We start from the raw sequence: 72,089 nt of genomic DNA, 5'->3' as shown, positions 1-72,089 counted from the left end.
TGGAATGCTAAGAGACTCAAGTGATGTGCAAGCACTTGATGGTACATAAATGTCTCGGAAACTCAAGTGATGTGCATGGAGTTGGCCCTTTGATGGCATGTCAGACACTAAGGGAAACAACATCATTGAGCATGTGTGTGACACTCTATTGGTATGTGACCATGACATGTTGGTGTGAGGATGTGACCATCATCTCCTCCTCAATACTTAACATTATTGCAACACTAGGTTGTGTTAGGCTTTGGCTTGCATGCCTTTTGATGATGAAAATTAGTGACCAGGTTTGCCACATTGGTGGCATTGGTTACGAGCTCTCATGTGCAATTCAAGTGGGGGTAGCCCAATTATTTGATGCGGTATCAAGGGGGTGGTCATGGATGTTGTAGCCACCACTTGGTGCGAGATGGCATCAAACTTGGCCTACAACTCATCATGTTGTATTGGATAATAATTGAAGTTACGATGTTCAGTGATTGATCATTATCAAAGTAATTAATGTTGTGATTAACACTACTGTATATGTGTTATGTTTGATGTGTGTGTACATGTTTGTGTGGAGAGAATGAAATATATACCAAAAGGAAAAGGGTGCATTTGAATCATGCAGTGCACCTAATTAAGTGACATAAATTACATGGAGAGCAGCCTAATCTTTCGTCCTTTTGAAGGGATTTGAGGTGCTTGCAAAGCTTATCTTCATAGAGATACCAATGCTCCTTCTAGTTGGTAATTGATTGGAATAACTCCTCATGGTATTATTATTTGTGAGAAACACCAAGAGGTCATTGATTCCCTTGCTCGAGTGCTACATTTTTAGTTGCAAGGCAACCCCGACTTTAATAGATTATGAAAGAAAAAATGCTAAAGTTAAAAAACCCATTATTGTTATTCACCCAATGTGTTGAATGCAACATCACATTGTTACCTATATTGTCTAATGACTCAAGTTCCATGCCAATAATCGACTCACAGAAACTTCTTCACTTGCTTTGTTGATTGCTTCTAGGTCACCATTGCACACCAAGACGAACTAGCAAGGATCAAGAGGGATGGCTAACCAACTAGCTAACTTAATGATCAAGTGCACCCTGAATCCCGTGGTATTTCAAATTTTACTAATTACAAGTCCTCACCAAGTTTACATTTTCTCAATTTTCTCCCTACAATGATGTGGTATGAGCATTTGCGTACAAGTGTCTCCCTTCAAGATGCACATGCTAAAACACATACTTATCACATCTCAACAACATGCTCAATAGTTGACCCATGTATTTGCACTACACTAAGTGCATGCTAGAGAAGCAAAGATGAGCTATGTGTTCATGGAAGGAGCATAGTGTTGTAACATATGACCTACAAATAATCACAAGACACAACACATGGCGCTTACAATGGTGGCAAAATCTTTTAAAGTTTTGTTGGACAAAGGCGTTGATACACTATGCACCCACAAGTATGTCATTTGGCAAATAAAGATTTAACGGATTCTATCTCAAAACAATGCATTGACATAAACAAAATACATGATATGCCAAATGCACGATCTAGGGGCACTTGAAGAAGAATATGCTTCAGTACGAAGCTAAAATCAATAACAAAGACCACGTTGACATGATCATATCCACCCAAGGAGCTCAAATTACAAGCATAATTTGAGACAACCAAACTCCAATATGTAACTAAAACTACAACCCCTCATAAGCATCGAAGGTACACACTATTTGAAATGAAATGAGCTTTGTGGTGCAGTCTAGAGAGAATCTTGGGAAGATAGTAAGGAGGCGTGGCTTTAATAAAGCTATAAATGGGAGCCTATTGAACAATGAACCCTAAGAATCATAGGATCTAGGCTCTCACTAGGGAAGAGGAAATCAATGCATCTCCTAATTCCACCAATTTTATTAGATGGCTTGTCCATAACCACAAACATCAACATCCAACAAAGTGAAACAAGTTACAATCAATTCAGATGATACATGCTGACAAATGGAACAATCCTCCTCTATGCGTTTCACAGAAAATCAATAGACAAAACACAAGATGGCTAAAATTCTGAAAACCGAGATAGAGACATCATATTCATGATCAAATGGAAGCTTGATGGGAAGCATAGTCGATGAAAGTTTGCTTCAATTTAAGAGCAGCAGCCGAATTTGTGAAAATAGGAAATCTTGATCACAATCAAGGTGAGTGGATGAAAGATGACATCCACGTCATATATCAAGTCTTGAACTTCTAGGTTATACAATACCATGGTGTTTTTTTGTCACATATCTACAACCTCTAGTGGAAGGATTCAAGGATGTGCCAACTAAATGTCTTATTCATATGAGAAACTTTACTATGTTGACAACTTGGCTAGAAGAATTTATGCAAACTCCAACCATCCACGCTAAAGTGTTAGGTAGATTGGTTAACGGGTGATCATTTTAAGATAAAAGGGAAAGTTAGCCCTCAATTTAATTATACAAAAGTGCGTGTATCACAATTACCTCTATAATAAGTTATGTGGCATCAATATAGATTTTCCTTTGTAGAAGAAAGTAGTTTTCCATGTGTTGTGCGATGAGGTGATGCAAATTCACAATCAAGGGAACATATCAACCTACATAATAGGTTATGTGCCATCAATCTAGTGTTTCCATTGCAAAAGCACATTCTCTTTTATGTTTTATCCAATAAGGAATGAAGGTGATGAAAATTCATGATCAAGGAAACATATATCTAGGAAGGAGTTGGTTGTACATCCTATGGTAACATTCCATGCAAGATGACTCGATTGTCGACATTGACTTCTTGTTAAGGATATATATTAGAAGTGATGTAGAAGTTTGGATCTTATAATGGTAAAATAAAAAATAAAAAATGATTGGATCTCTTTGGTTGCATTCCTTTCGTGAGGTAGGTATCTTAAATAGGAAACATGTATTGGTGTGGTACTTGACATAGTAAAACAAGGTAGCTTGGGTCAGATAGTCCTTGTATGTGCACATGACTTTGATAACATTCAATAACTTAAACTACAAAAACATTGAATGTATTTGTCTTTGTATTATCAATTATAACTTCTAAGAAGAGTTTATGGCTATTACATTGCTTATTTGTACTAGAGAGATTGCATGAGGTGGTTCATCATCGGGAATGAGATAAATAATGCCTACCTCAAGCATGGATGTTAATGTGAACACTTTTCAATGATAATCAAGGGAAGGATGGTGGATTACCTTGTCAATGATATCTTTTCTTATGATAACATGAAATAGACATAATAGTGTTCTGTCTCCAAGTATATAGCCATCCCCCATTCACATGGATGTCCAAATGTGTACACAAACAACGTGAGTCCTATGACGCCAATATTCCTTTTTGCAAAGCGATTATGAACTCCAATGTCCATGGCAAGAAAGTTATCATGAACTTAATAAATACAAATTTATGTGTTTTAATACACAAACTCAATGACACGTTAAATACATCCTATGGCCACGTGGATTGGTTACTACTCTCAACTTCTTGATGATAAACCAATGAGGAATCAAAAGCAAGAAGTTGATTCGATTTTGTAATGTAATCATTTCATGAAGCGCCACCAAATGGGATGCAAAGTAATTACAAGCTTAAGGAGAATACTTATTGAACTTATCACTCCATTCAACATGGTCAGGGAAACCACCCATAAACCTAAAGTTAAAACAATATGTGTGCTCCAATCATTAAATCCTAAGACGGTAACAACCTAGAAATAAATGACAAAATTGATATTGATTCGTGTCATTTTCATATTTGATTATGCCGTTGTCGTGGAGGATTGCGTCCACAAGGAGAAAACTCGCCGACCGCATGTGAACAAGGGTGTGCACGGATGCACACGTAGAGTCTTTATGTACAAACAAATGTAAATATTTACGTGTTGTTGAGTACTATGTACTATGTAGGAGTGTTTTAATAGGTACTTTATGATCGCACGAATAGAGAAAATAATAGGACATGATGGCAGTAAATCGAGGAGAGGATCGGGGATAGAAAAGCGGTCGTGATAACAGCTTGATGTAACAACTTCTCTCTCTCTCTCTCTCTCTCTCTCTCTCTCTCTCTCTCTCCTTGAGCTATAAAAGGAGGGAGAGGAGACTTAGAAGGGATCCACGGTTTTGCAGGGGTATACGTTGTCGGTCTGAGAGCTAAGAGTTTGGTTTCATGCTTTGTGCATTCAGTTAGGGAAGGTGAGGCATCTGCTTGCATAGGAAGCCCATGATCTCCCGACTAGAGGCTCATTGTTTCTATGTGCCTGGGTATGTAGAGCTCGTAGCTCTATCACCGACCGAGTCCGGTTGTAATTTCTTTTTCTTTTTCTTCTGATCAAACATTGGTATTCGTTGTATCTCTTTCTCTGTGTTTGGAGCATCCTTGTCTCTGTTTGAGTCCGTTTCTCTCATTCATTTGAGTCTCTGAGCCCGTGTACTTGACCTTTGGAACCCGACAACAGATCTGGATACGATCGCGTTGTGGGCCCATGCGCTTGTGAAGAAATTTGGATACTCTCTCTCTTTCTCTCTCCAACTCCTTGGTTCAAGGCCCCGCTTGCCCCCTCCTTATCCAACACGTACCTGCGAATACCATGACATCTTTGGTGAACCCTACGTGAAAGGACGACAAAGGAGTTAGGATGGTGAGAGGGGATGATCTCGTAGAAGCTATGGTGGCCGTCGTGAACCGCCTTGTAAACGCCCGTGAGGTCTCATCGGGGCTCGACAGAGCCATTGAAACAATAGTCGGCACGACGGGCCGATTCAATGGAAAGGACGTCACCAACTACTTGGAGGCGTACAAGGCCAAAATGCTTATACGGGACATCTCAAAAGATGAACGGTTATCTGGATTTCCCCGGGTGGTCACACCAACAATCCACGTCGAGGTGCTCGAGGTTCAGGCTCACTGGCGCAATTGGCAGGACTTCGAGGGGTGACTCCTCGAAAGATATGGACTCGACGACTCACTTCGATTGTCAAAGAGGGAGCTTATTGAGTGGGTTGAGCTCCCCAACAAAGGACGGAACACGTCGATGCTTCTCCTAGAATTCAAGAGGTGATTTGTGTGGCTGTCAACGTTGGACTGGATGGTGTTGGACACCTCCTTTTCATCAAGTTGGTCTACCTGCTTGATCGGGAGAAGGTCGGTTGTCTGTTGGAAAAGGATGAAGGGCTCACCACTGACTAGGCCATGGTGAAGACAGTTTGTAGCCGTTTCGATAAATGGTGGGAGTGGAATGACGAGGGAATGTCGCATGCAGGACCGACGACGAGTGGAAGAAGTGTGGGGGATGTGCCGACCCGACCGGATGAAACGAGAAGACGACTCAAGTCAAGGCTTGTTCAGACCAACGTGGTCGAGGGGCCATTTGAGGGAGCGACACTTGATGAGCTAACGAAGACGGTACCCGACCTCCAAATCGCTTAGGCCTAGAGGGAAGGCGAGGGTCCATCACGCAACCGATGCTCGCCCAATGACCTTAGGTGCATGTGGTGCGATGGTCGCCCAATGACCTCAGAGTGTTGGGAAACCAATCCCTCTGGATGGGATTCGGATGAGAACTGGATCAGATGGATTCGGAAGATACCTAGAAACTAGGTCAGATGGTTCCAGGAGGTATCCAGCCGGATTCGGTATGAACCGTAAGAAGGAACAAATTTGTAACTATGTTTCTCATGTGCCTGTCAAGGGCATATTTGTAAATAGTCCTAAATTCATATAAGTATAAATATGACTTAGGGCAATCAATTTGAAAGTGTGGTTGTTATCATTGTATACAGGTTGTACAGAGAGAGAGGGAGAGAAAGAGAGAGTGGAGAATGGCGACTATGGAGGAGTGAACTCAATAGGGTTTAACAACAGTGGTAGTAATCTAAACCAAAATACTCAACCAAAGGTGGCTCACGTGATGTGGCCAAGGATCATGCATAATGGACCTAGGAATTCGGTATATAATTTATGGTGCACATATCAATTTATGTTGCACGTTTATGTTGCACATTTATGGTGCTCATTTATATAATTAAAACTCTCTACTATTTTCAATGGTAGCTTTTTGCAAAAATGACTATTTATCAATGGTAGCTTTTTGCATAGCTAATTAGCTATGTCAAGGACACAGCTAATTGTTTCCACTCGCATGCTTTCACCCGTATAGTACCTCCCAATTTAAAAATACATTGTCGTGCCTTTCGGCGCCGGATCGTTGTGTGAGTCGGGTGGGAACCGCTGGGTTTTTGGACTAGGAGGAGGAAGAATTTGAGACGAGTTTAGTTATAAATAGATTATAAGAAAGAGAGATAGAAATTCGTGAATCCCACGAACATAGTTTATTAGTTTTATTAATATTTAACCCTAATTATACTTTGTCGGGTGGGAACTGTTGGGGTTTTGGACTAGGAGGAGGAAGAATTTGAGACGAGTTTAGTTATGAATAGATTATAAGAAAGAGAGATAGAAATTTGTGAATCCCACGAACATAGTTTATTAGTTTTATTAATATTTAACCCTAATTATACTTTGTCGTGTGGGAATCATTGGGGTTTTGGACTAGGAGGAGGAAGAATTTGAGACGAGTTTAGTTATGAATAGATTATAAGAAAGAGAGATAGAAATTCGTGAATCCCACGAATATAGTTTATTAGTTTTATTAATATTTAACCCTATATAACGTATTAATACGCGTATAGTACCTCCCAATTTAAAAATACATTGTCGTGCCTTTCGGCGCCGGATCGTTATGTGAGTCGGGTGGGAACCGTTGGGGTTTTGGACTAGGAGGAGGAATAATTTGAGACGAGTTTAGTTATGAATAGATTATAAGAAAGAGAGATAGAAATTCGTGAGTCCCACAAATATAGTTTATTAGTTTTATTAATATTAATCCTAATTATACTTTGGAATAGATTGGAATCAATAGGAATAGATTGGAAAAGAGAGATCGAAAACCTTATGAATCCCACGAGTATTATATTAATCAATATTTAGACAATAATAATCACCCCATAATTTTTTTATATTTTTTTTCCCCCTTATTACATTGTGCTCCACATCCTTATATAGTGATGAGAGAGTCTTAGCAATCCATGCTTTTTCTCCAACTATGGACTCCATGCTTTCTCTCTCTATAGACTATATACTTTCTCTAACATGTTTTTTTTTCTAAAAGTGATTATGCTTTTTCTAACCTCATGCATTTTTTATTGATTATAGTGTTTATGCACGTTAAATGTGCATGTGTAGCTTTTTTCTATCATGCGTTTTTCTTCTAACTAAAGCTTTTTCCTAGAAAATATGCGTGAAATAACATTTCTATGTGGGATATTTACTTTTTTAACACTCATGATGTGTTAGTGTAATGGTAAGCCTTCAAATAATTAACATGGAGGTACATGTTTGAATCTTGCCCTATGCGTGTAATATATATTTTTATATTTTCTTCTATTTCTTCGTATTTATTTAATCTAGTACTATATACGGTTTTCACGTAGTGTACGAAATACACTACGACAACGTTAAATACGTTTTCTTAATATGTTAAATACTTATAAAATACTTATTTTACTTATAGTACATTGTCGTGAAGAAAACCATCCCTTGGCGCAATCGGTGAATAGCGCCCATGAACCGGCCCTTCACGTGTGCGCGCTCTTAATGTATATAATAGAGAATTAGGTACATAGAGATATCCTGGGTAGTTAGATTCGGTAGGTAGGAAGTAAATGAGGGAGACGGCTCCCTTCTTGACGTTATAAAGGAGAGGGAGACGGCTCCCTTCTTGACATTATAAAGGAGAGGGAGACGCAGGGAGAAGGGGGCGCGCATTAGGGAGGACGAAGTGCTGTCGGACCGGAACCGAACGCTTCTCCTCTGTTCATTCTCCATCACTCTTCTCTACAGGTTTTCGGGAGGCTCGCGCTGCTTCGAGGAACGCCCGTGTGCTTCCGGCAGCACCTCCACCCTTTTCTCCTTTCGTGCGCAGACGAACAGGCATCGACATTTGTTCGCTGGCCTGTTCGGTTGTAACCGCTCGCGTGCCTTGTTGTGTATTCTGTTACTCGTTAATATACAAACACTTGTGTCTCCTTATCTCTGTGTCCCTTCGCGTCTTCTGTGTTGACGGGTCGTGCCCCTGTGTTTCTTACTCATACGTGACAGGGCGTCTCTCTCTTTCTCATTCCCCTTCTATCACCTGCTCTTCGGTCCAAGACCCCGGTGGTCCCGCCTCATTTCTCCACGCACGCGCGTAGTAACGCAACATATTTGGTGAACCCGACGTGAAACGGGCGGCAAAGGAGCGGAAAATGAGGGGTTCGGATCTTGCAGAGACCATGGCTTCGGCCGTGGACCGGATAGTGAGCGCGCGCGAGGGCACCGGCGCCCTTGACAGGGCTATTGAGGCAATCGTCGGTACGATCGGCCAGTTCAGTGGAAAGGATGCCACGAGTTATTTGGTGTCCTACCGGGCGGAGATGTTGATGAGGGATATTCCGAAAGAGAGGCGTCTTGCCGGATTCCCTGGAGTGGTGATGCCGGGCATCCATGCGGAGGTGGTCGAGGTCCGAACGGAGAGCTGGACTTGGGAGGAGTTCGAAGGACAGTTCCTGGAGAAATACGGGCTGGATGACGCGCTTCGACTTTCGAAGCAGAGCTTCTTGGAGTGGGTGGAGTCCCCCAACCAAGGAAGAAATGCGTCGGTACTCCTCCGGGAGTTTGAGGAATGCTTTGCGCGCCTTTCGGCGCTCGATCGGACCGTTCTGGACACAAGTCGTGTCCTGTTGTTTGTCAAATCGGTTGACGCACGAGATCGGGGGCAAGTTGGCTCCTTACTGGAAACCGAAGACGGGCTGACGGCCGACTGGGCCGCGGTAAAAAGAGTCTGCGGCCGTTTTGACAAACGATGGGAGTGGGCTGATACAGAGGCGACCGGGGTGGGACCTGTCGCAGCAAGGAAGCTCGAACCGATATCGCAGGCGCGAAGGGAAGAGACTCGGGAGTGGCTCGAAACTGGTTCGGCTTCGACCGGCGTGGTCAGAGGCTCGTCCAGGGGAACAACTTTGGAGGAGTTGACACGAGCGGTAAAGGATCTCCAGATCGCCCAGGCTATAAGTCTTTAGCAAAGTGCCCTTCCACTTTCTCGGCTAAAACTCTTTTGTATATCTCCAAAGCACTTATTCCGTTTCTTTAACACATTTTACTCTTTGTGAACCTTTCATCTTTCTAATCCTTCTTATTCCGTACCTATTTCGAAAGTAATACTATTATGTATTGTAGTTTATGTAAATGACTTTTATAATGTAGCTTAAAATGGGCACACACTAACTTAATACCCAATTTTCTTGTAAAATGTAATCACTCAAGCCTATGTACCATAGAATATAAATAATCAAGACTAATATATATATATATATATGCTTGCTCAATGATTGGTAAAGATTAAAGAAAGAGAGGGAAATTAATAAAAGATAGAAGCTATCGCATAGAGAGAGAGAGAGCGAACAAATCATTGCAGAAAAAGGGGGACAATGAGATATGAAAAGAAGCTATAAATCATCAAATGATTGGATCTATGACAGAACAACATAAACAAGATAGAAGTCCCCAAGATTTCACGGAGAAAAATAATCACATTGTGCATTGGGCAAACTTAAAAAGACTATATACTATTAACATAGTTTCTCATCTTTTAGTTTAGACCTCAGGATCTCACAAAACAAAACTTCGGTCCATCTAATGTTAAAGTATTCATCTACAAAATGATTGATTGGATGAAGATTCTTTGCCCATTTTATATCATGTTATAAGGGCTCTGCAACTTTTCAGTTTATGGTTATGTTTAATCTCTTCCATTTGGACCATAATAGTGATTGTGGTTGAACAATTGTTAGTACAACAAAAGGTCGGAACACATCTTTTAGTTTAGACCTCAAGATCTCACAAAACAAAAGTTCGATCATTCTATTGTTAAAGTATTCATCTACAAAATGATTGATTGGATGAAGATTTTTTGCTCATTTTATATCATGCTATAAGGGCTCTACAACCTTTCGGTTTATGGTTATATTTAATCTCTTCCATTTGGACCATAATAGTGATTGTGATTGAGCAATTGTAAGTAGTACAACAAAAGGTTGGAACGCAGTCTATTCAAACATAGTTTTCAACTTGAACATATCATTGCCTTCATGTAGCTTTGCATGGAATAATAGGCTCGTGTTTGTAAAACGGATATGGAATGTGATTTTGATATTAGTCTCTATTTGCATAGGAAGAAGATTTTAAGTTCATCAAGAATTGCTTTATCCACATGAAAATGATGAAATATATTGTCTAGAATCTACATCATATCCATGTAGCAAATAGAACTTTCACTCTTCAAATTTATTATTATGGTGTGAGATGTCTTATAAATATGGACATGACAAGACATGTGACAAGGGAAATGTAGGGAAATAGAAGATAATGCAATGTGATTTGGTGGATTGGTTCCTTGAGCAATAACATTTAAATGCTTATTGTAGGAGAATTTCCCTCTTTATGTTCTTGTGATGTGCATGAAAGGTTGGCTAGAGACACATGCACAAGTGTAAGATAAATAAGTGAGATCACTCATGAATGATAGGATAGTTTAGGCAAGGCCAACCCGAGAAAGGGATCGAAGTTGTGTATATTTTAACTAATGGAGTATATTCTTTTTTGGTAAAAAAAAAGTTGAATGTTGAGCTCCTCGTTGATTGGGTGAAAAATAAATAACAATGTTTCAAGGTTTTATTCTAGAGAAAGAGAAGAAATTACTAAGAATTTGTGTATCAATAAATCTTAGCGTGTGGTGGTGTTATGTTGACACTATTTTGATACATCCAAACTACAAACATCGATAATAGGATTCATACTTAAATATCATTTTCATTTCTTCATTGTTTGTATATGCTAAACCTAGGATTGCATGATCTTCAAAGTTCTTCAATGGTAATTTCTTATGAACCTTCATTACCACCTTCTACAAAATTTGATCCCACCACTTATGCTAGTGGGAAACATTGAGTGCACTTTCTAATCAATCTTGAAACTTCAAAACAAGTTTATGAACCGATATTGGTTATAACAAAAATTAAGAGATCATAACCCAATAAGAAGGCTAATAGTAAAATCACTCTTAAGATGGCCACAAGAAAACTTGACAAATGCAATTTTGATTGCGTTTTCATTGTCCAGTAAATTTACGCCGATGCTTATTACAAAATATATGTATCTCGGGACCATTCAACTATTTTGTCTCTTAGGTCTAAAATATTTGAAACACTTCAATGAGAAATCATTAACTATACATATGCATACACCGCATTAGGTATCTCTTTAACTTCTTTTGCATCAAAATTCGCGACTCCAATTTAGTAGATGCAAAACATTTCGTTGCCACATTATGTTTCTAGAAATTGTTGCCATTTTGTAAAGCCTATATACATAAATAGACCCAACATTTCTGGAAAGAATGCAACCCATTGTTATGTACAACAGTCTTTTGTAATATTAGAACATATAACTGTTGAAAAATGACCTATTGTAAACCAAGTGCATTGATTCATAAAGCATCATTTGTATAGATTGTTGCATTACAAGGTTGCTAAGCTTTCATTATCACATTCTACGAGAAGTAGTCTTACACTAGGCTTTATCATCTTTCTTATGGTGATATAATATCTCTATCTATTCTCCCTTCATGTGGCTTCTCAATTTCAATAATAGAGCTTTTGATGACTCTTTTTCACATTCTCTCTCTCTCTCTCTCTCTCTCTTCGTAAATCAATGTTTGTTATTAAAACAAGATGATAATACAACCCTTGTTATCTTTACTACATCAAAAATAGTGATAATGCAAGGGAAACCCGCTCAAGTGTTGCAAAACTAGATGACATACCTCTCTCTCCTCTTGGGATAAGGTCCCCAAACAACATAGTTGCGAAAATTGTCATTTCAACTTCCCTTTCATCCGACGGAGTTGTTGTGTTACCCCATGAAGTCCAAACAAGAACCCATTTCTCATGGTCCAATTAAACCATCCACCAATCTCTCTCTCTCTCTCTCTCTCTCTCTCTCTCTCTCTCTCTCTCTCTCTCTCTCTCTCTCTCTCTTGTTGTTACTAGTATAAATTGAGTGCAAGAGGAGTTCCTAAGGGTAAAGACCTCAAAAAAAGCCAAAGTTCAAGTCTTAACCTTGCCACCGTGAAAGTGTTCCCGGGGCTCAACACTCTGGGCCTCTCCATAGCCCACCTTGACTTCCAGCCCAATGGTCTCAACACTCCACATGTGCACCCGCGAGCGAGCGAGGCCTTATACCTGGCCGAGGGCACGCTCGTGGTTGCATTCTTGTTGGTCGCACCCAACTACACTCTCTCCCAAACAACCCTCCAACCCAGGGACCTCTTCGTGTTCCCGAGAGGCCTAGTCCACTATCAGATAAACCCCGACCACGAGAAGCCGGCCAAGGCAATTGTGGCCCTTGGGAGCCAGAACCCCGAAAGGGAGGATGTGGCGACCGTCATCTTCGGGTCTAAACCTCAAACACCCGACGAGGTACTCGAGAAAGCATACGAGGTAGACAAGGCAATAGTAAAGGCATTGAGGAAGGGAGTGGCCGCAACTGTGGGTTGATCATGCACCATGCACCATCACCACTATATGTGTGTGTGTGTTGCTAAGAAATAAGAATAAAAAGAATGGATAAGAAGTAGTAGAAGAGTGTGTGGGTGTGTACATATGTATGTAAGATGTGTCTTCTTTAAGTAACTTGTTTTAACGTTATTGTGGCTTGTTGTTCTATTTAAGTAATTCCCTCTTATTCTCATATTTGTTGTGTTGCATTTATATTTAACGTGTTAGTTAAAAAGAAAGGAAGGGTCTCATGTATAATATTTTCCGACATACACGCCAACAACAAAAAACATGACAAGGCCCTCAACGTTATTTGCATTAAGTGGGCGGGAGGGGGGCTTAGTTAAACGAGGAGGCGAGTTTTGGAAATTGATAGGCAAGAAGGCATAATATTTAAAATGGGGTTTCTTTAATAAATCGGACCATTGTGTGCATGTCACGATTTGTCGCCCTCTTCAATAGTTTTGACTCTTATACATTTGCAAGTTTTCCATAAAAAATATCCTCCATTGGTATTAACTTAAAGTGGCCAAAGGCAATATACAAAACAGTCCACTATTACAAAGAATATTGCAACATATTTAACTAGAAAACTATTGAACACTCATGTAGCTTCAGCAATACAGCCACATTTAGCATCCATATCAAGCAAGGAATTACCACCAACAACACTGGCTTCAAAAAACCCATCTTTTTACAAGCTGAATATGGATTTTTGGCCTTTATCACTGGAGTCTATGCCACTGCAAACGTGAAATCCAAAAAAGCTATTATCGCATCCAGAGACACTCCCTCAAGTTGCGAACAAGCTTTGATAAGGGCCACAAAAATGTGTTGTACCATATATTGCTTAGCATTCCTTCTATTTTGATGCGGTTTGTTAGCATCATATGATGTCATTCTATATCTCACATAATGCTTGCTAAGGACAATGGATGACTGGTCATTTTGATTAGTCAGCTTCTCCAAAGCATGTCGCAACCCTACTTCCAAGGTTCACAAAAATAGGTTACATCTCTCTAACATGCATACAAAATTAGCCACCTTTCAAACTCCCTGCAATAGGAACCAAACTTTGTCGATGAATTCCAATGGTTGGTGTCGAAAAATGTAGGCCGATGACAGCAACATGTAGAGCTTGCTACCAAAGTGATATAGATTTTCACAATTTTTCTCCACTCATCCACAGCAAAGAAAAGAGGAAAGCACTCCCCAAATCTGAAAATTAAATAAACACATAATGAATCGTCCTTGTCACTCCTTAGAAATGTTTCATCCTCCATTAACATCATCCATCTCTACCACAAACTTAGACTAAATGGATTTTTTCTCTTTCCATCTAGAAGGACGACTTCCCCAAGCAAAGTTGTCCTTATAAAATCAGCCATGTCGGCGATTATCACCCAAATCATGTACCTATAACAACAAAATGATATAGTAACCTCATCACCTCAAGAAAATATGCTTCGACCCCCACACCATCTTCACTCATCCTTATCACAAAAAATTCTTCATTCAGTCCACATCAACCATCTCGTCGATTAGCGCCAAGTTCCTCTACAAATAACAACAAAATGAGTCTAGACTATTTCCTCATCCCCTCACACCATCATCACTCATCCTCTTGTCATGTTACTATGCTTCAATCCCTACCGTCACACCATCATCATTCATCCTAATGAGAAACCTAAAATCTTCTTCATTCATTCCACATCAACATCTCGATCTCGCCGACCATCTTACCATCTCGTTGATGCCCACCAACATCCTATAATGACAGCAAAAAATGAGTCTAAAAGTTTCCTCACTTACTCATGATAGTTGGCTTCGACCCCCCCACCATCTTCACTCATCCTTATCACAAAAAAAAAAATCTTCATTCAGTCCGCATCAACCATCTCGCTGATTACTACCAAATTCCTATACAAATAACAACAAAATGAGTCTAGAATGTTTCCTCATCCCCTCATGTTTTGCTTTGGCCTCCACACCATCATCACTCATCCTCTCATCATGTCAATATGCTTCAATCCCTACCGTCATGATCACTCATCCTAATGAAAAACATAAAATCTTCTTCATTCAATCCACATTAACATCTTGCCAATTAGCACTAACAGTTAGGGCGTTTGAGGTAGGCGGAGCACATGGCATTCTTTAGTAAAAGGTGAAAGAATAGTTCGCTTTGTGCTTAACACACGCTTTTATACATTTTCTTCAAGTTTAAAGCACAATATTCTCTAAATTATCATTTTCACAGAAATTAAATCATAATTGTCCCTCTTATTGTAGAGGGTAATTATATTGACCCTATCTTCCATATCCCTCAAAGTTACATACATCACCTTGTGTCCTTCATTCAAAAGTAAATATCCCTCACATGCTTAAAATCATATGTTTACTATTTTGCAAAACCCATTCTTCTTCAAATTTTGTGATCATTAACTTATGGTTACAACGGTAGAAATGGAACTGAAACAATAATATCAACTTATTGCCAAGTAGAAGGAAATATGAGTGTGGTTTTATACCCAAATATGTGCATGGAATGACAAGAAACACACATCATTGAGCAAGCGCATGGCCTCTTGAGTATAGTACGTGGAATGCTAATAGACACAAGTGATGTAGAAGTGCTCGATGAATGTCTTAATAACTCAAGTAATGCGCATGCAGTTGGCCCTTTGATGGCATGTCGAACACTAAAGGAAACAAAATCATTGACTTGCATGCATGTGACACTCTATTGGTACGTTGTCGTGAAGATTTTCGGCAATAGTGTGAAAATCCTATAAAACGTACGAAATCGAGTATGAATCACGTAGTACAATAATTGTAAAGATAACATTTTAAATAGATTTAATATCTAAGTACAAAATGATGGAGGTTTCGAATGCACTTTATTACACGAGAAACGGACAACTAAATGTCAAGATATGAGGGTATAAAGTTTGTAAAAGGAAAGGAGAAAATTGTGAGATATCCCACATAGGCACGACAAATACAGCTCTCATCATATATAACGTGGAGCAAAAGATATTATCTTTGTGTCTATGTGTGGAGCATAGAGAGTTCAAGGTAACTTGAACTAAGAGTGGAGATGGGCTAGCTACTTGTAAAGGGTTTTGGCCAACCAAAACCGGACCGGCGATGGAGCCGGGGATCCGACGGCATCCGGCGACGGTATCCGGCGACTAGATAAATAAATATATAAATATATATACATATTTACATATACAAGGAGGGCAAGTAAGGATTCGAACCTTGCACCTCCAAGTTAGGAGTCAATTGGCTTACCATTAAGCCATGCTATTTAGTTGAAATTATATTTCTATCATTGTACTTTTTCATGTAAATTCTCATACATGAGAACTAAAATGAGTAACATGGTTATCATGCACCACATGTAATACATAAGCGCCAAATGGCAAACATGCAATTTATGCATGTCTTGTACCCTCACATGCACCATATGCATGAGAGCATCTATAAAAGAGGGAAGGGGGAGGAGAAAAAACACAGTTTTTTTTATAAAAATTAAGAGGAAGAAATTCATTATCAAATTGATCGTGTAACTTGTTTCTTAAATCTAAAGTTAAAAGTTCAATCAATCTCTCTCAATCGTGTAATCTCAACTTCTCTTTTTCCCAATCTATCTTAAGTACTTTCTCGCCAAAGCTTGTATCGACTCTAAATCCTTCTGGTCCAGAACCCCGGCGGTTCCGCCTCACGATCCACGCGTAGTGACGGATCTTCACGACAATGTGACCATGACATGTTGGTGTGAGGATGTGACCATCGTCTCCTCCTCAAATCTTAACACTATTGTGACACTAGGTTGTGTTGGGATTGGCTTGCATGGCTTTTGATGATGAAAACTAGCGACCAAGTTTGCCACATTGGTGGTATTGGTTATGAGCTCTCATGTGCATTTTCAAGTGGGGGTAGCCCAATTATTTGATATAGTATCAAGGGGGTTGTCTCAGACGCAAGCGCTTGATGTGGTTGTCATGGATGTTGTAGCCACCACTAGGTGCGAGAGGACATCAAACTTGGTCTACAACTCACCATGTTGTATTGGATAATAATAATGAGCACCATAGATGGACTGGACCAAAAGAAGACGTATTTACCTCACCTTAAAAGGCTTCCTAAAGACGTCAACAATGAATGTCTCGTTTAGATGCACTTGGTGGGTTGTTTGGCATATAATGGGATTGTTAAGCCTCACGTCCTCATTACTTACCCAAATGTTCACAATGACCCTAATTTAACAGTCATTGTGATTCAAATGGTTTTGATGTCTTGGGGCAACCCTAGCCACCAGTTCTGTATATTCAATTGGACAATCATGCTCAGGAGAACAAGAATTTCAACAATATTCGGTTATTTAAGTATGTTCGTGAACCAATGAGTCTTTAGGAAAGTGAAAATTAATTTTCCATTGGTTGGTCACAACATGACCATATCAATCATATGTTCAACACTTTCTCCAAGCAGTTATCACGATATGATGCTTTCACCTTACCTAAGCTATTCGACATCATTTGTGATGTATATACGCGCCATGTCCATATGTACAACACTTGAAGGAGATATATGACTTCAAGAGATACATCTCAAATGGTGGGGAGTGAAATGCCAAAGTTTTAGCTCCATTAAATAATATAAAACTTCAATCACGTTTTCTTAATAAAGAAAAATTATCTATATGCAAAGCAGTAAATTTCATCTTCCCCCCGATGGGAGCCAAAAGGCAGAATATGTCAGTTTCTACTTCATATGCCTTCTACTACTATTTATGGTGCAAAACAAATGCCAATTGAGACTAAAAAGGTAGTGCACAATGAGTTGGTTGATCATCAGAAGGACTTCTGGATGTAAGCCTTACAAGACAAATGCAATCACATTGATAATGCAAAGAAGTATGTTGGTGAACGAGATACATCATGGTGGGATGTGTTCTTTAATTTAAGATCAAGAAAAATTTGTTGATAATTGTAATTTGTATCCTCAATACATGGACCGTGCAAATCCCCTTCACATGGTCTATACAACACTCTCATGATTCTCAGACTCCTCTTCTTGCACCTAATGTGATTAATGACAACTTGCTCCATCCACAACAAAGAGACATTTATGTTGGACCAAGGATGACAAAAACAGTTGAATCTAGGTGGTAAGGAAACTTGCAAGAACTCAAGGTGAGGATGTTAATTGCTACACCTGCTGATGATAATGAGTTGGGGCACCAATTTTGGATTGGTAAGGTTTTGGATGTGGTGATGCATGATAACCTAAATCAAATCCATTCTATAAAGGTGCATTGGTACAACACTAGAAGCAAAAATGTCATTATAGGCAAGTATGTGTTAAACATGATGGAATGTCCAAGGTCAAGGGGAAAAACATTTGTAACATGTCATGCCGTAACATTAGTGAGATGGATATTATTGTTTACGACTTTACACTAACAAAAGTTGGGCGTTTGAGGAAGTCGACAATAGATGTTATAAAGGAGAAATTAGTAATTCCTGATTCTACAAGGGGTCTCAAGTCGAAGGCAAACAAGATCGTCAACACATAATTTGGAATCATAGCATTTGGTTTTAGATGAAGACAATTGTGTAATAGGTACATCCGAAGATGACAAGGAACAATTAGCCTTGTATATTACTTATAGTAGCGATTCTAGATCACGAAATGAGTAATTTCTATAAATCCTAAACTCTTGAATGTAAATTTGGTATCAAATTGTAATAAAGTCGCAATTTGTAATACTCGAATGACATAAAGGTTATATTTTGAAATCTATCGCTTCGTATGAAGATTGTTTGTTATAAAATACATTACTTGTTTTTCCGAGAAAATAAACGTTGTTACTTTTGGATTAGAGCCTAAATTTGGCATCTTTCCAACTTTATGAAATAGTGGATTTTTAAGCTTTTCCAATGAATTTTTGAGAATGTGCAATACTGGTATCATTGTGTTTTGTGAAATGGGTATATAAACCCCAAAATCAGATGGAATATTCCTTATCCTTCCATTTATGTGCGATCCTTCCACTTGTGAACGCGAACATGTTAATTGATGTACTTAAGGTTGTCATGTAATTGTAATTAGTGTTGCACTACAATGTTTAGTGATTGATCATTGTAAAAGTAATTAATGTTTTGATTAACACTAGATATGTGTTATGTTTGATGTGTGTGTGAGAGAATGAAATATATACTAAAAGGAATTGGTTGTATTTGAATCATGCGGCGCACCTAATTAAGTGACATAAATTATGTGGTGAAACTAATCTTTCGTCCTTTTGAAGGAATTTGAGGTGCTTCCAAAGCTTGTTTTCATAGAGATAACAATGTTCCTTCTAGTTGGTAATTGATTGAAATAACTCCTCAAGGTATTCTTGTTTTTGAGAAACACCAAGATGTCATTGATTCCCTTGCTCTAGTGCTAGGCAGCCCCGACTTTAATAGATTATGAAAGAAAAAATGCTAAAGTTAAAAAACCCATTATTGTTATTCACCCAATGTGTTGAATGCAACATCACATTGTTACCTATATTGTCTAATGACTCTTCCATGCCAATAATTCACTCGCACAAACTTCTTCACTTGCTTTGTTGATTGCTTCTAGGTGACCAATGTACATTAAGACGAACTAGCAAGGATCAAGAGGGATGGCTAACCAACTAGCTAACTTAATGATCAAGTGCACCCTAAATCCCTTGGTATTTCAAATTTTACTAATTACAAGTCCTCGCCAAGTTTACATTTTCTCAATTTTATCCCTACAATGATGAGGTATGAGCATTGTGTACAAGTGTCTCCGTTGATGCACCATGCTAAAACACATACTTATCACATCTCATCAACATGCTCAATAGCTTACCCATGTATTTGCACTACACCAAATGCATGCTAGAGAAGCAAAGATGACCTATGTGTTCATGGAAGGAGCATAGTGTTGTAACATATGACCTATAAATATTTACAAGACACGATATGTTTATAGTAAACTAGCTCATTCACAAGACACAACACATCCTTACAATGGTGGCAAAATCTAAAGTTTTGTTGGACAAAGACGTTGATACATTATGCACCCACAATAAGTCATTTGCCAAATAAAGATTTAACGAATTTGATCTCAAAACAATGCATTGACTTAAACAAAATGCATATGCCAAATGCACGATCTAGGGGCACTTGAAGAAGAACATGCTTCAGTAGAAAGCTAAAATTAATAACAAAGACCACATGATCATATCCACCCAAGCCTTTGAGGAGTTCAAATTACAAACATAATCGGAGACAACCAAACTCCAATCTGTTTTGGTGCACAAACTTGACATGTTTGAGGAGAAAGCTACATGCTTTAGCAAAGAGTGCACACACACACACAACTAAAGAATATGTATTCACATTATGGCTCTCTCTCTCTCTCTTTCACCTACAAAGAATGCATGACGGTTGCACATCATCCATGTGCTCTAACAAAGAGTGTGTGCTCACCAATCACCCACATACTGGCAAAGGGCATATGAGTGCCTTCCACTTAAAAGTCATTTTTTAGCATTTGGAATGTGTTAATCTTTAATTGCCATTTTGAAGTGCATTATCCATCTCTTCATGTTCTTTGTTGGAGATGGGATTGTTTTCTAACTTTTGTACAACATAAATAATAACTACAATTGCCCATCACAAAGAAAAGAAAGAGACAATCATTACTCAAACCGATCGGGCAATGATTTTGGTAGATGTATTGTAAAGAATATACTGCATTCATATTAAATGTGGACCACAAAATGTTAAAAAATACTATAAATGAGCCTTCCCTCTTTTAATATTATATCTACAAGAGGGAATCTATTGTTTTTAAATGTGTAGCTTGAATATGAAGAAAATAAATGAGTCTTATTCTAGAGAAATTTGCGAAGAGTCAAACTCTACCCTCATAAGTTCAATGAATTGTCGTTTATGATCGCCATATGATATTTATGGCTCTCCATTATAGTATTGATAACATGTTCCCTTTCTTAATCCATTGCTACATTCACGAAATGCAACCAATTGTGGTTTTGACACATAATGTCTTGGACCTTCCTTGGGTACAATGGTAGTGTTCTTTACGCCATATATCACAAACCAATTAGAGCGTTTATATTTGCACAAAGGAAGCATCACATGACATTGATATAAACTCCATACGTACAAGACGAAATTGATATAAACTTGCAACTAGCAACGGGCACATGTTGATCTGACATTAGCTCAATTAATTTTGTGGCAGAGATACAACATGAGGCCAGACAAGCAGCGAGGATTGCATCGAATGTATTCATGTGACATCTGACAATATGTGCCATTAACATTTGTTATGGAGCATCGACATTAACAAGGCCAGGTTCGGTTTTGGCTTAAGCAGTTTAGCCAAGTCGGTTAAGCCTTTAACCGGGTTGGCCCAAAACGGCTTGGTTCGGCTTGAGTCATTCCAAACCGAGCTCAAGTCCAGTTAATGGGCTCCTAACCGTGACATGGTGCCGCATACGCAAACGGTTCGGTTCAGGCTTGAGCTGAGCCGTTGCCGACACCGAACTGTGTTACATGGATGGGTATGGGCGAGAGCGCCAAATTTGGTGCTTGCAATCTGAATCAATGAATGAATTTAGTGGGTGTGGCCCAAATGAAGCATGGAGTTCTGAATTTGAACATAAAGGCCTTCTCTTCAACAGAACAGGTGTGAGGTTCAAATCCTCTCACCTCACCCCCAACCACATAACACACAGATACATACATACACAGACCCAGAAACAGAGACAGAGACATAGCCAGAGAGAGTCTCGGCGCGTTTGATGGGACATCTATGCACTCTACAGATGGTTGAATGCTCGATTTCTTGCCCGCAGAACAAATGGCCATCATTCTCTGACGCTTCTAGAGATTCTGCACTTCTTCTCTCTCGCAACTGGGAGTTTTTAAAGAAGACGACGTATGTCCACCATGTCTGCTTCTCTCATCAACACCTCAAAGTTTCGTCTTCTTCTTGGTCGTCATCATCACTCAAATCCATCGTCTTTTGCTCCAATTCAGAATCCAAAGCGCAACAGAGCAGGTATCATTTTAGTGATAGACATGTGGGTAGCGGAGTATACATTTTCGGGAATGAATCCGGAGTACCCCCACTAGTTTTTCTTTAAACACCCCCTAAATTCTCGTTACTTTCTTGCAAATGCCCCAGGAAAGAGATAAAAAAAGGCTTCAGTTAACCATATAGTTCAGTAAAAAAGGATAATGTCATTCCACAATTGACTAATGAGCTTTTTGGGAGGTAACGAAAACATAAGGGGTTTTAGCAAAACGAAGAAAAGCTCAGGGGGGTATTTCGAAGGTTTTTCCTGTCATCCTTAAAAAATTTGTCTCTGTCTTCTCGACCTTGCATTTGCATATTTAGTTCTTGTATTTCTTTTTTCAGGAAACAGAGTAGCAATAGTACTAGTACTACTACTACTACTACTAATGGTGATCGAAAAAGAGCTCCAAAGATCACGGATGAAGACCTTCGTGCAGATCTTCAGCTCTTCTTATCTTCTCAAGGGCTTCCTCTGGACAAAGTCCCTCCTACCAAGGAGCTTGCAAACCGTGGCAGGTGTGCGCAACATTCCCTGCCTGCATTTCTATGTTGTAAGTCTTCTTATGATGTGTACTTTAGCCTTGGAACATACGTACAAGACAGGCTTGCTTCGTTTGATTATTACTGCTGCTGGTAGGGGCATTATTTAGAATTCTACTACTATTGGTAGGTATGGAAGGTGCATTTATTGGAATGCGTACTAATAGCACTAGGCCTGCGAGATGCATTATTTGAAATGCTTTCGTACTAGGTACGTAAGGTGCATCATTTGAAATGCTCACTATGTGAACAGTAGGTATACTAGTTCAGATTCTAACTACTGCTACTAAAAGAGGATATTAAAACTACAACCCCTCATAAGCATCGAAGGTACACTATTTGAAATGAAATGAGCTTTGTGGTGCAGAGAGGATCTTGCGAAGATAGTAAGGAGGCGTGGCTATAAAGCTATAAATGGGCTATTGAACAATGATCCGAAGATAATATCTAGTCTCACCAGGGAAGAGGAAATCAATGCATCTCCTAATTCCACCAATTTAGATGGCTTGTCCACAACCACAAACATCGACATCGAACAAAGTGAACAAGTAGTCAATTCAGATGATACTGACAAATGGAACAATCCTCTATGCGTTTCACAGAAATCAATAGACGAAAAACAAGATAGCTTTCTGAAAACCGGGATAGAGACATCATATTCATCAAATGGAAGCTTGATGGGAAGCATAGTAGATGAAAGTTTGCTTCAAAGAGCAGCAGCCGAATTTGTCAAAATAGGACATCTTGATCACAGTCAAGGTGAATGGATGAAAGATGACATATCTTTATTCTTGTTGCTATATAATGTCTTTCGTGTGATATTAAATATAAGTGTTGTAACTACAGTAATCTCAGATGAGGAGGAGGAAGAAGAAGAAGAAGAAGAAGAAGAGGAGGAGGAAGAAAATAATTTATATGAAGACTCGAGTGATGAGGAGGAGAATGGAGAAACATGGAATGAAGCAAGGAGCTCTGAAGCTGTCGCTATTGAGAAAGCTGCAAAACTACGAGCAAAGCTGTTGCCATTCCTAAAGTATCATTCCATTTCATGCTATATGTTCTAAAGTGCAGACATACCATACATTTTGGAATAGCAAATGCATCTGATGATGTTGAATGAAGCATAATATTCTTGTCTCAGGATGAGTGCAAGTAAAAACTCCAATTATCAATCTAATGAGCTTGTGAAAGAACAAACCAGATCACAAGATCTACATATGGTAAGGATCCTATCAATCATATTTTATCATGAAGTAAGCCATACTTCATGATTTTTCTGAAGGCAATGCTTCTGGATTTGTGGCATTGTTGATTACCAAGATAGTTTTTTGGTCTGAAGAATCTAATTTTTCAATTTTCTCTCAAAGACAAATGTGGGAGCTCCGTTTTCTAGGCTGGAAATTGAAATAGAACTGCAGAGAATCAAATCTGATCTGGTATGTATTTGTAGACACACATTTTCATGCTACCAAGTAACCAAATTTTCTTAATGGTATTTTCAATTACTCAGAGAGACAAAGAGCGGGAACTGGCTGAAATGTCAAGAGAGCTAGAGGAAGCAAAGGTAAGGGAAACATGCATTCTATGTTGTTAACTTCCACTTCCGTCAAAGAAAATTAAATATTGCATAGATTTTTGTGTTTCGTTTTCTGCCTTCTAGCCATCAGCTTAGAATGACAAAATCTGTGTGATTTTCTTTATATAAAAGAAGTTTTATAACGTATAAATAAATAATTTTGTGAATCAGCTCTTAATGGTGCAACACTCTGTGAAACAACAATATTCATGTATTATAATCTGGTCAAGTCACATCTTTGTGTTCTAGTTTTTCACAATGAGATATCATGTGTGAAGCATTGCAATCAAGCTCTTGTCATAATTCTTCTGAAAGTAGAAGAACACAGTTACCACAAGGATTAACATAGCACATGTCAATAAGTGTGTATTTTTACTATTATTAAATAGAATTTGAAAATAGAAGAATTCATCGACTGGTTTCAACTGATTGAGCATTCAGTTCTGTGTGTATGGATCCAGAAGCATGCCTACAAGAGATATATACTTCTTGTTGAAAACCTAAAACTCTTATTTCTATGTCCAAGTTTTGGATTTTTCACGTACCCTATATTTCTTTGCAACCAATTGAGAACTGGCAAGAATCCAACATCCTTTGAGTGTCTGCTAGACATTGGGCAAGATCTGATATGTGGTTGCTATGATTGCTAGATTGATCCACCTGGTTGAAACAATTTGTCCTTAACTTGCATGAACATTGACAATTGCTATGTTGATAACCCTCTATTAGTAATCTGCTTAATAATGTACTACTTATTTTCAGGCCCAGTTAGCTCTGGTTCAAGCAAAGGCTGCAGTAGAGGTGGCACAAGCACAGCAAGTTGTTTTGGAGAAGGATATTCGATTGAGGTCAGCAGATCGAGCACTAGCAAGCTTGAAACAAGTCTGAATCTTGCCTTTATCTTTGACATAGTTGTAACATAAGGGTCACTTTTTACGAAACCATGACAGCAGAAAACGGTGCAAAAAACCTGTGATGATGTCTGATAGATTGGTGACATTTTGGTGTTCTCCTTTTGATGTCTCTTATCAGGTGCAAGTAGAGTACTGGGGCGAGGGTTCAGTTGTTGAACTTGCAGGCAGTTTCAATGGATGGAAACACTTTGTTGTTATGAAACCAGATCTAACATCTGAAATTAGCAAACCCGATGGGTCAAGGTAGGCCCCACAAACTGGTTGTACAGGTTTAGTTGCAACCTGTCTTCGTTAAGTTACTGTCTCATTTAGATTTCAAAGGAGAGATAGTAGTCTACACATGCACATCCATACACATATACACAATATTGTTTTGCAAGGCTATAATAGTTGCAGCTATTGAGTTTCGGACTGTCTGACTACCTCATAATTTTTAAAGGAAAGATAGTAGGCGAGTTTTCTACCAGTTTTACATTACACGTTTTTGCATTTTCACCTCATAATTTTCCAATGATTTATTGATAAGATTTGTTATTCCCAATGCCAGAGGACCACTGATGTGGGAGACAGAATTATGGTTATATCCCGGTGTTTATGAGGTGAGATAGTCTTATTGATGGAATCTTTCTTGTTTTGTGTTTAACGATCTAGACAAATCATTTTCGCATTCTTAGCCTGACAATGTCTTCTTCATGTGATTTTGCAGATCAAGTTCATAGTAGATGGAATCTGGCAAATAGATGAGAGAAGAGAAATTGTGATGCGGGACACCCTTGATAACAATATACTGAGAGTAGATCCATAAGTTGGCATTAGTAACTGAATAATGCATAGCATTCTGAAGAGGATTTGGTTATCTTGCCATTCAATCCATGGTGGGCATTTTTTTCTATATGCTTTCTAATACAAATCTTAGTATATTCACATATGAAGGGGTTGTTAGGATCTTTGTTATGAAGGCATAGTTCCTAATTCTTTGCTTTAGTTAAGCTCATGATTACAAGTTTCTATACCATAGCTTAATGACACGTGTGTCAGTAAAGAAAAGAAAAGAAAAAGAATGAGACTAAACGTATAATTGTATTTCAGAATATATATATATATATATATATAGGAAAGTGCTATTTGCCCCCCCATTTTGGCTATCCCCCCCCCTCCCCCCCCTCCCCTAAATTTATAGAACCGAATATAACCAAATGAAATTGTTTATTAATTAATTAATAAACTCAGCATAGCGCAGATTCTCGCATATTGCAAGTGCGTTTGTATCGTCAGTCAAGCCTAGAGGGTTGCAATATTTCCCCCCATAGTAGCACTTGAAAGTGACTTTTCAGTTGTCGCTATGCTTATCCAATACAACGATGATATTCTGAGCACGGAAATGGTCCTTGATAAAACCGATCAGAGCCCCTCTCTTGGTGAAGGTTTTATCGATAATTGAAGCTGAAGATGCTTGTTGAGACATGTTGCTGAACGAGGTGACAACTATCAGAAATTGTAAAACAAATGGGGGGGGGGGGATAGCTAAAATGGGGGGGCAAATAGCGCTTTCCATATAGGAAATACTAAAACAAAGTATGACCTCTTATGCATCCCTCATTTGAAGGAAATGGAGCTCACCTGCTGCAAGAAACTTTCAATGATTTCTCTCTTTATATCAATTGGTCAGAAATAACCTTTTGACTAATTCAGTAGGCTTCATACTTACCAGTTACTGACAGTATTATAATCCTTGTTGTAAGGAATAGAAATTTCCACCTCTGTTTGTTGCAGACACTCTAATTTTCGAGTGAAATTATCTATGGTCATCATTATTGCTTACAAATTAATGTTTTTCAGATGGTAAAAGAACATATTTATATTTTTCTCATGTCCCGTTTCATGTTTGATTGTATCAAAATCCTTTGAATGTGGACATGTATGTTTTTAGCGAATCATGCTATTTATTTAATATTGTCTACATGTAGGTTGGTACGTTATAGTATGTGAGTTCTTTATGATCATAGGAAAACCATCTACATGACATGCCTAGATGAAAACCAATGGATAGAGCAATTTGTCATTGTCAGTCCTTTTTTAAATAATTGACGCAAAATTGTGAAACTTTTGTTAGCCCCCTGTTTTTGGTTCCTTTGAATGGTTAGAAGAGCTCTCTTCCTTAAGATATAATGAATGCATTTTTGCATACCATATTATGTAGTCATAAAACAAAATGGAGTTTATCCACACACAAAACCTTATTTATCCAATCCCAAAAATGTTGAAACCCCTATATTTTCATATCCTTTCACAAGCCCTTTTCTGATTTCAAATCTTATCAACCATATGAAGCCTATGCATTGAACACATACTCTTCACAATCCTTTGTCAAATTCCAGTACATCCAGCCATGATATTTATCATGTGGTTACATATGACTCTTATCTGTACTGAACTACTAAGGCAAGTAGTCTTATCTATGTACTGAAATATACCTTGGTTACTAGGTGTGGAAAATGTTGTTCTGAATAAACATATTTGCATCAAAATTGAACATAGTACCTTTCACATCATTCTCTCTTTTATCTAGCATCACTTACAGAAACCTTTTTATACATCCATTACATTGACAGGGGTACATAATATATTCCTAGTAGATTCTAGTTACAATGAGAGAGTGATTTGTTGTGCATGAAGGGTGTGAAAAACATAACTCAAAGTGACATCTGTCAAGATAGGTCAAAGAAACTAATAAATAGTTATCCCCAATACCAACATAAACTGTTGGAAAAGTTAAGCTCTCTTAGATGTCAAGCACTTTACTATATAATAGACTCCATTGATGGTAATCGGTCAATGTGTATACCATTTCCTAAATCAAAGTCAATGCAGAAATAAATTTTTAAGCTAATTTATACAATAACACATTGAGGTTGCAATACATAAGATTATCGTTGTCATACGACAACCACTTTTCTAGTACTGAGATCTCAAGATGATGATGCCATCCATTTTTAATTGGATCCCTAGGCATGAAAGTTCAGATTCTTGTGCTGATTATGATTCAAGTCCATTGGACTTCTTATTGGCTTGGTTCGGATATACATGCATGAGAAAGAAATTACAATTAGCAAATCACAAGTCATTCTATGATATAAGCATGCTTTGCACTACGAAGTTTAATACCGAGAGGAAGACAATCATTTTACAACAATCTTCTGCCCCTTGTACACATGGGAAAGAGACTCCAGATCAAGACTTCTTGATATAGAAAAACATTGACAGATACATTGTGTTCTCCTAACAGATTCACATTTCATTGATTATATGAGATTTTGGTAGAGATTTTCTTATGTGTATATATAGATATATAATATATATGAGATTTTGGTGGATTCACGTGTCAATTGTCAACTTGACTGCAAACCACAGCTAGCAGCAGGAGAACAATTATTATCAACACTACCATGCGCACCATAAGCTTGCAATGCATCCAAACTTGTATCACAAGTAGTTGCACCAACCGATTTATATCGGGACAGATGTTGCTCGTCTTTTGAGCTGCCCAGAGTATGTAGTCCAGGGCTCATTACGCCAAGGGAATCAAACTGTCATGATCAATAAAAGGCATCCATTAAATTCTTGAATACAGCAAGCTTAGATATTACACTTTCTTATGTTCTATTTAGCCTTAAATATAATGAAATCTAAATTTATCTCCAGATAATAAGTTCATTGATGCCAGTACAATGAAATGCTTCAATTTCTTGGGGTCACAGAGTAAATACTGATGGACATTTAATTCTATGAACAACACTTAATAATGCTTGCATTTCCGTTTTCCTGAAGGTACTCTAACCTCCAAAATTAAAAAGTGGTAGCTTTGGGGAAGGGATATTCCAAAATGAAAAAGTGGCAGCAAATTCTTTTTAGCTCTAATATAGTGATAGCCTATTTAGGCTTTTATCTATTGAAGCAAGTACAAATTTATGGAAAATTCATTCATGTCAAGTATATTGAAGGATGCACTTGAAATGTTTTCAGAAACTCTGCATAAACTTTCCTGATCAAAGATAACGTAAGTTTTTTTGGAAGAGAATTTTTCCACCGTTGTCAGTAAACTTTAGGGAATGATGACTACCCTCAACATAAAAAGAGATTGTGATCTCACGTAGACAAATGTGATCCTTCTATACCTACAATGTGAAGTATGGACTTTTTACACTGTTCATATACATACTCAAATTAATAAGCATCATGAATCTGAAATTATAATGTGAACATAAAATAAATCTTATACGGTGTTAGATTATAACTATTCCTTGCTAAATAGTATCAGAACCATTGTCCAGCCAATAGTTTATCCTTTTATTCTTGCTTCAATCAACTTACCAAAATGAAGTCCTGAGAACAGCTTCCTTTCCCTAATTGTTGCCGTAAGAATCTAGAATTTGAATCGCTCTTCGGATCCTCTAGAATACCTAATTCTGTATGGCTGAAGCTCTGCCAAAAAAACAATACAAGAGCACAGATATTCAATGTTTTTTATGGGGGTCATGGAACAGCAACAAAGAAATTTCTATACCTGTCTCCAAGCTTCAAGACTTCCGCAGTCTGCAAAAGGAAGGATCATGGCATCCGACTCCCTCAAAGGTTCACTGAAGTTTTGAGGTTCAGACCCACACTGCATTGGTACAGTGGATAATTTTTGTGATACAAATTTCCTGAAAGTGAAGGCATCACGTGTCTCTTCCCCATCCCACGCTGATGTTTCAGGATGGTGTTCCACGTTATGACTTTGAGCAGCAACTGCTGCATCAAAAGAATCAAGAGACTGTAAAGGCTGCAATGCTTGAGTAGATCCAGCCCCCAAGTTTAAATGGCCTGCCTGCGACACTTCGTTGAGGAATTCGCTCACACTTATATTTGTCAAACTGTCTACCCAGTCTATTTCAGTAGGAAGTATAGGAGTTTCATTGGCTGCATCCTGTGGAACAATAAAAGAAAGCACACATTTTTATGCAAAGACATGTTTGACATACTGACTGAACATTACTCTATGAAACATGAACTAGATATAATGATCAGTTCTGTATCCACAGATGGTCACACACATGACACGACTAAGCAGAACAGAAGATACAGCAAAACTTAGAAATAGTTTTAAAATCATGCATGCTAATTTTAAAATCTATCGAGGCCTCATTAAGAAAACATCCATACCTCAACAGCCCAAATCCTTTGAACAAAGCTATCATTACTCCCATCATAAAGCCAAGAACTTCGATCATTTCTTCCATTTTCTTGAACTTTGTGTAACACTTTGTCATGCTCTTGGCTAGAATCATGGCACAACAAACCGACAGGTGAACCCTGACCAAAGTTATTTATAGCATTCCTGGCATCCACCTGGATAAGAACATCGGTATGCATTGAGGTGTCCTTCAGATGTTCAAGCTGTCTACGAATAGCCACTGCTTTGACACCTTCAGCATTTGACTCTGTTACAGAGTCAACCTTTCCCTCCGGTAATATATTGTTCTCCAACTTACCTGAATCCTTTGGTCTCAGCATTTCAGAAGAAACATATAATTGTTCTCTTGATAAGATTGTAGATACACTTTCTAAAGCAGAAAGGGATGAGGATTTAGGTTTTCTGAGTATGACTTTTGATGGGTCGTTGAATGCTTCATTCCTTAAATTTTCTTCCACCTGCATTCCTTCTCTGATTGATGAACTAACAGGTACCTGTGAGCACTCCGCAAGTGAAGACTGAGAGGCACGACAGGGAATCCAAGCATACCTGAATGTATTGTCAATTAAAGAAATATGCTGAGCTATAATGACTCAAACCCAAATTTCTAATCATATTTCAAGCCACCTGACATCACTTGCCTCAAACGAAAAACAGAGGGGCTGCCCAATGCTGCAAATACATCCCCCGCATTGCTAGTTGTCTGCTCAATACTCCATCCCTGACCACTACTAATGCTTTTAGATTCTTGTGAGTAAGGAAAGAGATGAAGCTGACCTGCTGCAGCAGATGCTCTACCCCACTTCTGACTTAAATGACGAATTACAGAAGACATTGCTTTTCGCGGTTTCAGAGTCAATTCCAAATAAGGATTAAGGCCATCCTGTAGAATATCAAGCAAAGCTACTGATAACATAATCACTCAATTACACTCATGAAAAGATGTCATGTAACTAGTAGCATGCAGAAATATAATAATCAATACTAAGAATTTCTCAGGGTTATAGCACTTGTTCTGAAAAATACCTGTTCCATGCATTTACGAGTACCCTCGTCAATTGGATATAACTGTAGCTTCAGCTTGGATGCTTGTGTTTCTTCTTCTGTAATACCTTCTACTACACGCTCTGTGGCTTAACTCCAAAACAAAACAGATTATGTCAGTTTGAAAACAATGCACTAAAGTTTCTGATTACAGATAGAAGCATGCTTTTGACGATATCACCTTCGATGGTCTCTTTTGGACCTAATTTGTTAAGATCTTCTGGTGCTTCTTGCTCCATATCATTAGTGGTACAAAGTCTTGACACTTGCAATACAGGTCCTGTTTGCCCTAGTTTTTCTGCTGCTGCACGTTCCAGTTGTTCTGCAGCTTCAGCAACAAGAGACACTCCTGCACTTGCAGCTTTTTCCCATTTTTTCATTGCAGCTGCTGAAACATTGCCATCTACATAAAATAGCTTTCCCACATCATAAGACAATCAAGGCATAGTACACTCAGGCATCTAATTTGCATATATCCAATCATCACATGCTTAATTTGATAGAACACGTTAAAATGGACAATACCTGCTCCCTTTTTCCGTTTTCTTGGAGGTTGTGATCGCTCCTTTTTTTTCTGGTTCGAAGCCTTGATTGTTTGTTTGACAGTACTTACATGCTCTGGTGCTGATTTTGAGCCACGTGAAACCTCAATTGCAACTGTTTTAGTTGACTCAGATCCACATGCACAAGATTTCCTTACAGCTGAAGCAACTACAGGTCCACCAATGGCAGAAACAATTTGTTGGTGCTTTTTGCTTGCTTTCGTTCGGTCCTTCATGATTTGTTGCTCCTACAAAAGATGAGTAACATTTCCTTATAGCAATTTCCATAAGATACCAAATTAAGGGCTTTCACTTTGTAGAGTTTTTACATACCAAAGCAGTAACAAATGTTTTGAATCGTCTCGGCTTCAAATACAATTTTGAAGCTGAACAACTCTCTTTCTCTAAGAGAGACCACCTAAGAATGTAGAACAAATCAAATCAGCAGTTTGAACATAAGAGCTAATGGAAAGGATGCCTATGACATGTCACTTGTATAACATATCTATTGCAGTGAAATAAATGGCAAATCCAAATTATGAATTTGAGATGAGTTAATAAGCCAATATTGAATCCAAGAGTAAACTGTATTAAATACCATGTGCTATATAAGAGAGAGTGGAAGAGATGAAAGTGGCACGTGTATCTCAGCCTCAAGACATTATGACTATTAAAGCCAAGGTAGGCAAATGAAGCCTATTGGCCTTGGATACGAATGTGTGTGTTCCCTGAGAAAGCATTGACAAAGAAACTCACTCTCTACAATCGGAGTGCAGAATGCTTGGCCAGAATCCCCATCAAACATCGAAACATATCATTGGATCCCTAAGTTACTCTTAAAGCATCATCCTCATGGTGATCTAACATACCTAGTGATTTAACCTAAAATTGGTGGTTCTAAAAGGAAATCCACCCAGAAAATTATATATCATGCAAGTGACCAGAATAACTTTCGCCACTCCCCAATAAGAAGCATGGATATTCCTCAAACTATAGAATCAAGAAAATCAGACCAATCTAGACCCCTATCTACCTATTCTAGGAGCATAAAGTAACTTTTCAGAGAAAAAGTAAATGCACAAGAATGGTTTGTGTACAGAGAGATCATATTTATTGGAAAAAACTAAAGCATGCCGTTTTTGACATTGGTACAACGGGAAGTGCTCATTTCTGAAGTTGATGAGAGCCAAGAAAGTTGGCCCTCTTCTCTTGGCGAATATGGACATTGATCTAGCTTTTGTTGTCAACATAGGTTGGATGATTCATTCGGAATGTGGCAACCTGCATTTTAGCAGTCTTGTGTGTTGCATGTTCACCTTTATCCATATATATCATATAGGCATCATCTTTGTAAATGTTTTTCTTTCTTTTTGTTCCTCAGCACGTTCCATTGTAGGATAGCCATATGAAGTAGTAAAGTAGCCACCATGTGATGGTAATCTACAACTTTCATGTTACCATGTCAGTGAGAGATTATGTCAGAATCTTCTCATTCACTCAGTCAGCAAATTTGTGCCCTGTATTGGTACGACATTCCATGTGAGTTAACAAAACTTATCATGTAGAATGTTTGCCTGTAATGAGGACATTGCAATCACCCTCTAAGCTGATGACAAAGAACAATAGCACTAGAGCATGATATGAGCAATCACCCTATAACCTTGTTTCAGCTTTTGATCAATTTAAAGAAGTTTTGAAGAAAAAAAACATTTTGCTTTCATAGTTACTTATCATGAAGTAAAGAACAGGTTCCATTGAAAAACATAAAGAAACCAAACTCATAAGCAAGAATCTATGAGCAGAAAATACTAGGAGAAACTAAAGTGGAAAATGGATTTACTCTCTCATCTACACTGTAAACTAATTGATAGATAAGAGATTGAATATACATAAGTGGATATTTGAAATTACTTAACGCAGCATTAGAAAATCCAAACAAATAAGCATAATTTGCAAATAGAAAGCAATGAAGACATGTTGTAAGTATGTCTACAACATGTTTCATAGAGAATAGTACGCTCACCAACGAAGCATTGCTGTGTTTGCATCCTTTGTATTTTTTGCATCCAATGAGAAATCAGGACCTAAGAGCTTATTTATTCTCCTAATAAGACGATAATAATAATGTCGAACCTGATACAAAAACATTGAGGTCAAACAGCATTCATTTTCTTTGATAAGCTGTAATTGATGGTCTTTAACTTAATGATGCTTAGTACAAAACCATATAATCTACTTCTATGTGTCAAGAAAAACAATAAAGCATCACAGAACATCAAAGTTATGTAATTGCTTAAATTGACAGAAAATGTCACAGTGGCACTCCAAGTAAACACACCTGATCCTTGTTTTTGCTCTGAACACGATTTGTGATCTTCTCAAAGTTCTGAGAAAAAACAGGTCTTAGTTTGAACAAGAACATGACATGATCTATGACAGAGATCTATGATAGAAAGAAAGGAAAACAAGTGAATGGAAATATAGATCTACCTTCCCGACATGTCGCAAAGCAATGAAAAAAGTTTCTTCTTCTTCATGTGTCCAGGCATCCCACTGGCGAGGTGTCCTTTTCCCTGTTAAGAGGAAAATGTGCATCTTGAAATGCCTTAGAATGGCACAAAAACCTTAGAAGGCATCTGAAAGAAACAGTCCTTTTCCCAGGTTGAGAAAGGATGCATGTAATAAAATATTCTCAAGGAACCACAAAATCAAGTTCCGTCTTGTCAACAGGATCTTAAAGGTAATTTTCCTATTTCTTTTCCTTTTCTTTCTCATTCTATTATCTATATACAAAGGGCTCTGAATAAAAACCATTGCTACCCCATTTCTTTGGAATCATTTATCTATATACAGAAGAACCTACTAATAATATGTACAAGAGCATCTACAGGTTCTTGAAAAACACCTACTACATCTTTATACGAAAGAGATAGATGGATAAACGTAACTCCATATGCAAAAAGTTTCCTTTATAGAGATTTCGTGCCTAATGGAAAGAAGATTCATCACTATAGTTTTTTTATTTCTTCTTTTTAAATTAACGACCAGAAAAATAATATCATCAGATTCCCAATCCAGGATAATTTATCTGAGAATATGTTTATAATATCAGACTGCATACCAAGAAGAGCTACTTTGCATTCACATGGTCACAACCACAAAACAATAACATCAGAATCCCTATCCTAGCCCCTTTTAACGCACCATATGTTTATATACAAACAACTGCATACCAGGAAATTCTCTAGGAAAAAAATCTCAGAATTCCTAACTGGATAATTCTGACCAGCATATGTTTATAATATCAGATTTTCAGATGCATACCAGGAAGATTCCAAATAAAATAAAAAATCAATAGGATTCCTAACTTAAAATTTTGAGTTACATAAAAGTCAGATTTGTTGACAGAAGAACTCCAAAAGTTATATTCACAATGTATTAATTATGAGGTTGCATCCCAAAAGAGACGCTTTTCAATCACATGGTAACAACAAGAAAATTGAATATCAGCAAAACCTCTATCCTGTATAATTTATCCTATCCTATGTTTAAAATAACTGGGCATATACCTGAAATACAGCCTCTTCCATTCATTCACATGGTGACAAACAAAAATAATGAGCCCACCATATGTCTTATATATCATAATGCTTATATGAGAGAGGCCCTCTTTCATTCCCATGATGACAACCGAAAAACAAGCATCATAAAAGTCCTTACTGTGGGCAATTTAGCCACATTAAAGATGTTTATGTATAACTATATAGATATATCAGTATAAATAGGCTCACTATATGTCTTATATATCATAATGCTTACATGAAAGAGGCCCTCTTTCATTCCCATGATGACAACCGAAAAACAAGCATCATAAAAGTCCTTACTGTGGACAATTTAGCCACATTAAAGATGTTTATGTATAACTATATAGATATATCAGTGTAAATATACACAAACATGTTTTTATGTGTATGATGCATTTATGTACGTAGGTAAGTATGTAGGTAGGTAAGTGTGCACCACGTGCATTAGTAGGTACATGTGTGTATGTCTGTATGTGTGTATGTATGTACGTATGCTGATATGTCTATTTCAGATTGAATACCTTTCGCATCAAGACTAGTTTGTGATGCCGAAGAAGATCCCGATATTTCCACTGCTTGCGTGGTACCTGTCGGAACTGCTTCTATTTCTGTTACTATTGTTGTTTCTGTTTCTATAGTTGCTGCTGTCTTCGTTATCGTTGCTCCTGAAGCTGTTATTGGTGGATGTGGATCAACCAACGGTGGAGTTGTGGGTGGATGCGGAGAAGGTAAAACATTTGCAGAAGATGAGGAATCTTCCTGCACTACACCACCCAGCATGGCGCGTTTGTTTTTCCAAAATAAGAAGAAGAATAAAAGCTTAGCTGTCGCCAGTCATTTCTGTTTCCCTGTCTTTCTGCAAACCCTAGAATCGATCATCCACAAAAACCCCCGTATTTCTGACACACAAACGGATGAGAGGGAAACGGGTAGGATGAGGAGGACGAGGAGGAAGGGGGGTAGGGCAAGATAATGCCGAAACCCTAGTTTTTTGAGAAGAAGTGGGAGAGCGAGGAAACCCTAACCCTAATCTAGGAGCAGGAGGGAGGCGGGAATCGATCTGAAGAAGTGGAGCGCGCTGCTACTGGTGCTGCTTCGGGGGATTCGATCCCATCAATCCATCCATCCATCCATCCATCCAACGTTCGATCGATCGATCGATGAATGGAAGAAAGGATCTCTCTGAGTTTTTCTTTTTCGAATTTCTTCCGCTCCCCGTTTCGCCAGGTCTCTCTCTCTCACTCAGTTCGTCGTCGGGAACGCGAAAAATAAAAACCAAAGAAAACAGAGAACAGGAGAAATAAAAGAAAAAAAGATAAGAGACGGAGAAGGGGAACACCAAAAAGACAACAAAAAAAAATTGAATGAATGAAATATAATGTAATAGAAAAGCAAAAGGAAGAGAATCGAAGGAAGGACACAAGGAGGGGCGATCGATTAAATGGGATGGAATGGCCGGCAGAACTGCAACCCGCCCCCGTCCATCTGTCCGTCTGTCCATCCTGGGGTGGCCGGAAACATGTTCGACCATCCGTCGACCCAACACACCCTCCCTCCTTGTCTTTCTGCCCATCCTAGGATGGCAGGAAACACGTTCGGCCGCTCGTCGACGTCGACCCCTGGACACACACACCACCTCCCATGTCTTGTGTCGACAGCAGATAGATAGATACTTCGCTCCCCCCTGGGCACGTTAAAAGGAAACATGTCCCGCCATCTGTCGACCCCGTGGACACAACACAACCTTAGGTACACAGAGTAGATTGCGTCGTTTCTCCCAATGGGCAGCCAACGCTTCAATAGCTTGTCGCCCCCTCGATGTTGCGTCCGCTTCCTTTCCATGTCGAGCCAAGACTCCTTCCAAGCGTGTGCGCAACCCACTGCTAGATCAAACATTCTCACTACAAAAACACATGCTACTGAACAGTGCCCACGCACATGCACCTCCAACCTCGATAATGGGTGCCTAGTTCTTCTTCTTCTTCTTTCCAAGAAAGATATTGCATTAGCATTAAGAGAACGCCCTAAGGCTATACACAAAATACATACATTTAGGTAATGACCCCCATGCTAAGTTATGATTGACGGCTTAAATATATACTTCAGTGTAGAGGAGAACCACTCTACCTTATAAAAAATTCATCTATAAAATACTCCTTTATCCCAAATGGCATGAAACTCCAATCGTTGTAACTCTACCCATTGTGTATTACCTTTTATGTTATCCAAAGAGCCATCGAGATTATGTACGCTCAGTCCAAATCCAAAAAATTAAAAGCGTGTGTTTAATTCCCAATGATTACATCTGCCGATGAAACAAGCTAGATCAACAAATATATGATTATTTGATTGCTTGACCATGAATTCGCTAGTGCGCATAGTCAGATTTATTACAACGCTACTAGTTGAATGAAAAAGCAAAATTATTGGGCAAACATACAACGGAGAGAGTCACTTAGCATATTATGGAATAGCGGTAAACATTAGTTCCCTATATCACATAAACGCACAAAACATAAAATATTATATCATGCATTGTCTAAAACATCAAAAAAAGCACAGGCTCATCTCTTCCATCTGGCTACAATTATATTGTACACCTTCCACATTATATGAAGCAATAGAAATCTATATACTTACGCATATTTTGATACCAAGTCTTCTTGGGCAATTATCTGACCCCATGACTCACCGCTTTATCTAAGGTTCACTACAAACAATCTCATACTACTTCAATGCATTGTTTCATAACAACGCGCGCGATATAATCCAATTGGAAAAAGGTTGTTATGCTATGATGATATGAGAAATTAGTCGGGGTAAATCAATAGTCATATGTACTAAGGACAACTTCATTGTGGTCCACCTTGGAATTTTGGTATGAGTGGGCCTATAAAGTTGGGCCTTCACATGCATCGTGATGATCATATGTTGGATGGTAAGAGGATAAATAATGATATGGATCTCTATATTGTGGATGCTTATATCATAGGTTTGACTTCACGATCATGTTGAAGGTTTAAATAAATGTTACCAAATATTCAAGTAGCATAATTATTATTCCTCCATCCAACCAAGAGGCTCGACATCTAAGTTTGAGTTGTATGAACTTGTTATAGTCGTGACATGTCTTGATGTTGATCTATAGACCAGTTTGTGGGGAATGGCTATAGTGATTAACTACCAACTTGTGAATACAAATTTTGATGGAAGATGTCAAAGATGCAAAGTATCATCTTTAATGTTGTAATGAAGGTGGTGGCATACACAAGAAAAAAGAAGCATAGATATAAATTATATTTTCATTGATGAAGAGGAATGGTGAGATATATCAAAGGCAAATCGAGAGAATTTGGTCAAGGACGTGATACATGTTTATAGAAAGCAAGAATGAAGGAATAAACCAAAATGGACACATTTTTAATCTAGTTAATTGCATAATAAGGATTTTTGCGGACTATAAAAGGAAATTCATGGATTATTGGTTTCTCTGATGCCACACTAGTCTTTATGATCCGATTAAAATTCAACTGAGTAATTGCACCTGCTAACACCATAACAAAGTAGGTGCAAAACAAAGTGAGCAAGCTATCGAGCCTCCTCGTTTACCCATACATTCGCCAACTGGAACCATGTTATGGCTTATATGCCACTAAAATAGCTCGATCTTCTCAGGCACATGGAGATGCCAGAAGGTATCGAGCACCTCATCAGAGATGCCCAATGTCTTCCAACCATTGCTTAGGGGAACTTCCCGCTACATTTGTATAGTTCGGCCCAATTTAATGTTGTAATTGAAGAAGTAGCGTAGTCTGTCGCCATGTTTCCACCTGAAATCCATTCCAGTTCAATGTTAGCATTTGGCATAACCTCGTAGCTTTAAATTTCTTATCTAGAATAAAAAACCTTTTCATTAATTATCTTTTCCCAATCTAAACTTGTTTGTTTTCTTATGGCCTTCTAGCACCACGATTCCTCGTGTCTTTTTCATTTTTTCCAAGACCCATACTAATCATTTCTTAAAGTTATGGGATTTGTATTAGATTTTATTGTCCCACCGCCACGACCAAGTTTATAGCTCTAGAATAATATAATTAAAGTCTCGAGTATTCTTGGAAACTCACAACATCTGACTACCAAGGAAGCATAATAATGCAATGAGCACCTATTTCAATTGACTCAACAAGAAGTGACTTGATTAACTTTGCAACAAGAAGTGTGAACAGTAAATAACTCCATGAAACAACAATGGATTAGTTTTCCAACAAAGTCTTTGATTGTACAAGATCTCGACTTCATGGTTTCTTAAATTGAGCGTGTCTAATGATTCAAATGCATCCTACTTATAAATTATCAACATTTATTGAGTCTGATTACTGAACTTTATTAACACATGCAACATTTCGTGATTCGTGTAACTTCTTTCTATATCGTTATTTAAAGGTACATCTTACCCAATGTTCTTGAGAACCACCTTGAGGTCAATGTGTGGGGCGAACATACTACATCCACTCATTTGTTGGCGAGATGAGTGAAGGTGAGTGTCAATCACCCTTGAGTTGCTTGCACTAATGTAACTACTAAAGTTTATCTCTAAACAATATCATGCTCTTAAGAACTAATTAAGAATATCATATCAAGGGAGAGCAATGTTTAAGCTTAAGCTCCAAATAGTGTGGTTAAATGAGGAAAACCTATTTTATAAGAGGTTATAATTTCACATTTATACTTCTCCCTTGATTATCTAGATCATACTTATGTCATTCTTGCACTTGGAGGATATGAAGGTTTATACTCAAATGAATGCTTGTCCTAAGGGTTTGTGTACTGGCCTTTCCTAGAGGGCTCCTCTTGAGATCTTGATTGTAGGCCTCGTTTTGAGAACTAATTAAGAATATCATATTAAAGAAGAGCAATGTTTAAGCTTAAGCTCCAAGTAGTGTGGTTAAATGAGGAAAACCTATTTTATAGGAGGTTTATAATTTCACATTTATACTTCTCCCTTGATTATCTAGATCACGGCTATGTCATTCTTGCACTTGGAGGATATAAAGGTTTATACTCAAATGAATGCTTGTCCCAAGGGTTTGTGTACAGGCCTTTCCTAGAGGGCTCCTTTTGATATCTTAATGGTAGGCCTTGTTTTGAGGGCTTGCCTCAAGGGTTCTTCTTCAGGGCTTGATTGCAAGCATCCTTTTTGAGGGCTTGCCTTGAGGGCTCTTCTCGAGGACTTTGATTGTAGGCCTCCTTTCGAGGGCTCATGTTAGAGTGTAACTAATTAATTAAGCAATACCCAAGGAATTATAGACTAAAGTAAGGAAAAAGGGGTGTCGTACCACTTCCCAGTGACGACATGAAGCGGCCCCAAACCTCCTCGATGTCCCATTACATCGAGGGTTAATGTGACTTGTACCTAAGGTTCAGTGAGGATCGTGTATGCCCGACTAACAAGAGACACAACCACACTAGCATAATCTCAACACAAGTCAAGTCCCCCCTTATAATAAGTAGTTAGCCTTTTACATAGGTCAAAACCATGGGCCTTGGTGTGTTCACGCTTGACTACTTCATGTGAAGTGGTCAAGTGATAACACACTTAATAGTTATCCCACATCATAGAATTGAATATTATAATCTATACCATCGTTGCTTTTATAATTAACCCACACATACTCATCATAAGATTAGGGAAAACTACGGAAAACTTATATAATTGTCAATTAGGGTTATTGAATATAGGCCTCCATTTTATGACTCCTCAAAAGGGCTCTTCTCGAGAACTTGATTGTAGACCTCCTTTCGAGGGGTGTTCTTAGGGGGTTGAATGTAGGCCTCCTTTTGAGGGCTTGCCTTGAATGATCTTCTCAAGGGCTTGAGTTGAGGGCTTTCACATGTTTGGGCACAAATTTTTTAGGATGATTTTGAAAAGCACGTATTAGACTAAATAGAGATTATGAAGTTTTAAATTATATGTGATCTTAAATCTCACAATTATGATGTCTCGAACCTTGAGATCGACTTAATCATATTTCTAATACAGACAAAAACCCTTTCACATAGGATGCAACTATGGGGGAAATTACACAAAAGAAAATAATGGATTGGGAGGAAGATTCTCGAGTTTTGTGGCTTGAGCTTTTATTAATGGCCACCCAACCTTTTTCGGATGTAGCTTTCCATGCTTTGTTGCGGTCTTCTCCCATGTGAATTTCTCATTTGATGCCCCGCACACTCCCTAAGTTTCTCCCCTCACACAAACTCACATAAACCCTAACAATCCCCAAACAATCCTTTAATAGAGCAAAGTATGAAGGTAAAGAAAAAGAATAATGACCCTAAAGATAATGTACGACGAACCAAAAAGAAGAATATCAAGAACAAAACCCATAAACTCATCCCTTCTCTTCTCCTCCTCTCAACCACACCACAAACCCCTCGCCCCCCAAATAGAGGGTTATTTTACAAAAACAATGAACAAGGAACCCCCACCATTCCCTCCCTCCCTTTTCATTGTGGAAGGAGAGAACAAATGTAAAACCCTAGGCACCCCTCTCCTCTTTTATTGAGATTCCCCAAAAGCAATATTCTATTTACTATTGCCCTTATTAAGACACAAAACTCTCCAATTTTCATCCAAAGTAATGCCCTTAACCATATTAGTCTTATTAGTTTTATTTCTCTTTCATAATAAATATTATTATGCATTGATTCTTATATCCTTGCCCTATCCTTTCCACTCTTTTTCTACTCTTGGACCCGCCACGACAATGTGGGGATGGTGATAAACAAAGATTGTGTGACAAGGAGTTCACCTTGCTTGGGGTTATGTGGGAGACTTTCACCTTACTGTATACAATATTTCAAGGGATGAAGAGAAATTGATGGATCACCATCGTGAGGTATGAAATAATGTGAAATTTGCGGCCCTTGTTAAGACTCAAAACTCTCTGATTTTCATCCAAATTAATGCCCTTAACCACATTAGTCTTATTAGTTTTATTTCTCTTTCATAACAAATATTATTATGTATTGATTCTTATATCCTTGCCCTATCCTTTTCACTATTTTTCTATCTTGGACCCGCCACGACAATGTGGGGATGGTGATAAACAAAGATTGTGTGACAAGGAGATCACCTTGCTTGGGCTTATGTGGGAGACTTTCACCTTGTTGTGTATACAATATTTCAAGGGATGAAGAGAAATTGATGGATCACCATCGTGAGGTATGAAATAATGTGAAATTTGCTTACCCCGAGTTTCTTATGAATATGACAAGTTGAAACGTGCAATGTGATAATCACTTGTTCGAGCGATACTATGAGTGACAACAAATGTTATGTCCTAAACATGCGCAAACACATGATTTGGTAGTAGTGACACCACCTTTGAGGCACGTGTGCCAAGCACAAAAACATGCTTTGGTTGATGACGATTGATAGCCCAACATTGATGGATATCGATGCTACACGCTACCAAAGGCCATAGTTTGATGTCGAGAAGCTATGATATTAAGCAAACCCAATTTATGTTTGTAAATCGGTGGCCTAAGATGGTAATTTGTCATTGTAAACCAAGATTGAGAATTGAGCCAAGTAAATGACCATGATAATCTTGTTTCTAACTATCCACGTAATTATGGTAATCAAAATAAATTTGATGGTTTGAGCCATCTAGAATATATATTGGACAAACAAGTCTACCATATAACTTATTAAAGTATCCACTTAATTATGGTAATCGAATCAATTTTGATGGTTTGAGGCAACTATAAGATATGTTAAATGATCAAGTTCAATAGATAACTTATCAAAGGTTCATGTTGGGGTGATTGTTAAGTCTTTGTTAGATCATTGGTTTCTTGTGTCAAGGACACAGTGTTCTTCACAACCCCATTTGATCACATGGTTGATTAGGACCATTTGGGAGATACTTAGAAAATCAAATAATGCATCATGTAAAAACACACTTACTCACGATATGGTATCATGCCGATATTGCCAAAAGAAATGTGTTAGATGATAATAACTCGAGTTTTTGTGTACAAACGTGCCAAGGTGATGATATGATTTTGGACCTCGCATTTGTAGCCTCAAGTCAAGTTTTTTTAAATTTTTTTTACTTATTGTAATAATTTAGAATAGAAAATATAAGCTTATGCATCACATTTGACCATTGAATGCAAGAGTTCTTGTTGTTCATAGTTAGAATGTAAAACATGAGTTTGAGCTTTATGTTTGGCCATCAAAAGCAATAGTACAATTTTTTATTTCAATTGCTTATTAATGGGAGAAAAGCTTGAGCCTTCTCTCAAGTGTAGAATGCAAGGGCTATTATTATTATTATTTTCTTAGTAAATAAAAAAGAACATGAGCTTTGGGCCTTGCTTTCCACACCTCCAAGCTTTTCTTCATTTGATTGATTTCTTAACTTAATTGGAAAAAAAATGACACGAGTAAACACCTTCCTTGCATTAGGCTATGCAATGCAATGCGTATCTTTTTCCGTAATAATTAAAAGCAAGAACAAAAATTAAGTTGCCAAATGCAAGAGTTGTTATCAAAGACCTTAAAAAAAGAAGATAAGAGTTTGGCCACTAAATGCAATTATGGGAAAAAAGAGATTGGATGCCAAAGGCAAGTACATATTGATTTGTTTTCTTAGTAAAGAAGCACGAGGTTGGGTTCTGAAGTGTTTTGAATATACATACATACATACATACATACATGTGTGTGTGTCACGTGTGTATACACACACACACACACACACATAATTGTGAGGAACATAAAACGATGGGTTTAGCAATTGCATTCAGCAAGTGACCATGGGTTTTCTTCTTCTATATGAAATAAAATAAAAACAAAAGAACTATATCGAGTTAAACATTGTGTTGGCAAATGATGAATAAAGACACAATGGATACAAGTTTTCCTTTAACCTTGTATTTGGCCCCCAAACAACAAATACCTCTAAGTTCAAATTTTTTTGACGATTGCACTTATAAAAATGAAACGAAAAAACTGAGATCAAATTGGGACAAATTAAAGTTTGACGACAATGGGGTAACAATTACTCTTCTTAGAGGGATTTAAGATGTCAAGATTTCATAACATCAGCATATGCAAAAGCATGCCTAACAACAACTTGAATAGAATTGTTTAAGCAACTCACTAGATGAAGTCTAAAATAATACACTTATTTTTTATGCATAATGTTGTTTTGTTATTTGGTTTATAGTTAAAATTTAAACGAATGTGAGAGCATTACAAAGCCATGGTCATGTCCCCAAAATATTGTTTAAATACTTATATCTAGTGTAATTTATATTTTCTACATATGTTTATTTATTTATTTTTTTTATTTTTTTATATTTAAAACTACTTCCATCAGTTAAGGCAACGTACATAGGATAATATACAACTCATATCTTACAGGCCACCTTGCATGTCAAAAGAAAACAATATGTGTAGAGGAAACAACAAAAACAATTCCAAAACACCATATCATTCGATGAGCATAGCATTACCCGAACGCATACTCTCCATGTGAGCCTCATACAACCCGAATTCAGCATAGACATCCTCCACTCACTTCTCATGGCAGCACCCATCTAGATGTTAGGTACACTCGGAGAGAACAACCACCGTGGTGGTTGATAATTCCACTTCGCTTTACCATTCCACCATCTGCAGCATCGACGAACCGCTCCATTTCAGAAGGAACAGAGCTGTAGCTTCTTCACTTGTGTCTGAGGGCCCTTGAAGACTTTCAAACTCTCCTCGTAACGTAGAAATAAGATTAAACCAGATCATCATTAAATTCTCAGCCAGTAGGGTTTGCTTACCTGTGAAAGTTTCCTTGCACCTAGATACCCACACTTGCCAAACTGTAAGGCAGACCACTAATAACCATATGTCCACGTAGCGTTCTTGTAAGAAGAATGAACCTCCTTTTCTACATATGTTACATGTAGCCTCATACTGTATAAAAATTAAATGTTCATTGATAAATTCGCATCTTTGCATTGTCATAACTTTAAGCTTTTATATGAACTTTGTGAAAATGTATGCTTCCTTATTTTCAAACTACCTACCTACCTACATACATTGTTACATTATATGTACATATATACTTTTATATATGGTTCGTCAAAATTGGGCTCCTACTCACACGAAACATATGATTGCTCTTTGAATCTCCCTTTTAGATAGAGGCATAATCACCCAATGAAGCTTCTATCAAAGTACCCCAGTTTAAAAAAGAAGAAGAGAGTAATCAATAATTTGATATTATTACGTAGCTAAACATCATTTTGCAATTATTTTAAATCAATTTTCATATCTATAAATATTTTTCCATTTGTGCTCTTAAAATGTTAATTTTTAAGTCATCAAGAGAAAGTGTGATATTCCGGATGTTAATCTAGATTTAAGTATATTTCGAACATTTTCCCAACTCTTTATGTGCCTATGGCCTTTACATTTGACAACACCTATATTGGCTAATGTGTTTTACTTCGTTTCTCGAGTTTTACATGTACATCAAAGCTAGCCTATGCATCTTGTGTACTTTAAATATGTGATTATCTCTCCTTGGAGGCACATCGATCCCGTATACACTTCCCTTGTATAAATACTCGTAAGATCACATCTCATTTTATTTATCTTGAATAAGCGCAACAATCCACTTTTTTTATTATCTCTGGGCGATTTGTCACTCTATGCCATGTTCCTTTTAGCGAGTTATTCCTCAATATTTCACACAAATGAGATCAACATAGCTTAGTTAAGTCCATCCCTTTCTCAAAAAATTGTACATCTATTTTATAATTAAATACAATCGTGCATCATCTGAAAAAAGATCATATGAATATTTGTCCCTAGAAAGATATAAGTTGCACACTAACTTGTATACTTTATGGAATTTGGCTTGGAGACTTTAAATGGATTCTGAGTCCTGACTGAGGACCTTGCCTCTCCCTCCAAATTGAAGTTCTATCAACATCAGTTGACAACATTGTCCATGTTCATAATGGCCCACTTTATTGCTTGTGAAATGCATATATATATATATATATATATATATATCACGCCTCACGCCATTATTGTTCTATAGTCTTCTTTATGGCCAATACTTGAAAGAAAGCACCTGAATAAAAAATTGTGCATCGAGGTAGTAGAAATGGGGAGTCCATTGGGTGCACTAATTGGTCTTTATAGCATAACTTTCAACATTCGTGAAGGCAATATGGGGGTTATGGGAACTAGGACGAAGATAATTATTTTAGGAGCATGTTGGAATTTTAGCTATGCTATATATCACACCTCACGGCATTATTGTTCTATAGTCTTCTTTATGGCCAATACTTGAAAGAAAGCACCTGAATAAAAAATTGTGCATCGAGGTAGTAGAAATGGGGAGTCCATTGGGTGCACTAATTGGTCTTTATAGCATAACTTTCAACATTCGTCAAGGCAATATGGGGGTTATGGGAACTAGGACGAAGATAATTATTTTAGGAGGATGTTGGAATTTTAGCTATGCTTTTGAATGTATTCCCTGAATTTAATATTCACTTATTTGTGGATGATATATCGCATAAGCCTCTCGTGGTTGCATTATGAAATACCAATTATTTGTGTATGATTATGGTAAGTATGCCTATCCGGAAAAAATGTGCGTACAAGTTTCATTATAACACAACCCTCAAAATTTATCCCACAAATTTACTTTTGTCGTCTCTCACAACTTTTCGAGTGTAAGTTATGATGTTAGAAGGCAAATTACATAATATTATCTTTGATGTTTTGCATGAGTTTCTCTAGCTCTATATATAGTGCAAAAGTGAATGCTAAAGTTATGGGTTGAATGTTGATTTTCTTTATAAGAATGAAGACACCTATCAAATGAGGGGCTCACTTAATATGTGGGGACAATTGCAACACAATGTGTGCCTTGTGACTCAAGAGAGGCATATTCTCTTATTTCTACATTATTTAGTTGTCAGAGTAAGTGGTACAACGTTCATCCTTAAACCATACGTTAGATATATGTTTGTTCCATAATGAATGCTCCACTAGCCACCAATGAGCCAACTTCTCACTTTATCCGTGTGACAATGAGCTTGTTCTTATCCAAACAAACTGTATTGGTAATCTTGATTCTTCCCACATACTAACCTTATTTCTTTCTGAACTTCAATCATTAACACAAGGCTTTGGTTCTTTCTCATGGATTGTAATTCAACATCATGTGGTGGACATTATAAGTTTGTCAAACTATCTCCCTTTACCTAGCAGGTTTAAGATGCATGACATGATACATAACAAATTAAACTAACAACATAAATAACTTTTATGAGGGCAAGCTACAATTAAATAAAAAAATGTGCACCTTTTTTAGGGGGTAATCCTTAGATTGTCTTGGCATACAAAAAACTCATATAGGCACAAACCTAGCATTGAACCACTTTCAACAATCTTGTTCCTATAGATGATCAAACAAACTCAAACTCCAGTTCCAATGTCTAACCATTGTATAAAGAGTTTGTTGTATCTACTTGTACATGCATAGGTCTCCATGTTATCCCAATTTGTTAGAACTTTATTTTGGCCATTTTCCCACACTAACGTGACATTGGAAAATGCTTTGTTCTTGTACAAACATGTAAATATTAGAATAACGACTATTTGCATTGGAGGCTTGCAATCTTCATAAAATCATATAGAGAATGAATAAATAAGGCTTCGACAAGTTTGTATTCTGAATCAATGACGGAGAGAGAGAGAGAGAGAGAGATGCGGATTGATTGGTGTTTGCGAGGTCAGACATTGCTTTTACAAGTGGCTGCTAATCATTTGTATCATTGCTCCGTTGAGTCTCTTGGGTGGATATCGTCTAAGGCTGAAAAAATAATGGAAAATACACAAATATGTTCATTGACGGTGGCAAATAACAATCGCGAAACCTCGGCTTACCGGTTTAAATGGTTTGGTTTAGTTTCAACCTTTAGAAACCGCGGTTTTAACGGTTTTTTATTTATTACGGTTTGAAATTTTTTTACCGGTTCGATTTAACGGTTTCATGGTTCGGTTCGGTTTAGGTTTCAAAACAATTTAATGGTTTGGGTTTGACCCTCTCAAACCGAACCATTGCCGATTGTTAGTGGCAAACTTAAAATGTAATTAGCATTTAATTTGCCACTTGTAGGGATTGCCTTTGGGGTTAGTTTTAATGGGCAATTGCTTCTTTTGCATTGTTCAATTTGAAGGTAGTATTCAACATTTTATATAATGTTTGATTGCATATCATATTTGGAGTTACATTTCTCAAATTTGGCAAGTTTTATCACGATGTTATTTGACGCTAAGCAGTGGGTGTTTACACATTTTATACAGGTTGACCCAAAACCAAAGATAAATATTGTTTTCCTATTTCTGAGGTATTAGGGATTGCGTCATAATTGGGATATGTGCAATGCTTTTGTATTTGAAGGTAGACGTGGATTATAAACATATATACAAAAGTCTAATAGATTACTAATGTGACAAATTTCTTTATTGGAGCAAGTGGAAATTCTTTCCTAAATGGAGTGTTCGTTTTACCTATTGGCATTTTAACATATTCCACTACCCATGTAGTTAGTGGGTGACCACACTCTATTGTGACACCCATTGTATATAGTGTTTTTCCCGCATTTATTAATATAATTGTGTGTTTTCACCGTAGAGAGAGAGAGAGGGAGGAAAAGATGATAGGGAAATTCGTAAACGATAAAATCCATCAAGTGGAAGAGAGTTAGAGAGGAGGAATATATCAATAATCAAAGTGGAGTAGAGAAAGAAAGGTAAATACGTACAAATCATTAAATGTCTTAAATCATTGTGTCGTGGATAGTTATAATTTCTATTGTTTCACTATGAAAGTTTTACTCAATCTACATTGCCCCTTCGACATGCCACAAGAAACCATTGTTGAAGAAGAAAACACAACAAATTAGGAAAATGATGCTCTTGCCACTCTCTTTTGTCATCATATTTGTGGTACCAATACTGCAAAGTAAATGTCTACCCCCAATTGATACATTGTAACATCCATTCACTTAGACAAACCGTTCTTTGCAAGTCTGCCACATGGATTGAAGAAGGAACAAAGACACAAGAAACCCTAAACTTAACTTCAATAAACATTAATTTGACTATGACTAATTGATGACGAAAGGATGCGATAAACCAAAATCACAATTTGCAACCATGTCTGCAATACCCAAGCCGATTGTCAAGAATGGACAAGACTGGGTCCATTAAATTTGAAATATTATCGACATGCTTATTGGGCCCTGTTTGGGCTTTGCATTCAGTGGCCTCCTTTATAGCACAATGTCTTTTCATTTCATTTGTGGATGACATCATGGACAAAGAAATATATTAAAGTTGAATGAAGTGCCACAGTTTCACGAAGAGACAAATGTAGCAAAACATTCATAGGTTGTTTGTTCAATTGGCATATTGGTAATGGATAGTAGAAGGGCGATTCTTTGAATTCAAAGTCATGAACTCTTGTATGGTTCTTGCGTGCAAGACATACTAACGTAACCAACCGCCACGTTTTGATCATCACATGACTTTAATTAAAAACACGAAAAAACGTGTCCTAACAGTTTAAGCACCAATTTGAGTTGTAAAGTAACCTACAGATGGTCCCTAACATCTTTACAGTTTAATGACCAACACATAGACACCCGTTTATAGATAACATGGAATATGAGAGCCGAACGCTAAATGCAACGGATGGTGCCATGCCATTAGCGAATGTGGTCGATGCCGAGGAGGACGCAAGGGCGTGGACGGGTGTCGAATGAGAAACCATCCATGACCATATCTATTTATCTATCTAAAGATAGATAAATATGTAGATATTTTTGGCGTCCATAGAGAGGCCAAATATTGATCCATAGGACCTAAGTACAACACATGTCTCTTGATGTGTGTCTCCTTCCTCTATTCTAATGTGAAGTGATGGTCGGGTGTACATTCACATTAGAATATGTAGATAGATATGGTGATAACTTGGGTAAGTATTCTAAGCCTAGGCCAGAAGAATTTGAGTTGTAAAGTAACCTACAGATGGTCCCTAACATCTTTATAGTTTAACGACCAACACATAGACACACGTTTAAAGATAACATGGAATACGAGAGCCGAATGCTAAATGCAACGGATCGTGCCATGCCATTACCGAAGGTGGTCGATGCCGAGGAGGTTGCAAGGGTGTGGACGAGTGTCGAATTAGAACCCATCCATGACCATATCTATTTTATCTATCTAAAGATAGATAGATATGTAGATATTTTTGGCGTCCATAGAGAGGCCAAATATTGATCCATAGGACCCAAGTACAGCAGACGTCTCTTGATGTGCGTCTCCTTCCTCTATTCTAATGTGAAGTGATGGCCAGGTGTACATTCACATTAGAATATGCAGATAGATATGGTGATAACCTGGGTAAGTATTCTAAGCCTAGGCCAGAAGAAGAGAGAAAGAAAGAAGAATATGGTGATAAGTTATAACTTGGTAAGTATTCTAAGCCTAGGCCAGAAGAAGAGAGAAAGAAATAAGAAAGAAAGAAATATTAAATTTAACGTCTTCTAAGGCCAAAATTGGCCCATGCAGAAGAGAGAGAGAGAGAGAGAGAGAGAGAGAGAGAGACCCTATTTTTGAAAGTATTTTGTATTTTCCCGGGAAATGGAAAATGGCCGTTTCGGAGAAGAGAGAGAAATACGTAGAGATAGATAGAGAAATACGTAGAGATAGAGAGAGAAATACGTAGAGAGAGAAATACGTAGAGAGAGAAATACGTAGAGAGAGGGGAGCGTATGTATATACATACATACTACTTTGCAGGAATAGAATACCCGCACGTGCGATGCTCCCCCCCCCTCCCCCCAAAAAAAGAAGAGAGAACGGGATTTTACGAAGAAAAAAAATAGACAGAAGAGAGAGAAAGAGAGAGAGAGAAGAAGAAGAAGAAGAAGAAGAAGCTGCAGGAAGTGCAGGTTCCATCGCCATATCCACCATTTCCTCCGTATCTCTCTCTGTATTTCTCTCTCTCTCTCTCTCTCTCTCTCTCTCTCTCTCTCTATTCCTTTAATAATTTAGACCTGCATCATCAGCTTCACCATCCCTTCCGTTCAATCTACCTACTTCCATCGTCCCAGATACCTCCTTCCTTCTAATCGCTTGCTTCTTCTCCTTCTCCCAGCCCTCGCCATCGCTCTCAATCTGCAGCAGATGCCTAGCTTTGCCGGTCTCTCTTCAGCGTTAATCTTCCAGACTGTCAGGGTCCGTTAAAATACCTCTTTCTCTCAGGTTTATATAGCAATTGGAATATAACCTCAGACGAACTCGTCATCACCATCATCATCATTCCCATTGCAGGAATTGGAAGTACGATTTACTGAAGCATAGCTGTGTGAACAATCTGCAGGTCAATACTTGATTTTACTTCGTGCATAATTAGCCTGAAGAATTAGCCATTGATTAATAATAATCAGTGTAAGTGTTGATAGGTTTCATTGTCTTCCTATCGCAGTATTTGAAATAATGATTAAACTGGGTGTAAAGAATCGCCTTGAATGCGTTAATGTCTATGATACGAATAATCGTCGAATAGCTACTACTAACTTCCATAATAGCTAATTGGTCCATGTCTGTGCAAATTCGTTGAATGCTTATGTCTGTAAAATCATCGAATGTTTGAATAATGTTTGTGCAAAGTCGTTGAATGCTTAATGGCTGTATAATCATCGAATGATTTCACAATGTCTGTAGAATTCGTTAAATAATTGGCGTCTGCAAATGCGTTTACTGATCAACGCTGAAAGAGTAATAAAATGATCGAACGCGTCCACATCGGTTCTAAAATTGATTCATGCCTGAGGACGAAAGCAAATGTTTTTAATTTTACTGAGCAGGGACCGAATCTAAACTATTAATGTAAACCTGGTTGCAGCAGGAGAGAGGTTTGTATTGACACAACAGGCATGCGGTTTACACAGTAGATGAGGAGAAATCGAAGAAGAAGATGGGCCGCATAAGAGAGGAGGAATCTGAAAGAACCGTATCAGATGGGGAACTGCATCTGCTGTATTAGTCATATCTGCACCGAAGCTTGTTCACGCCATAGCGATCCTGCACAGGTCAAGGAGTCTATACAGATTACTTGCACATATAGTAAACACCATTCTGCTGAGGTTAATGTAAAGGAAAGCTCAAGCCTAAGAGCTCTCATCAAACGTCAGCAAGAAGAAGAAGAAGAAGAACAGGAAGAAGAAGACGATTTAGAGACAGAAGAAGAGGAAGAAGGAACGACGGATCGTTCTTTTACACTTGGTAGCTCAGACGCTGAAGAAGGGAGCACTGGCGCCATGTCTTCTCGCACATTATACGAACAGATGAATGGATTCCCACCTCCTCTGGACCTGTCAAGCCACCATCGCCATCGCAGAGATAAGGTGGATGGCCATCTCGAAGCTGATCTTTCTCTTGATTTCACAGCTTGGATCTCTAATTGCTGCCACAAACAGTACGTCTGCAACTCCAATACTATCTTCACGGATAAGAAACATACAGAGGAACGGAAGATCGGCTCCACTGGCGATCGTATGAAATTGAGCATCTCTTCCAGAGCTCCGCTTCGTATTTTCGCACTTACTTGGAATGTCAATGGAAAGGTTACCTTTTTCTCTTTGCCAAATTTCCTTTCTGCTTTTTATTGTGATTATGGCTTTCATCTTCTTCTGCTGTTTTTGTCTGATTTTTATTATCTCGGTTCACCATCATATCTTCATCTTATTTTCTGCCTATTAGCTCACGCTGTGGCTTCTATTTTGGATTCTTCTTCTCTACCTTCTTGTTTATTAATTAGCATCGCAGGTTTTTCTCTGTTTAATCTTGCTCATCTTCTTCCACTCTTGGTTTCCGATTATTCTTGCCAACGACATTATTTCTCTTTGCAGAAGCCAGCTATCCTGGTTCGGCTTCTTGTATTGTGTTTAGATTTACTCTCTTCATACATTCGTCTGCATTTTTCATTTTCAACTTTCATCTCATTTCATATGTTCTTCTCTGTTTCTTAATCCACTTCACACCACGGATTCTTTTTGCAGCTTTCTCAGTTTAATGTTTCTGTCTCACTTTCACATGGAATATTTCATTTTGGATTTTCCTGGTTTTCCTGTTCAGCATATACATATACCGCTAAACTTACTCGGGATATATCTTCTTGTTGCAGAAGCTAGCTCTACACGACCTCCGCAAATTTGTTTCTTCTCTCGACACTGAACTCTATGATCTATTCGTAGTAGGTTTGCAAGAAGTCCCAAATTCTGACGCAGAAAAGCTTCTAATCAGTGCATTCGGAGAAGGCCACAGGTTTAGCAGAAAAATCCTTCTTAACCATACATCTCTTAACTTGCTTTATGTATATACCCACATATTTCTTTATCCATGACTTATACTAATTTGGTCTTCATCTTATGTTCTTTGTATGGCTTCTAAATCTCTGTCTTCCGTGTTTTCAATAATGTTACAGCCTCGTTGCCACAGCCTCTATGTCGTCTCTTCAGCTCTTTGTTATCAGCAGGAGTATCTCATCAAACTATTTTAAAGGTAGTGGCTTCCTTCGGTAAAGGTCTTAATGTGTTGCTATAAATTATATGTTGCAAGAAAGCAAATTTTCAAGTTAGTGCTCTAAAATTGCTGAAGTTAATTTATTCATCTTCTACTGAATTTACAGATGTGAGGGTGGATAGAGTAGGTGCTGGAGTTTATGGAGCTGTTACGGGACGACAGAAGGGAGCTGTGGCTGTTTCATTTATGCTTAAAGATGCTGCTTTTCTTTTCGTAGCATCTCATCTGTCACGTAAGTCATCCTGATCAGTTTAGATATTTAGTTTTGTTTTTCCAAAGTTAGGTCTTTTAGTTGAGTTCACACTATTACTCTCATACCTTGGATTAGGACCGAACGTTATGAACTCCTACATGCTAGTCTGTGATTTAGAATCTGGTAGAGTGATGTTTAACACTGCTAGGGAAAGAATGATAAATTGTCTCATCGCGAAGAAAAGCAGGTTCTCTTTTCCAACATTGGAAAGTTTCTCAAACTTTGACTGAAGTTTCCGAGTTCAGAATATTGATCATGTTTTTTCCAAAGTTAGGTCTTTTAGATGAGTTCTCACTATTACTCTCATACCTTGGATTAGGACCTAACGTTATGAACTTCTACATGCTAGTCTGTGATGTAGAATCTGGTCGAGTGATGTTTAACACTGCTAGAGAAAGAATGAGGGAAAGTAGGCCATTCTTTGTGCTACGGAAATTGTCTCATCGCGAAGAAAAGCAGGTTCTCTTTTCTGACATGGGAAAGTTTCTCATACTTTGACTGAAGTTTCCTAGTTCACAATATTGATGTGAAGTGTTTGAGCATTGATGGCTCGCTCTCTGATTTTTTATCTGGAGAGGCATCAAATAGTCTCAATGCATGAAGGCAAAATCTTGGCACTAAATGGGTGGGAATGGCAATGATATGCATGATATGGCCAATTCTTTCAAACCCAATCAAGTGGACAGTTAGTCACACGTCTTTAGTGCTTTTCTTGTCCGTAGCTAATACCCACTTGAATAGTGAACATTTGATGGCTCACTTAAAGGCTGTCTTGAGAGAGATTAAGAGACCTGATTGATGAAGGTGTAATGGGTATGGGACTAAGAGGAGACTAAATGCTGATTAAAAGGGCTGGCTATGTCACATATGTTTTTTTGCAAGCTTTGAAACAAATTTGTGATGGGAATTGATCTCATAAGCTGTGTTTCAGAGCAGCTCACGAGAGCAATGTCGAGGAAAGGAATTCGGAATTCCAGAGGATCAGTCAATCTCTATTTTGTCCGAAAACTCCTCCACCCAGGTTGCCAGCATGTTTAAAGAAAATTTCCATGGAAGATGAAAGTGCTAGTACTTGTAAAATCAATGGTAGTAAAAGAGCTTTCGAGGATTCAGATTTGGTTGTATGGCTCGGTGACCTAAACTATCGAATACAAGACAATAGGAATCGAGTCGATGATCTTATCAATCAAAATCGGTACACGGTAAAATTGATAATGCTATTCTTCCTAATTTGACAAATACTAGTAGTAGGTTTTAGAAGTGTGGGAACTGAGTCCTGACTTGAAAATTCTAAGTATCTCACACAAATGAATATCAATATGGAAGTTTCAATATACACAATTTATCCTTCTTTAAAACAGTTTAACACTTTTTGTATTAAGTGTGAGGTCAGAGATGTGTGCAGTATATATTAATTCATGATGTAGAACAAACTAGCGTTTTGATTCATTAGATCTATATACAATTCATTCGTTCACAATTTCACATCATGTACATACCCAATGGAGAGATACAAACCTACATACTGTATGCGTAGGGATGTGGATTTTTATAATGTATACATGTATGCGTATGCATGCATATATATTTGTTCATATTTATGATGTATAAAGGTAAAGGCTATACATTGAATGCCATCAGTCTAATTTTCTTTTCCTCTGAAGTATGTAAATATATGAATGTATGTTCTACAGGGTACATAGCATGTATGTACATATATATTATAGAAGTCTGTCATATCAAAAGACTTATTATCAATGGAAAATTCAATCCATGAAGAAAAGACACAAATGGTGAAGATCTTGTTAGTAGGAGACCTTTACGATTTGGGCGATTATACTTACCTACATTATACATGTATATACATAGAGCCACTCTAGTATCTGTCAGAGAGACAGAGAGAGAGAGGGAAAGAAGCAGTATTGGAATGTGTGCATTGAAGACATAAAACAACCGACTCCCAAGAGAAAAAAGAGTGAGCAGCAGGTGTACATCAATCATAACACATATGTGCCTTATTTCAGTTAATGAATGTATGTGTTTGTTTATATATATATGTATATATTCATGTATGCATATTATTAATGAATGGTAGACGCAAAGATATGTAGAAGAAATAGAGGAAAGCGAATGCGCAGGTATGTAGGTATCTCTCTGTCTAAGCCAGGTGTGTGTATATATATACATACATATATCATAATTGTGTATATATGCAAGCAAGCTTAGCATAGCATCCTTGGAAACTGTGCATATAAAAGCAAGAGAAACTAAACATCATAAGTTATAGAACTCTAGTGTATTGTATTTTTCACTGAATTTAATGGTATCACCTCGATACTCACTCCACAGTTTAAGTCTTCATTTTTTTGAATTTAAAATTTCTTTGATTCAACATCTCGAATTGGCTGTTGCATATATGTACATACATACATATCTCGATATTTACCACAGACGCGATTATTTGAATGCGTGTGTGTGAATAAAATAAATCAGTGTTCCCCTGCCTTTTTCTTAATTGAGGGCTTATTATCTCTGTCAGTTTCGGAAAGACCCTAAATTAAATGAAAGCTTTTACTGTTATTTTTCTCATTAAATTGTATTGAATGTGATGTGTTTTTTTTCTGGTTTATTTCTCTGGTTGAATTTTGAACTTCAGAACTAAGTAACTGGTTTTTTTCATTGATCTACTTATCAGTGTCTGAAGCACAGGGATCAACTATCAAGAGAGATTGAGAAAGGGAATGTTTTCAGGGGGTTTCGTGAAGGTCCCCTGTCTTTTCGTCCCACATATAAGTATGATGTGGGCACGGATAACTACGACACGAGCCCCAAGGTTTGTGTACTGAGAGATCGTTTTAGGGTTTCAATAACATTTCTAAGGTCAGAAACTCTTATTTTTTTACAAGATTAGGGTTTTTCGTCGAACCTATAGCAACGAACAGTTTAATGCGTGAGATCATTTTAGGCTTTCAATAAAAGTTCTGGTAAGGTTAGGACCCTTACAATTCCGAAGATTAGGGTTTTGCTTTGACCTGTTTTCAATGATCATTGTAATGCGTCTTTTTGAGACATTCCAGTGATGGAAAGGAATTATCTCAGGATTCCCTAACGTAAGAAGATCAAGGCGTCCGAAAAGGTTGCGGTATCCTTTAGGGAAGAATCGGGGTCTTTTCTGTGAGAAGTTTAGGTTTTCTTCTGCAAAGGTTAGGAATTCGTCCGTCAAAGATTAGGGGTTCTTGTAGATATAATATCAGGGTTTATCCACCAAAGAACAGGGATTATTTTTGCTATGGTTATCGCTTACTCAGCAATGATCAGGACTTTTCTTTTCCGAAGACAAATTAGATTTCTTAAGAAAGAACCAGGGTTTAGGGAACAGGGATTATTTTTGCGAGAGATTTAGAAACCAGTCTGGGAAACGGTTATGATTTTGTTGCTGTAAATGCATATTGATTATCGGAATGTGTTAATTGTATGTTGTTTTATGGCAGGAGAGGGTACCTTCATGGACAGATCGGATACTGTATCGAGTGAAAGAAGGCAGGGGATGCTGCTTCAGAGTAGCCATGTGTGACTACGACGCCATCGATTCCATAAAGAGCTCTGACCACAGGCCTGTTCAGGCCGTCTTCTCACTCAGTCCTTGGTGAACAAACAAAGTCCCATCATCAATCGAATCAATGGTCAATGCACTCATGCTCTGATAGTGCTAACTGTTCTGGTGGTGTGACAATCATCAATGGCCTCATACATATACTCTGAGAGTGCTAACAGTCGTGGTGGTGTGACAGTCATCAATGGCCTTATACATACTCTGAGAGTGCTAACAGTCCTGATGGTGTGAGAATCATCAATGGCCACCATACATACTCCTGAGAGTGCTAACAGTCCTGGTGTGGTGCCATGCATATTTTTATGAATCTCAGCTCCGAATCTCAACCTTTGGTTTCTTCATAATGAGCCAATCTATAGAAATCTGCCTGCATACTGTGTTTACGCTACTGTAGTCACATGCCTTGATTTGAATCCGGATACTTAATACATTCATACATACATACATACACACACAAATTGCTATAACTGTTGCAGCTTGTGTTGGGGTTTCTCACCCATTCACATGGTTTCTAAATCTCTTGCAAATTTTGCTAGTGGCAATGCTATAGTTCTGGTGGGGTTGCCTGCTTCGGGTCCAATCGGACTAATTATGCTATTCTTCTCATTGCCCATAACCTAATTGTAGCAATTTGGTAAATGCTAGCGGCTACCGAATCTGAGGGCTAGGTCGAAATCCTATCAGCACTTATTTGTTAGATGCAATCTTGGAATGATGTGGTTGAACAAATTATGTTCCTGCCATTGCCAGATAACATTATCAGCTGACACTCCTCTCTCTCTCTCTCAATCGGTCCATGTTATGTTGGGTTTCTTTGTTGTTATGTACATGTGATTGAAATGACTAATAAGTGGCAAATATTCCAAGAAGAATGTCTCTACTATTGAAGAAAAAGAACTTCAATTTAATCCAGATTCAATTTGGATAAAAATAATTCAGCAAATTTTAAAATGTTGCCAAATGTCTCCCTTCAATTTTGAAATCCTGGAAATTGCTAAATGTTATAATAGGTAGGTTTTCACTGGGTAGGATAAGTAGGTAGAATTTGTGAATTGTTCGAGTGGTTCAAAAGTGTGTACCAATATATAATTGGTTGTGTTGTTTGTGAAATGAATTCTAGAGTGTAATAAGTTGCAGTTAATGTAAGTTACCTTGCACGGGAAGCATTTGCATGTGCAAGGTGTGCAGTCGATATGAATGTTTTGGGCTTTTCTGCTGCATTGGGTCTCAATCCAATTCAATACTCACGTGCATCTAGGTCTACTAGGTTAGATTTGATCCATCGGATTGGTAATGAATAGATAATTTTTTGTATGTTGAAAATATTTCGGGTAGTTCATGTAATTTATGATGGTTGCAATGCTATATCACTAACCTCTATAGTTTTTTGGAATCATATATTATATTTTGAGTATATGAGAAGTGAGACATCATCTACTTTGTTGTGATTGAGTGAAAACGTTTCTGAAGTAGTTGTGAACTTGTTTTTCTGAACCATGTATTTGATCTCGAAGTCTAATTGTGTCAGTGAGTTTACAGAAATCTAATGGGGTAACATCTTCCTGTCTGGTCAAGTAATTTTGATCAATATTTGCCCTCTCCTGCAAATACAATGATCACAAAGTGAAGCTCTCAAGATGCTTTCTTGCCTTAGTGTCTCTATCTATGTCTCGTCCTTCAGGGTCGTACCCTACTCCTAATTCATGATTTTAGTTATCCATGTTTTTTTCTTCGATATCTTTTGCTCATGTGTGCATCAGGTTGACCCTATAGAGAGAGGTTGCAAGACAAACCCTAACCCTAAAATTTTTGTAGAGGATGATAATATATGCACATGAACAAAAAATAATGTGTAGGTTACATGTTGAGAGAAATGTCAAGGAGTTCTTTGATAGTAGTGGGAAGTTAGAGTGATGGTTGGTATTATTTATGCAATTTAATAGATTTAGCAGGTGAAACGTGTTTATTATATACATAACCAAAGCTGGTGTTAATTAGATGTGGACATTGTAGAACTCCATAAATGAAACACAGATCACTCTACTGCTAATTGACTATTTAAAACTAGGTAAAAATTGGAAGAGAAACCAAACTAACTTGTATTGTGCTTATTGATTTTAATGAGACTAAGTTTTAGGAAGGATTGGTCTTGAGTGATGTTTCCTCCAAGGATGTGTATACAGGCACATCTTTTTAAGGTGGATTGATTGACAATGGTATGTGATCTGAGACAGTTTTTTGTATATATTTCTGTTATGTTAGCACTTCACAACATATAATTTTGAAGTGCTATGCATATTGACGATATTTCATATTAAAGTTGAAGAACATCTTAAGTTTCAGACTAGTTAGTATTGGGCAACAATATTTTATTAGCAAATTATGGAATTGATACAAGGTATGTATAAATGAGAAGCCTCCGTTGGGGCTTTCATATGTCTTCTAAGTCATGATAAGAATCACTCTCAAACTTAGTATATTTAATATTTCATGTAAAATTTACCCATTAACTTAATATTAGGCTGCAATATTGATTAGTGGACTATGTTGTGCAAGGCTTGTCTAAACAACTAAGTAGCCTTTGCAGCCTTTAATACTGTAATAGTCGTATGAGTCGGAATAAAACGTCCTGTTTGCAAACTTATGGATGACTAAGACAATCATAAACGTTGTGTACTAGGTAATAAAAAATAAATTTCGTTTGCAACATTTTCCCACATTGTGGATATTAAAACTGCTGCCTCAAATCAAAACACATTTTCGTGTTAATACCAAAGTCATATTTTTTTAATTACAATACAAAGTCCAACCATACGTTAAAGAGGGATATCATCGATATAGTAAATTGTCGAAGTTACAAAGTTGATGGATGAAAGTACTATGACATGATAAAGATTTGTGGACAAACTTAGATCTATGTTGTATGCACTTCGATATTCATGGGACACATTTTTATTTGCAAAATTTGTTGCTTGAAATTCAGTGAAATGAATTGGTTGAAATGTTTCAGGCTTTGGCTGCACATTCAATGGGCCATCAAAGGAGTTTTCTTTATACACTAGCAAGGAGATAGAAGAATGGGCATACAACCTTGTGTTATGAAAGATTTGAGAAAGATTTCGTTAGCAACATAGTTACACTTACCAGAGATTTTATGTTGTTTCCAATGTTATGAAATAACACTCCATCCGATCTTACCATATGCCTTGTCAAAATGTACTGACCTTGAATTGCTTTCTAGGTTCGAAGAAAATTGCTCCAAAGTAGATGACCAACTTGGATGCACCTTTAAGGCAATATCCACCCCACTTCTCTACCTGAATCCAAGAATACAAGAGCTAACAGTTCTATTTGATTTTGAACAATCTGACATGCCACGAAAATAACTTTACATATCAGAAATGACCTATGAAGTTTATTCAGGATAATTAACATTCTTGAATCCTCATCATCAAATTTTGTGCTGCGATGACCCCAAAATCAGCTGCTCATAATTGTTGTAAAATCACTTCACTTGGCATGGAAATGATGATATTCGATGCTTACATAACATGCTGTACAAACCATGCCCTCAGATCAGATTGGAATATATATCTAATGAAAACCGCCATATATTCATCTCATCTAGCAGTACTTTATGATCATGGAAGTTATACGTACTTGTTCCATGGTTATGGCTAAAGTTGGCATTCGATATTAGAACATCCACAAATGCATGTACATGTACAGGTATAGCATGCGCACACAAAACCCCATTTCTAGTTTGTAAAATAAGAGAAAACCAGATGTGGATTGCAATTGAGGGACATACCATCAACAAAGATAGAAGTATTTACATCTCAGTACACTTTATGAGCACTTACGGCCATTTACAGATAGATAGACCATTAATAAACTTTTGCATTTACAACCCTACAACATCCTCAGGCCCAATTTACAGACTGATATAATAATTGAGAACAAGTAGCGGTGACAAATATTAATTGATGCTGTGGTTGCCAGGTTTCCACAAAGATAGACCATGAAGAACTTTACCTTTCCAACCTAGCAACATCCAGCACCCATGCTGATCTATACTAAAGTTCTTGTTATATTTTCGTTTCACAATAGTTGGAACATCCCTCATCAAGCTTTGATCCAAAGCAATCTGCACAAAGCCAGCCTTTTGTATCCTATTCTGCCATTGCCTATATGGCTCTGGTCTCTCTACTCTTTCTTGCCCTTCACAAGCAATAACATTAAGGATCTCTCTACCCAGGATCTCCCTTTCTATCATCATCCTCTCTTGGTTATCACGACTAATTGTCGTCTCAAACATGTCAAATTTACTCGCAAAGAGAGTCAGAGCTTCCTTGAACCTCGACATAAAAAAGGGAGTGTTATGATTCCCATTACATATTCCTTGGGTGAAAATTTTTGGCTTCATATCAAACATATTCTTCAGGACTACCTGTCGAGGATTTGATGCGAGAACCGTTTCATCAAAGAGGTGGCGGAGACGGAAGATGCTGTTTACAACAAGAATTTCGTCTGGCCGTTTCTGTAATGTGTGTACATCAACATTCTCCCATTGGGTAGCAATGGGACAGAATTCAAAAGGAACTCCATAAGTTCTAGCATATTCTGCCAAACACCGCCCAGTCATTTCGAGTCCTTCTGATGAGTTTTGTGGTTGAGGTAACTCAATCCCTGTAATTCGAAGACTTGGAGGTCCACCTTCACGCTCAGCAAGAGCACTAATTAATGCTGGCCATTGCAATCCATATGAAATGCCATAATCTACTATATGCAACCTAGAAGCCCCTTTTGCAGCTTTAACAATTGCCCTATTAGCAAAATAGTGTGATACCTTAACAAAGGGGCAAACTTCGACAAAGAGATGGTGAGCTTTGAGCATCTTTGCAGCTGATGGCCTGTTGGTTCTTAAGGCCGTATACAGTTGTCCTCCTGTTCCTGAGAGTCTGGCGACTAAACCTTCAGCAAAATAATGAGCTAAGCGTTGTACATCGCTACCATAAGGAGAGGAATCTTGCCGAATCTCTTTGAGAATCTCTTGGGATCTTCGGGCATTACTTGCTGAGACAGCTTGTGCACAACTCAGTAATAGACTGATCAAATCAGCTGTGGTTGCTAATTTCTGAGCATTTCGCCCTTTATTTGGGGCCGATGGGGGCTTTATTTTATACAAGTCAGCCTTTATCATATCTAACCCATGATTAAGCACATTGGCATACATTTCTGCATTCAAATCCTTGTTTTTAACATAGGATAATACCTCAGATTCTTCACTTACCTGGCTAGAAACTGAAACATTGCGGTCCATTGTACTATCATGTGTAGGAGCAAAATCCACACTTCGTGGCCATCGAAGGTTTTCATTGGATATTGGATCGAGTACCAAAGCGGCTCGCTTGTATCTATTCCCACCATCAGACGTTAAATGTGCGTGGCTTATTATTCTCATCGGAGGAGCTTCTACGTTTCTATTCACAGATCTTGTTAGAGATTTGTTCACATATGAAATATATGTTTTCTTTGCATCAGGGTTACCAGTAAAATCTAGATTCATGTTCTGTGCCAAAGATTCCATGGAAAATCCATTCTTGATGTCATTACGTTTACCACGAGAATCCACACTAGATGACGATGATAAAGAACTACAACTAGATGGTGACCATGGATCTGGTTGGGCAACATGGTATGGTAATGAAGAACTGCTGGACAAAGACGAAAATGAAGAAGATGTGGTTGCTGACGATAAAGATGAGGAGGAGGATGACAATGATGTGGTTGACGACGAGGACAATGATGATGAAGATGATGGGGGTGTTTGAAGATGAGGATAGCCACTATAGCCATGAACCTGAACTTCTTTACGAGCATCATTGTTTTCAACCTGTGGCTTCTCATCTATTATGTTAAGAAGCTCATCCACCCACCAGTTTTCACTACTGTTCTGTTTCCTTAGCTCATTACCATCACTTAGACCTCTGTGTTGCCACATCTCATTCCCATCATCAACAGATCTAGAAGGAAGAGGCCACGGTGAGATCATATCCCTTGCTGAAGACTGAATCCATGCAAAATCTTTTAATGAAGCCATGTCCGCTTCAGCCTCGTAATTCTCTGCAAGTACAGGGAATTCTCGTTCTTCCTCGAGGAAAGAGATATTTTTCTGATCAGAACCCTTAATTATACAATCAGAAAGCTCTTTCTGCTTGGCATGATGAAGGATACGTTCTTGCATCATACATATCTGATCTTCCAAATTATCTTCGTGCATAAGAATCTCATTGATATACTGTAGAACAGGGTCATTAAAGCTGTCTTCTGGTGATAGTACAGGTTCGATTTCTGATCCCTTAACAGAATTTGAATGGGAAGATGACGACAAAGAAGAGTAGACATGGTCTTCTTCTTCTTCTTCTTCTTCTTCTTTGTGTTTCTCTTGGTTTAACCATACCTGTTCTGAAAGGAAGGTCGCCATAGCCCCTTCCTCCTCTGCAAAGCTCTGCATTCTTTTGAGTTGAGGCTTGTTTTAACTAAAGTTGCTTACTGAGATGTGAAACCATTGACTTTCAGAGACTGTCTCCATTTCCAATCTGCATCTCCTCCACTGTCTTATTTTACTTTCTATTTCATCGATCACTCTCCATTACCTCTTCTATATTCTAGGGTTACAGGGACTGGGTTCCTATTCATCAGCAGAGGGTCATCATCGGCTTTCAGGTCTGGGGCTGGAGGAGAATCTAGGGTTAGGGTTAGGGTTAGGCGTTCTAATTTCCAAAAGTCATTCATACACGTAACACATATGTAAATATCCATTGAGGGCATGGCCCAGGAATATTAGAAAACTGTTCCACCCTCTGGACTGGCAACTGCTGACATGTGGCACCATCACGCTTACCCGATTTGGAGTTCTAGATTTCCAATTTACGGTTCCAGACTTCTCCTAGTCCACAAGGCACGCTCTTTCTGGCGCTTCATGTGTTTTCTGCCCGACACATTTGACACCATCACACGCTCATCCGACTTGCGGTTCCAAGATTTCTGTTTAGGGCATCCTATTCCTCCCTTTGGCCAGCACTAGCTGACATGCGGCACCATCACGCTTGCCTGATTTGGAGTTCCAGATTTCCATTTACGGGTTTTAGCCCTCTCACAGTCGCATGCCACTATCACACTTACCTGATTTGGAGTTCCAGATTTCCATTTACGGGTTCTAGCCCTCTCACAGTCCACAAGGCCTGCTCTTTCGGGCGCTTCACGTGTTTTCCGGCAAATATTTGACACCATCACGCTCACCTGACTTGTAGTTCCATGATTTCCGTTCACGGGCATCCCGTTCCTCCCTTTGGCCTAGAAGTCCAACTCCGACCATTGTACCTTAGTGTGAACATTCCTTGTAGTTAGGGCTTAGTTCCCTCTTGTATAACTAGAAGGAATTTCTCCTTGTACAAACTGACAAATGAATATACAAATCTACTTTTGCCTAACCATTGTGTAACTCTCTCTCTCTCTTTGCATATTTTGTAGCAGAACAATACACATATTGTCTCACGCTTACCCTACGTCTTGCGAAGTTCCACAACAAGATCCACACTTGCTTTTGCATATATCAGTCGACTAGACACTACAAGTGTCATCAAGTGGTATCTGAGTGTTCTAGAACCTAAGTAGCGTCAGTATAAGAAGAGCAAAAGCTTTGAAGGAAAAAACCAGGCTGATAATCACCTTCAAAAGAACAATGGCTTCAACATCTGGTATAGGTTGTGAAATCAGAAAGTTCGACGACAAAAATTCAGCCCTTGGAAGGAGATGATGCAGGATGTGTTGATCATCAGATGCCAGATCAAAGCGATCAGGCACAACAACAAACCGTCGACGATGACAGTTGAAGAATAACAGTTTCTTGTCGAGATTGCGAGATCGATAATCCAAATGCATCTCACCGAAAACGTCTACTTCAACATGGTGAATGAGTCGATTCTATTCGCCCTATGGGAGAAACTTCAATCGATATACAAAAAGAAGTCGGGCTCCTCCAAACTCATCTTGATTTGACAACTATTCAATATGAAGATGAGGGAGATAGAACCGACAACCTCCCATATCAAAACCTTTAGTCGGTTGGTGATCGAACTCTCCTTGCAAGGTGTGAATTTCGAGGAAGAAATCAAGGCACTTGCACTCCTTTCGAGCCTCTCGATGAGTTGGGAAGTGTTCTGTACGACTATCACCAACAACTTGACGAAGCTGACGCTCGATGAAGCAATCAGGGTGGTATTGTCAGAAGAACTTCAAACGCCTACTTCACACATTGCAGGAAGGTGGGCCACCAAATTGCCGACTGCTTCTCATTAAATAAAAATGAGATCTAGGTAGAAAATTTGAGCGGAACGTAGGCTCTTCTGACTTGAATCAATCATCTGATGGCAACAATATTCATGTTGCCAAATCACTGTTGACAAAAGCCCTCTTATTAGAAGGCTTGTCGACCGACGAAATCCTGTACAATGCACAAGATGCACGAACGTGGTAGCTTGATTTGGGTGCCACCTTTCACGTGACCTCCCAAACAGAATGGTTTTCGAACTATTCAGCTAGTGTCGGCTCAGTCTGACTTGGAAATGTGCAAGAGTACAAAATCGTTGGAATAGGTGAAATACTTGTTCACTTGCAAAATGGAAGCACCATCACCCTGCACCAAGTCCAACACGTACCTAATCTAAAGAGGAGTTTAATCTCCATCAGCATGTTGGCAAAAAATGGTCCGACATGCTGATCTCAAAAGGCAATCTGCATATAGGCCATGGCATAAAGTACAATAATTTGTACCCACTTACTGCAGAAAATAAGGTTTGGCCACAACCGAGATTCATGCACAAGGGAGATGAAACAGAAAATTAGAAAATTAGAAAATATTTACTTTCACGGGAGACACCAGATGTTAACATGGAAAAACCCCAAGCGGGTAAAAACCACAAGAGCCCATAGACTCTGAACAGTTCACTATGAGAGATATACATTGAGTCTCATAGGCAACGACCTCGAGCTCGTCTTCTTCGCATGTAGGCGATACACTTCTCTCTCTCACACAAAATTACAACAATATGAACATCTCACTTCTAATGTTTTCCCCTAGTTATATTTATACGAATATTACTTTAGGACTATTTATAACTCTGGCCTAAATAGGCGCAACCATAGATTGACAAATGCGTGATATTCGTGATATTCTCCATGTGTGATATTTGCAATATTCGAGAATACAAAATGGCCGTAAAGATATTATAAAACCATTCGTTTTGCAAAATAAATATACAAAAAATTAAGTAATTAATTAAGAAAAAAGAATTTAATTCACTAAAAAAAGAGCAATCATTCATTAATAGATTATAAAAATATGATTAGTATTAACTCTCCTTTATAGTGTCAAATAAAAAAGGGGAGAGTTTATTAACCTTTATTTTAATTAATTAATTTTTAAAAAATGAATATTTTTATATTTATTGTAGAAATTTGATTAGTGTTGTCATGAACAAAAGTCTTGTCATGATTTGACCTCTTGACCTATTGTATTTAATCGATATGTTTTAACCGATACATCCAATACATAATCATGTTACCTTACTAGATTATTATTAATGATCTATTCTACATGTAGGATATTAGAAGCTTCTAGAAAGCTTCGGAAGCTAGAACATTCTAGAAGCTTGTGCATGAAAAGTAGTCTTTGCATGGGGATACATTTAGAGTCCATAAACATGTATAAATAGAGGGGTTCACCTTGGCCTTAGTCAAGGTGAACAACACCAATTACGGAATCATAATTCAGTTCTTGTTCTCTTGACTACTTTCTCTCTCTCCTTATTATCTTGTCTATGATCTCTCTCTCACTCTCTTAGTATTGAGCCTCGTCTACTTGTCCGTAACAATTTGTTCACCTTCCATTTTCAAAACCTCATCATGTCAGATTCTACTGAGAACATAAATCAACTATTGGCAGCCATGCATCAACTTCAACTTGAAAATGAGAATCTTTGGGAATCTCTCCAGAAACTCCAAGCTAGGACTCCAATGGAATTGGAGAATGAGGAACCCAAATGCCCTCCTACATTAAGGAATCTCCAATTTGTAGAGCTTGGCCCCTCTTCAATCCTCGCTCCAATTCCTCTTCACCCCACTTCAACTATAGAACCCAATGTTAGTTTACTCGACAAGTTCGATGGCACAAGGGCACGATTCCAAGGGTTCATAAATCAGATCAAGCTTATTATCCGACAACAACCCCAAAGATATGCGAATGACTTTTGCCGACTACAACCCATCTAATTCGCTTTTGCCCACTCAAAAGCAATTTGCGACAAGTCTATCGGGACAATCCAACTAGTGGGTCCCAACATTCGGAAAATGACGAGGTCCAACTACAGTAGGAGCCATGTGGTTGGACATCAGACATACATGCTGCTCCCAAAGTTCTATTAACGACTTTTCCTTCGAGGTAACTCTCTATATCTAGTCTATTTCAATTCAATCCTTAGTGCTACTCGATTCCGGGGCCACGACGTGTTTTATGGACAAAACTTTGGTTCATAAACACAACTTTCCTGTTGTCCGGTTGTCCAAGCCTATCTCAGTTGAAGCTATCGATGGGCTATTGAGCGAGCAAGCTCAACCGGATCCGGATCGGCTGAATAAGCTTGAGCCGGATCGACATTCGGAAGGATGAGCCGGATCCGTATCCGGAAACAACCAGCTGGATCAGAGAGCCGGATTTGAGTGGGAACCAGAAGCCTAGTAGTAGCCTAGTCTACTAGGTAATCATTGTCTCGTAGTTAGTGTCAGTCGCTCGTATGAGCATTGAAGTACCTGTCAGTACTTCCGTCAGTCCTTTATGGACTTTGTATAAATAGTGTTGTTATAGCACATTGTATGAATATAGAGTTAAAGAGTGTTTTATTATTTTTGAATCTAAGTTTATGTTATGCTCTCTGTGTGTCTCTCCTGTGTATACTCTTTGTGTATTAAACTTCTCCATTAAAGCTTCATCTTATTCTCTGTTGCTATCCGGTTGAGCTGGTTCTGTCTAACACTTCCGCACGTTAACATTCAGATGGTATGAAAGCGCGAGGGTTGAGAACCTCTGCAACTGACACTTGCTTTTGTAGACGAACCCTAGAACCCGGTAACAATAGACAGGAAGAAGATATGGACAGAGGAATGGCGAGTTCACTTCCATCAGAGAAGCTCGACCAGAGCAACTACGCGTCCTGGTCATACAAGATGCACCAATACCTGTTGGGGCATGGATATTGGAGCTTTGTGAAAGGAACAAATGAGGTAGCATCGGAGCCGGCACACGAGGACTTCCTGATATGGGAGCAAGGAGTGAGCCGAGTATTGTACTGCCTCGCGTCCTGTGTGCACGACCAGATGCTCGACTAAATAAAGGTTGCAAAAACGCCGAAGGAGGCTTGGGGAAATTTGAGGAAGATTTTCGTGGCAAGTACCATAGCCCGTAAGTTGTAGCTCTGTCAAGAGCTGAGCAACATCCGGCAAAAAGACATGACAGTTACGGATTACACCACCAAGAGAAAGGAGATTTGTGATGCACTCGGGTCCATCAACGTGACGGTGGACGAAGACGAGATGGTACAAATCTGCCTCAGTGGTCTAGCGCAAAGGTACGAGGTAATCCGGACAGTGATATGCACCCGAGAGAAGCCACCGTCCTTCTTCGACTTACAATGAATGTTGATGGTCGAAGAAAACCACGCGAGCAGGTTGAGGACCACTGAATCGGACAACTAGATGTTGTACACGGAGTCAGATCGGCCCAATGGACATGGAGGACGAGGTGGGTCGGCACGCAATGGAGGTGGCCGGCAAGAGTAGGACTGAAGGTACAAATTTAGTGTCGACAACAGTTCTAGACCCTCCACAAGTAGGGGGAGTCAAAGCGGCGCTTGAAGCTGGCAAGGAAAAGCCGACACAAAATGCTGGTATTATGGCAAAAAGGGCCACAGGTAAAGCGAGTGTTGGAAGAAGCGCGCCAATTCGGACAAATCTGGATTTGGCAAATTTGGCAAAGCTCGCACTACGCGGAAGGATCAGAAGGATTCGGAACCGGGAAGACCGGTAAAGGGTCAACCTTCATGATGAAGCACAAGGATAACTCGATGAAGAAGACTACTTCCAAATCGGAGGAAGTATGATACGTTGATTCCGGAGCGTCCAACCACATGACGAACCATGAGGTGTGGTTCTCGTTTTTGGAGAAACTAGACCAACCGGGTATTGTTGAAATCGGAGACGACACCCCTCACCCGATTGTGCATGTCAGAGAAGTCCCTTTAAGCAATGTCGGGCAGAAGGGGAAGTCGATGAACGTACTACACGTTCTGACTATCACCAAAAACCTGGTGTCGATTGGATAAATCGTCGACCAAGGAATGCAGGTGCGGTTTACGCACCTCGGAAGCTTCATCAAGGAAGAAGGCTAGATAATCGCACAAGGGCGCAGGGAAGGCAACTTGTTCATCCTCAACACTAATGTTTGCCAAAGGACAGAAGATTGAATCGGACATCGATATCTGGCACAAGCGGATCGAAACACTAATGATGTCAACTACCAGAGGCTTCAGGACTTGCAATCGAAACAAGTTGTTTTCGGTTTGCCGAAATGTAGCGGCCGGAAGGCCGTAATTTGTGAAGCCTGCCAACTCGGGAAGCAACACCGGCTTCCATTCCCCACCGAACGAAACCGGGGCCGTAACAAGCTCGATTTAATCCAGTCGGATGTATGGGGACTGACACATAATGTTAGTCTTGGCGGGAGTCGGTACTTCGTCTCCTTTATTGACGATTACAGTCGGTACACGTGGATCTACGTTGTCGTGAAGAAAACCGGCCATAGGCGGAATCGGAGAGAAAGCGCGTAAACCGGCCCTTACACGGATGGACGCGTGACTTGACATTTTGTACACGAACCGGTGGGTGTAAATACGAAGCCGCACGAATTTATTAGGGGGGGGGATTGTGTGTATCCCGGGAAGGGGGACAGGGAATAAAGGGAAGAGGATCATGATAACAGTCACATCATGCATCGAAAGGATCATGACACTCACATTATGACTCGAAAAGATTTGAACCCACGACCTTGTTGTACACATGTCAAATCCTTAACCATTGTATTAATATTATTATATGTATAGTCTCTAGAATATGAAATCTAATATCATAGGAATATTCTATATTACTCTACATTCTAGAATGACCTAGAATATTCTAGAGTGTTCTATACCACTAGAACCTTCTAGAATACTCTAGAGATCTTCTAGATTACTCTACATTCTAGGATAACCTAGAATATTCTAGAGAGTTCTCTATTACTTATAAATAGGGATCTATCACCCATCCCAAACCTAAATTGGTTCAACGCCATTTTGTAGCCTACTCTTTGTAATCCATTTTACGCTTCAATATAATAATTCTCTTTCAATTATCTCTCTATCTCTTTTTCTCTCTCTTTCTCTCTCTCAGTCTTGACAGTTTGAACCAATTTCTTTCCTTTCATCTCTTCGTCTTCCACAAACCCTAACAAGTTCTCTTCTTCCTTCTCCTCTCCCCTCATAAGCTATGGAGTCCGTGAGCAAACAAGAATACATGCGTGTTCTTTCTGAGCTCGACATGCTCACGAATAAATTTGTGGCATTAGAGCATGAGAATCAAAGGCTACTTGGAGATCTACAGCACGTGAGCGCCGAAAAAGCTCAACAATATGAAGAGTTATCACAGCGGGTTCATCAACTTGAGGCGACTATATTGTCATTACGAGAGCAAGCGTCGGGGGCTTAGAACTCCCCTAGAGAGCCAAAGATCAGCCTCCCTGCCAAGTTTGATGGTACGAGGTCTTTATTTCGAGGCTTTTTGAATCAAGTTCGTTTAGTTATTCAGCTACATCCCAATCGGTATCCAACTGATGCTGCTCGTGTGGGATTAGTGGGAACTTTGCTATGCGGTACGATGTTAGCATGGTTCGCACCACTTCTCGAGAAGAAATCACCATTGCTGGAGGATTTCGAGGCCTTTGTTAAAGAGTTTCAAGCTAGTTTCGGAGACACCGACAGCACTAGGACAGCGATAAACAAGATTCGAAGGCTCCGACAAGGAGATCGTCCCGCGTCGTCTTATGCAGCCGATTTCCGTCTCTTGGCATGCGATATCCCTTGGGATGAGGCAGCTTTAATGGATCAATTCCGTCAAGGTTTGAGAAATGATGTCA

The 72,089-nt window shown here is 38.4% G+C and overlaps 4 protein-coding genes and 1 pseudogene across 9 annotated transcripts; 2 read left to right on the top strand and 3 right to left on the bottom strand.

Moving 5' to 3' along the window:
* Window positions 1–14,767: 14,767 nt before the first annotated feature.
* Window positions 14,768–14,881, bottom strand: LOC147865528 (U5 spliceosomal RNA; annotated as a pseudogene).
* A 6,576-nt stretch (window positions 14,882–21,457) lies between these two features.
* LOC147865527 (5'-AMP-activated protein kinase-like protein) lies at window positions 21,458–25,773 on the top strand. Of its 4 annotated transcripts, none has more exons than XM_087318360.1 (11): window positions 21,460–21,797; window positions 22,167–22,331; window positions 22,723–23,114; window positions 23,202–23,388; window positions 23,497–23,575; window positions 23,723–23,791; window positions 23,866–23,919; window positions 24,694–24,813; window positions 24,964–25,088; window positions 25,393–25,444; window positions 25,552–25,773. In XM_087318360.1, exons 1-11 carry the CDS (start codon window positions 21,538–21,540, stop codon window positions 25,648–25,650), a joined length of 1,602 nt encoding a protein of 533 aa, XP_087174486.1. In that variant the 5' UTR covers window positions 21,460–21,537; the 3' UTR covers window positions 25,651–25,773. The 4 variants fall into 4 exon arrangements, 3 of the variants coding, with proteins under 3 accessions (XP_087174486.1, XP_087174485.1, XP_087174487.1); XM_087318359.1 differs by having other exon boundaries at window positions 22,158–22,331; XR_015529660.1 differs by lacking the exon at window positions 25,552–25,773 and having other exon boundaries at window positions 21,458–21,797; window positions 22,158–22,331; window positions 24,694–24,779; window positions 25,393–25,416.
* A 2,292-nt stretch (window positions 25,774–28,065) lies between these two features.
* On the bottom strand, window positions 28,066–36,133 carry TKI1 (TSL-kinase interacting protein 1). Of its 2 annotated transcripts, none has more exons than XM_087318357.1 (13): window positions 35,770–36,133; window positions 34,155–34,237; window positions 34,003–34,050; window positions 33,688–33,797; window positions 31,998–32,082; window positions 31,648–31,912; window positions 31,304–31,525; window positions 31,105–31,211; window positions 30,720–30,961; window positions 30,048–30,627; window positions 29,410–29,811; window positions 29,217–29,327; window positions 28,066–28,432 (listed from the first exon to the last, which is right to left on the bottom strand). In XM_087318357.1, exons 1-13 carry the CDS (start codon window positions 36,026–36,028, stop codon window positions 28,235–28,237), a joined length of 2,712 nt encoding a protein of 903 aa, XP_087174483.1. In that variant the 5' UTR covers window positions 36,029–36,133; the 3' UTR covers window positions 28,066–28,234. The 2 variants fall into 2 exon arrangements, with proteins under 2 accessions (XP_087174483.1, XP_087174484.1); XM_087318358.1 differs by having other exon boundaries at window positions 31,105–31,205.
* A 15,363-nt stretch (window positions 36,134–51,496) lies between these two features.
* Window positions 51,497–58,633, top strand: LOC147865525 (type IV inositol polyphosphate 5-phosphatase 11-like). Of its 2 annotated transcripts, none has more exons than XM_087318355.1 (8): window positions 51,497–51,732; window positions 52,220–52,978; window positions 53,539–53,678; window positions 53,839–53,915; window positions 54,043–54,168; window positions 55,126–55,391; window positions 56,885–57,022; window positions 57,681–58,633. In XM_087318355.1, the coding sequence occupies exons 2-8, from the start codon at window positions 52,373–52,375 to the stop codon at window positions 57,837–57,839; spliced, it is 1,512 nt and encodes a 503-aa protein (XP_087174481.1). In that variant the 5' UTR covers window positions 51,497–51,732; window positions 52,220–52,372; the 3' UTR covers window positions 57,840–58,633. The 2 variants fall into 2 exon arrangements, with proteins under 2 accessions (XP_087174481.1, XP_087174480.1); XM_087318354.1 differs by having other exon boundaries at window positions 51,497–51,800.
* A 2,940-nt stretch (window positions 58,634–61,573) lies between these two features.
* Window positions 61,574–64,547, bottom strand: LOC147865524 (uncharacterized). The gene has a single exon (XM_087318353.1). The coding sequence runs from the start codon at window positions 64,317–64,319 to the stop codon at window positions 61,782–61,784; it is 2,538 nt and encodes an 845-aa protein (XP_087174479.1). The 5' UTR covers window positions 64,320–64,547; the 3' UTR covers window positions 61,574–61,781.
* Between the last annotated feature and the right edge of the window lie 7,542 nt (window positions 64,548–72,089).

Source organism: Azolla caroliniana, unplaced genomic scaffold (assembly GCF_043228905.1).
Source record: "Azolla caroliniana isolate FFs.n. ecotype wild unplaced genomic scaffold, voAzoCaro1.0.p SCAF_4, whole genome shotgun sequence".
Classification (NCBI taxonomy): Eukaryota; Viridiplantae; Streptophyta; class Polypodiopsida; order Salviniales; family Salviniaceae; genus Azolla; species Azolla caroliniana.
Note: the sequence above shows the minus strand (reverse complement) of the source record. Positions and strands in the feature narration are given on the sequence as shown.

Excerpts from the sequence above, each read along its gene's own strand:
- LOC147865524 (XM_087318353.1), bottom strand. The coding sequence starts at position 64,319 with ATGCAGAGCTTTGCAGAGGAGGAAGGGGCTATGGCGACCTTCCTTTCA.
- LOC147865527 (XM_087318359.1), top strand. The coding sequence starts at position 21,538 with ATGGGACATCTATGCACTCTACAGATGGTTGAATGCTCGATTTCTTGC. Across the intron at positions 21,798-22,157 it reads TCCAAAGCGCAACAGAGCAG|GAAACAGAGTAGCAATAGTA; the intron begins GTATCATTTTAG and ends TTCTTTTTTCAG. Across the intron at positions 23,920-24,693 it reads GAGAGCTAGAGGAAGCAAAG|GCCCAGTTAGCTCTGGTTCA; the intron begins GTAAGGGAAACA and ends ACTTATTTTCAG.
- TKI1 (XM_087318357.1), bottom strand. The coding sequence starts at position 36,028 with ATGCTGGGTGGTGTAGTGCAGGAAGATTCCTCATCTTCTGCAAATGTT. Across the intron at positions 34,051-34,154 it reads CTTTGCGACATGTCGGGAAG|AACTTTGAGAAGATCACAAA; the intron begins GTAGATCTATAT and ends GTTTTTTCTCAG. Across the intron at positions 31,913-31,997 it reads AAACATTTGTTACTGCTTTG|GAGCAACAAATCATGAAGGA; the intron begins GTATGTAAAAAC and ends CATCTTTTGTAG.
- LOC147865525 (XM_087318355.1), top strand. The coding sequence starts at position 52,373 with ATGGGGAACTGCATCTGCTGTATTAGTCATATCTGCACCGAAGCTTGT. Across the intron at positions 52,979-53,538 it reads CTTGGAATGTCAATGGAAAG|AAGCTAGCTCTACACGACCT; the intron begins GTTACCTTTTTC and ends TTCTTGTTGCAG. Across the intron at positions 53,916-54,042 it reads CTCATCAAACTATTTTAAAG|ATGTGAGGGTGGATAGAGTA; the intron begins GTAGTGGCTTCC and ends CTGAATTTACAG.